The sequence below is a fragment of the Suncus etruscus genome, chromosome 19, assembly GCF_024139225.1.
Source record: "Suncus etruscus isolate mSunEtr1 chromosome 19, mSunEtr1.pri.cur, whole genome shotgun sequence".
Classification (NCBI taxonomy): Eukaryota; Metazoa; Chordata; class Mammalia; order Eulipotyphla; family Soricidae; genus Suncus; species Suncus etruscus.
Genome location: NC_064866.1, coordinates 33,230,717 through 33,300,811, shown reverse-complemented (window position 1 = coordinate 33,300,811; position 70,095 = coordinate 33,230,717). Strand labels below are relative to the sequence as shown.

At 46.3% G+C, this 70,095-nt stretch overlaps 1 protein-coding gene and 1 long non-coding RNA gene across 2 annotated transcripts; both read right to left on the bottom strand.

Moving 5' to 3' along the window:
- Positions 1-32,410: 32,410 nt before the first annotated feature.
- TRIB1 (tribbles pseudokinase 1) lies at positions 32,411-39,620 on the bottom strand. Its single transcript, XM_049765756.1, has 3 exons — positions 39,184-39,620; positions 36,180-36,472; positions 32,411-33,287 (listed from the first exon to the last, which is right to left on the bottom strand). The coding sequence occupies exons 1-3, from the start codon at positions 39,559-39,561 to the stop codon at positions 32,822-32,824; spliced, it is 1,137 nt and encodes a 378-aa protein (XP_049621713.1). The 5' UTR covers positions 39,562-39,620; the 3' UTR covers positions 32,411-32,821.
- Positions 39,621-40,513: 893 nt separating this feature from the next.
- LOC125997425 (uncharacterized) lies at positions 40,514-40,998 on the bottom strand. The gene is made up of 3 exons (XR_007491656.1): positions 40,948-40,998; positions 40,829-40,864; positions 40,514-40,663 (listed from the first exon to the last, which is right to left on the bottom strand). It is a non-coding gene; the product is annotated as an uncharacterized LOC125997425 (long non-coding RNA).
- Positions 40,999-70,095: the final 29,097 nt, after the last annotated feature.

Here is a 70,095-nt window from a genome sequence, read left to right as displayed (position 1 = left end):
AGGGAGGGAGGGAGGGAGGAAGGAGGGAGGGAGGAGGGAGGGAGGGAGGGAGGGAGGGAGGGAGGGGGAGAGGGAGGGAGGAAGGGAGGGAGGGAAGGAGGGAAGGGAGGGGGGGAGGAAGGAGGGAGGGAGAGGGAGGGAGGGAGGAAGGGAGGGAGGGAGGAAGGCAAAGGTAGGTAAATATTGTCTTCCCAATAATAATGTAAAAGCATTCCAGTTGCCCACATCCTCACCAGCAGTGGGCATTTTCAGACTATTTCAAGTGAGTCATTACAATGGGGTATATATGAAAATTTCATTGTGGTTTTTATTTTTTTCTGGTAATGCCTGACAATGCCACTCATATTTTCATGACTTTGTGGTCATTTGGATATATTCCTTGGTGATGTTTTTACTGCGGTGTCCTCTTCTCGGTAGTTTCCATTTCTTTAATGTCAGTTCCCTGCAGTCACATACAGTCTACAAATATCGCCTACAATATGCAACTTAAAGGGAAATAGAGGGCATAATCATAAAACTTTTATTATAGCACATCATTATCATTGTTTTATTTTATAATTATTTTAATCTCTCACAATGTCTAAATTTATCACAGAAAAATGTATGACATAAGAAAAGACATAATCTATAGCATTCTGACAGAAAATTGGGTTTCAGGCAGATGTTAGGTATTTTGGAACATGGATAATGAGGATTATTATATAAAATAATAATTTGACCATTTTTTTCACTGTCTTGTCAAGCAAACATTTTCTCTCCATATGTGGTCTGTTATCTCCTTTAATGGTGTCTTCCAAAGAGTCCAATTTTTCTTTTAGAACAAGTAGAGTTTATCATCCTTTTGTGATTTGCATTTGGGGGGAGGTCTGTCATTTATTTTCTTAATTATTTTAAGAGCCTGTCAGGGGCTGGAGCAATAGCACAGCAGTAGGGCCTTTGCCTTGCATGCAGCTAACCCAGAATGAAACTGGGTTTGATCCCCGGTGTCCCATATGGTCCTCCGAGCCAGGAGTGATTTCTGAGCACATAGCCAGGAATAACTCCTGAGCATCACTGAGTGTGGCCCAAAAACCAAAAAAAGAGAAAGAAAAAAAAAAAAAAGAGTCTGTAATATTCAAGGAATTTGCTTTACAAGAAGGTACTGGGTGGTTTACAGGAGTAAATTTACACACTCGAAAGCGCTTTTTTGTTTGTTTTTGGAAGAATAAACTTTCATGTAGTATTTTGTGACTGTATGAAGTCCTTATGATAGGGTCAGGGAGTAGCCAGATACAATTGAGTCTGTTTGAAAGGGAATTTTTTAGTGGTGGGAGTCCTGGAATAGACAGCAGCCTACTTCAGGAGAGAACAGAGTCTTGCAGATATTTAGGAAAAGATGGCAGGAGATTTGTGGGCCCCTTAAATGTAGTGGCAGCTGCTGCACCCCCACACCTGAGCCTAACCAAGAGAAAATTATTTCTGCTGCTGAACTCAGCTTCTTCGGGAGCCCATTTTTTTCCGCTCCTACATGAGCAGGCTTGAATAGCCAAAGCAATGTCTTCTAGCAAACAGCCTAAGGAGAAAGGTTAACTCCTTCCTTTCATCCTAGACTTGCCAGCATCCGGGTATTTCTAGAACAGTCCAAGTCCCAGCTTACCCAAAAGGGCTAACAGAAGAGTGCCACGTTTTTCATGGCTTTCTCTGCATCCTGCTGACCCTGAATCCCATTGGAATTTGCCCAGGATATTTCAGGGTTGACATTGCATGACATTACAAGGCGACTAACACCCAAGCCTACAACTGCTGACCCTGTCGAATTGGAGACAGTGTCCGTGACTGCTGCTGCTTATGGGTTCATGCTACAGCTATTCCCAAGAGGCCCTGTACTAAAAGAGGACATAAATGCTCACATGGTCCCGACTAACTAGTTTTAGAAAGCAATCTGTCCAAATCTGGATTCTTAAAGAGAGATGCATCATGTAATGAAAAAGAGTATCCTAACTCTAGTGTCAGAGCCCTCCGTTCTAAGCCCAGCACCCTTTATCTACGTGACCGAAAGTGAGTTAATGCAACTCTCTGGTCCTCGGTTTCATCATTTGTAAAACAGGAAGTCATGAAATAGTAAAAAAAATATATATATATATGCAAAATGCCCACCACAATCATGTCCAGCACAGAAGGAACTGTCAGTGAATGAATATGACTCTCCTGTTGATACTTTTTTCCTCTTTTCCCAGAATCATGAGCCAAATCAATGAAATGAACATCTAAAATTCACAGTCATCTCCTTCATTATGTGGTGAGCACAGCTTATAGCTTCATCGCACAGCCTTCCAAGCCTCCATGTGGGCGAGCAGCTTTATGGAAAGGGGCCAGAAAGAGAGTACAGGAGTTAAGGAGCTTGCCTTGAATGTAGCCAACCCTATTTCTATCCTTGGCACCATACATGGCCCCTGAAACACCACTAGGAGTGACCCTCTGAGTGCAGAACTAGCAGTAGCCCCAGGGCACCACTAGGTATGCCCCGCCCATGCTCCCCCCCCCCAAAAGAGAATGTGATAAAGTGGCATCTGAACAGGAGATAGCAATCTGGGTTACATCAACAGGAAGTAACTGTAAGCGGAGTGGGTATCAGAGAGATCAAGTGAACTCAGCATAGTGAAGACACACTTTGTTTTTGTTTTTGTTTTGGGGCCACACCCAGTGATGCTTGGAGGTTACTCCTGGCTATGTGCTCAGAAATCACTCCTGGCAGCTTCGGGAGACCATATGGGATGCCAGGATTCCAAACACCATCCTTCTGCATGCAAGGTAAATGCCCTACCTCCATGCTATGTCTCTGCCCCAAAGACACACTCTTAAAGTCAGCTAGACACTGAATTGACTAGTGGAAAATATAAGCAAGGTGGGTCACAGGAAGTGTCAGGGGAGAGAGGATACCTCAGAGCTTGCCTGGAGCACTGGGCATTTGTGTGGGCATTTATCTCAAGGAGGTGATGGTGAATAGAGCTACATGAAGGTTGAATGGGTGAATGAGGTGGGAGGAAGAAAGAGAACTGTAGAGAAGTGGATGGGTTGGAAGTACTTCAGTGGTTCAGTAGTTCTTTGCAGGTGTAAAGACCTGAGTTTGAGTTGAAGTACCTCTCCATAAACCAAGCACAGACCCTGTGGACATCGGCATAGGGGTTCTCTGATGCCACAGCCAAATGTGTTGCCCCTCTCCCATGATCTCAACAAGGGAAAGGAAAGGGGAGGTGAGAAAGGACTGTGATTAAAATCCTAAACCCAGTGATGCTTTGTTTGGGGGCCACACTCTATTTTGCTCATGGCTTATTACTGGCTCTGTGCTCCAAGGACCCTGCAGTGCCTAGGATTGTCTGTGCTCAGCTGCATGCCAGGCAAATACCTTACCTCTTACACTATCGCTCCAGCATCCTCAGTATCAGAAAGTTGCAGGTAGGAGATGTGTAGCCGAGGAAAGAGTGACAGAACAACATCAGCAACTAGAAATTCATTGTGTCTGGGCATGAAAATCTAGCAATAGAGCTATTCCATGGACTTCTTTTTCTCCATACACAAGAAAAAAAATGTGAAAAAAAAATCCACCTTTGTGCATTTCAACTATTGGTACTGAATTTCTGTTGTCTTATTCACCAGAAGTAGTGCTCACACATATTTCTAGCTGGAGAGTTCTTCCTGGGTGACACCCTTCAGTTTTATGCTCACACACACTTGTGCTTGTGTCTCCAGAATGAGAGACTGCAGAGGAAACAGGATCACATTGGGCTCCTATGGATGTATCCTATGGATGCCCAATAGGCACCGGGTTTTGAATTCTTGGCCTCATGCTTGCAGTGAGGCAGACTGTTAGCTATTGACTCAGTCGTGAATATGATGGAGCCAATTTTATGGCATTAAAGTAGCTAATGGAACAGTAAATGAAGTTTTTATTACAAGTGGCCACAAAGACCAAGAATGTGCAGATAGAATGTGCAGATAGAGAAATGGAGGAAACATTGAATTTAAGATAAAGTCAGGGAAAGGTTAATACATGAGGTACCACATAGAAGTACATGTCACATAGATTGACATGTCATATATAAGATGGGGAGTGACAAATTGGTCTTTGTGCTTCCTAGAAAGCAGAAAGAGAAAGGGAAATATTCACAAGTTTCTCTGTATTCATAAAAGAAAATCGCAGGGTGTGGAAGCAGGGTGGAGAATTAGGGAAGGAGATTGTGGTGTTGGAATGTTATAGAGGCGTGAACCCCTATTGTTAACAGAACTGTAAATTCAGAGTGTTAAAAATTAATTTGTATCTTAAAGAGAGAAAAATCACTGCTCAAAAAGTAAAATGGGACCACTGATATTAGTGACTCCTGTGATGGGAAGAGGAGAAGGAAATGACTAATACTGTTTGGGAAAACTATGGAGAAGAGGGTGGGAAGGGGGAGGGAAAAAAAACAGCTAATACTGACATGAGAAAAGATATATGTAACCAGGATAAGATGGAATTTGGGGTGGGAAGCAATCACAAGCACTCCTGTTTTAGATGTCCTTCTACTGGAAAGAAGGAGAATCAGAGGTCCAGGCCTCAGGAAGCAGGAAGAGGATTGAGTTCCCAGCCTCCGGCTCTACTGGGCCCAAGGAATGTTGCCCACAGCCAAGACAGGCAGGTGATTGATTTAACCACCAGTTTGCCATGAATCCATTGCAAACTACTGTCATAACCCTCTGGCCCTATCTGGAAGATCTTTGCCTGATAAGCACTAACCCATTTGTTGCTGATTTGTGGGAGGTGGGCAAGTTTTTCCTCAAGGTAGATTGGAGCTATTAGAAGGTGAAGGGAACTACTAGAACATGAAGAGCATTTGAGCCTTTTAGCAATCTCTGATTAGGGTCACTATCAGCTGCAGGTCAGCTGCCCACACAGATGACCTCTCCTCCCATCTGCTTTCTGCAGCCAGAGTCATGCCTGATTAACACAGGCTAATGAGAATTCCTGGCCTTGGTCAACTGCCCACGCTCAGGAATTTGCTATTCATGAGAAATGTCAACTTTATGAAAACTGGCTCCATGTGTCAGCTTTTTCCCACATTCGGGGTTTCCAGCTGACAGGAGTTGGTTTTATGGGGTTTGCTGATGGGGAAAAAAAGGCTGTCATTCAGGAATTTTGCTCTAGCAAATCAGTCCTGGGCCTGCAGAACCTTCCGGAATATTCTTTCTCTGCATTTGTAAAACTAGAAAGATGAGCATTGGGATTTAAATTAGACTGAAGTGGAGGACTTCCTGCCTTTGGATAAGACTGCAGAATTAGACACCACACCCAGAAAAAGATTCATTTTCCCCAGTGTATACTCAGAATACCACAGAGCTGTGAAGAGTGCCAAAGACTCACTCTGGCAGGACCCTCAGTTTGTGCCAGACAAAGATGAGAATAACTACAGCGTTTCATGAGCACATGACTTCACGCTCGCTCATAGCACTGAGGCAACAAAGTGAAGTTTACGGAATATGCCGGTAAGCTAGCTCTCTGGCACGGGCTAAGTCATGGGAACGTGTTTCAGCAGAGCGCCATTCCGTGTCTAGACGGGTGGCTTTTTTTTCCCCTTCTAATCTGACTTCTGATCCAACCATAACTAATTGCATAAATGACAGTCTTGTCATCCCAATACTCCAGCAACAATCTATCCAGAAGTTACAGATTTTGAAGCCACCAGGCTAGGAAGGACTATTTCAGAAGGTGAACTTCCTTGAATGCAGATGTCCTGGATTTTTGGTGTCTGTACTGATGATCTTTGATGGAGTAAGCATAGGAAATACTAAAACTCTGCAAACACTCAAAGAGAAGAGGGGCTGGAATCTCCCTGACCCTGCCCCAAGTTCTACCCCCAAGCAATTTCAGATCTCCTCCAGGGACCCATCCAGTCCCTCCCTGGTGACCAACGACCCTAGACATCACATGTTCATAAAGTCCTAAAGACTGTGTTTGTATGACACTACGATATATACAAGGACTCACAAATCAGTAGAAACAGTCCTGAAGGCTAGGCAGAAATTGGGAAACGGAGGCAAAATGTGACACAGAAGTCAAGAAGGAAACAGTCTACTGCTCAGTTTAACCTGAGGAATCTCACTAAAGTTTTAGATGGATGCCTTCATTGATCTGAATCCTCTTAGGGCTTATCTCCTCTGCAGAATGGCACATGCTCCAAGAACATGATACCAGGGCTATGCTGCCAGGGATCCCATATCCACTTCTAACCTACTGAGTGAAAATGTGGGCATGTTATTTAATCCCCCTAGACCTTAGCTTCCTTATCTTTGATTATTCAGCACAAGCAATATGAGGGATGCTCATCAAACATGTTGAGAGAAAGACATCAGATCTAACAGGCTCATTCATTTATAGGATATTAGTTCCCTAATGGACCAACTCTCTTGAAACTTGTCAGATGTTACAATGCAATTTTGCTTCAATAAAAATAATGCTTTAATGGATCAATTACTTCATGAGGATGAAGGGTTTTGTTTGAGTTAATAAAATGTTCTGGAAGTTGGCACCATACTGGGTATGTATTAAATCATACATTCTATTTAGCACTCTTTAAAAGGGAAAATTTGACTAGAGAGATGATACAGAGGTTAAGGCCCTTGCTTTGCACACAACTGGCCACAGTTCAACTTCATGTTTTCTTTAGAAAGCAGACACAGTATGACACTTAGTTAAGAAATGCAGCTTCTTGCCCTTTCCAAGTGAACATAGAGCCTTTGAGGGCAGAATTATCAGGATATAGAAAGCAGATGATCCTCGATTGTGGGGGGCAGGGAGAATTCACACATTTGTGTGAATTTGGGGCATTTATTTTCTGTTTTTCTGATCGCAGGTCCTTAGCATATGCAATTTCACAAAGTCAACCATACACATTTACTTCTGAACTGAGTTTAGATCTTTAAAATAAGTGTAATTTTTTACTTCCTTGGTCTTCCATTCTCCCATTTAAAAAAAATCATAATACCAAACTAATGAGAAAATCATCAAACAAATCCCAGTTTAAAAAATTCTGCTAAATACCTGACCAATATATTCTACAGCAAAGTTCAAGAATCAAAAGAGTGGGAGACATATAATAGGCATGTGCTATTATAGATGGAATCTGAAACAGGAAAAGTACATTGAATATAACCTAAGAAAACAATAAATAAAGGTGATATGTCATTATTGGTCCATTAATTATGAAAAATAAAAGATAAAAGAAAGGAAGGAAGTAATGAAGGATGGATCAAAGAAAGGAAGGAAGGAAGGAAAGAAAACTAATATAAAGTGTTAATGGAGAAAACCAGATCTTTACTATAAGGAATACCAATACTATACTTGCAAACACTTATTTTAAAATCTAATGCTATTATAAAAAATATAGTTTAATTTTAGGAATTTGTTGCAGTACATTATCAAAGTATAACTAAAAATCTTCTCCATTTCTCTTCTCCCAACCAAAAACAAAGCATGGACCTGGTCATTAAAACCAATCTAGAAGACATTACAATTTTCTCTGTGTGTGTCCCTCCTCTCAAAATATTAGACCATTTAAGTTTAAAGACAACAGGGATTTACTCAAACAGTAAAGCAAATGCCTTGCTTGTGCTTGGGTTTAATCCATGCCCAGCAACTATATCCCCCAACCCACAGTGCTGCTTCACAGCACTGTCAACATGGAACCCCACAATGTAATCAACACTTTTAAATTTATTTTCACAACTGAAGTGTGTGACCTGTAGGGTGCCATAGTCAAGTTATATGTGACCTCTGGCCATTGACTACTGCAACAAAGAAGAGAAGGGAGGGTGAGAGGTTAGGGCAGGGGACCTGATTCACTCTAGGATGGTTCTTCTCTTTGTGACTTGAAAATCAAAAACGACCCCAATATTTCTCAACTCAAACTAACAACTGGAAGTCCAGACATGTGGAGAAAACAATGTTATTTTTGCATGCTAAGCATAGATAGTACAACTGGTAGGGTGCTTGCCTTGCAAGTGGCCAACCCAGCTTTGACCCCAGCATCCTATATGGTCCCCTGAGCCCCACAGGAGTAATTTCTAAGTACAAAGTCAGGAGTAACCACTGAGTACTGCAAGGTGTGGCTCCAAATACCAAGAAAAAGAACAGAGGACTCTCCATGAGAAAGGCAGACAGGGTCCTGTCCCTTTAGGGACAGCCTAAGAGGAGACAGATCATGTGAGAATGAATTTGAGAGATGCACAGTTGGAGTTCCGTGGTGAGCAAGGCCAGGGCCAGACACACACTTTAGCTCCACCTCTCTTGGGACCTTAAAAATGGGGTAACACAACCTAGAGAATTTGAGTTTGGGCTTTGATATAGGGATCGCACCCAGCAATGTTATGCTGAGGGCACCAATGGTTGCTGGGGATAGAACCTAGCACAGGCCGCTCAGGGCTGAGCAGGAGCAGCTGGACACAGGAACAGCTGCGGGGTCCTCTAGAAGAGTGGACACCAGAGTTGACCAATTATGACTAGACCACACACCAGGAGAGGAGTTTGGATCTAGCCCGTTTATTGACTCAAAGAGCAGGGTTTTTATACATTTACTTTAGCAAGTTATTCTGAGTTTGCAAGGAAGAGGGAGTGATCAATAGTTTACATTGCAGAAAACATGTGACATCTGTGAGGTATAGATCATCATCAAAACATTCTATAGAGGAACCAGAGTGATAGCACAGCAGTAGGGCATTTGCCCTGCATGTGGCCTGGGTTCAATCCCCAACATCCCCTATGGTTCCCCAAGCCAGGAGCAACTTTTTAGCGAATAGTCAGGAGTAACCCCTGAGCATCACAGGTGTGGCCCAAATATCCAAAAAAATAAATTCATTGACATCCTCTTTAATACAATGATCACAATACTTACTGATCTTTACCAGAGACTTCACTTATTTTGGGCCTAGGATTTAACAATTACCTTAATTTTCCAAAGTCGCCTAAGTCAGCTGAATCAGCTTTGTGGCTTGAATGCCCAGTTCCTCTTTTCCAGGAGGTCTTTTGTGTGGCTGTTTACTGCATGCCTACAGTGGGTTTTGTTAGGATGCAAAGATTATGTTTAAAATCCGGCCATGGCTTAGGGCCGGATGCTCTGATTCTTCAGTAATTTTTAATTTCTTATCTTCTATAAAATTCCTATACTCCTTAGGAACTTTGCTTGGTAACTAGGAAACAGTTATGATTTCTAGAAATCTTGGTGGTCTTTAGAGGGATTTGGAGTGATGTCCTTAGGATGCTATAAAACTATGTCTCAAATGAGAAGGGCAAATTTATGCCATGACCTCTATCACCTGAGTGAGCAATAGCAGGCAGCCTCTATGCCAGGTGATGGTATACAGAGAGAAGAGTCAGAATCCAGACACAGACCATAAGACAAACTGTAAAAACAGTGTGGCAAGGGGGGAAGAATGAGAAGGAGGAGGAGGAGGAGAAGGAAGAGAAGAAGGAAGAGAAGAAGAAGGAGAAGAAGAAGAAGAAGAAGAAGAAGAAGAAGAAGAAGAAGAAGAAGAAGAAGAAGAAGAAGAAGAAGAAAGAAGAAGATAATGAAGAAGGAGAAGGAGGAGGAAGAGATGAAGAAGAAGAAGAAGAAGAAGAAGAAGAAGAAAGGAGAAGAAGAAGAAGAAGAAGAAGAAGAAGAAGAAGAAGAAGAAGAAGAAGAAAGAAGAAGATAATGAAGAAGGAGAAGGAGGAGGAAGAGATGAAGAAGAAGAAGAAGAAGAAGAAGAAGGAGAAGAAGAAGAAGAAGAAGAAGAAGAAGAAGAAGAAGAAGAAGAAGAAGAAGAAGAAGAAGAAGAGAATGAAGAGGAGGAAGATAAATAGAGGGAGAGAGTGAAGAGGGGAGGGAAAGAAGTATTGGGGCTAGAGAGATAAACTCAATGACTGAGCTCATCCTTTGCAGGAGCCAAATAATCCCACAAAGATCTAAGAGTAGTCTCTGAGCACCAACAGTGTGACTGAAGCAAACTAATGTTCTTTGGTGCATTTCTGCACTCTACCCCAGCTCCTAGAAGCCACCTGTTACAATTTGCAGATGGAGATGAGAAGATGCACTTTCCAAGCTCAGGAAAAGATGCCTCCAAGCTTTTTGAGCTAACCTACCCCTACCCACACAGTGCCACCATCCATTCCACAACTCACGTAAGCCTCCTTCTGCTGGCTGGACTTTCCCTTCAGAGTCTGCATTCATTCAACATGGGTTTATCCTCTGGCCCTGTGACCATGGGCTAGTTGTGACATCTACAGCCCCTATGCTTCTGGATCTTGATTAAATGACAATAACATCAGTATTTACCTCCAGTCTATGGTGAGCCATAAGTGAGGGAATGTCTACACAGCAACACAAGTTAGATCACCCTAGAATGTCTGGATTTGCCATTAATTCTACCACTATTTTCTCCCAATAGGATACCCTTCCCTACCATCATGTCTACAGGGTACAAAGACCTCTCCATATCTACAAGGTGCACAGGCTTCTGTCTTTCAAAGCTTTTTCTCCATGGCATCTCTTCTACTTTTTTTCCTTTATCTTTATTTAAACACTGTGATTACAAACATGATTATAGTTGTATGATTACAGTCATGTAAAGAGCACCCCCCTTCACCGGTGCAACATTCCCACCACCAATTTCCCAGATCTCCCTCCTCCCCACCCCCCTACACCTGTACTCGAGACAGGCTTTCTACTTCCCTCATTCATTCACATTGTTATGATAGTTTTCAGTGGAGTCATCTCTGCAACTGCACTCATCACTCTATGTGATGAGCTGCATGTCTTGAGCTGCACCTACCAGCCCTCATCTCTCTTGTCTCTGAGATACTGTTAAAAATGTCCTTTATTTTTCTTAAAGCCCATAGATGGCATCTCTTCTACTTAATACTAACAAGATCCCTTGGAGACTCAAGCAATGTCCACAGTTTCTGGGTATCTGATTACCCTTTCTGTTTACCCTTCACCAGTTATCCTGTGACTTGTCTCCTTCTGTGACCCCACCATCAGCAGCAATAGAAGCACTAACAGAACTTTTCAGGCACAGCATGACCCATGTCTAGTGTGTTTCAGGCCTTGAAGTCTGAACATCTTGAATTTGTGTCCTGACTGGGACACATAATAGCTATGTAACTTAAGGTAACCCCTCTGATCCCTGGCTTCCACATTGAGCTTGAGGATGCCTTCTCCTCCATCACAGAGTTGCCATGGGGATAAAAGTCATCATTTCTTTAGACTCCTGGCATGATATCTGGTTCAGGTATCTTGTTCAAGGGTAACCTTGAAGAAGTATGAAACTGACGTCTCAAGTGGATTGAGATCTAATGTCCAAGGGTAGGGCTTTCAACAGTTGAGATCCTGGGGCCGGGCGGTGGCGCTGGAGGTAAGGTGCCTGCCTTGCCTGCGCTAGCCTAGGACGGACCGCGGTTCGATCCCCCGGTGTCCCATATGGTCCCCCAAGAAGCCAGGAGCAACTTCTGAGCGCATAGCCAGGAGTAACCCCTGAGCGTCACAGGGTGTGGCCCAAAAAACAAAACAAAACAAAAAAAAAAAAAAAAAAAAAAAAAAAAAACAGTTGAGATCCTAAAAATAAAAATGTATGTATCAGGAGAAGGTGCTCAACAAATATTTGAACCAAAACATTCACCACTGTGAAGTCCTCCTGCATCCTTGGGTTGGTGGGAGGGATAGAGGGGAGAAAAATGAAGCAGACATCTAAGTGACACCAGGCAACATCCCCCATCTCTTCTTGTGTGGGAGCTGGAAGGTGCAGGATGCTAAATAAGTTGACTTTCTCCAGGAAAAGCCTCTCTAGGAGCCTCCTCCTTCTTCAATTGGAACAAATTTTGTGGCTCCCAGAGGTTCCCAGCTGCCCACACTTCCATTTCCAGAGACTCGGGCACTAAGGAGGCTCCAGGGACCATCCAGGCCACAGAATCTGGCTGCAGAAGGAAGAGACGAAGCCATCCTGTCCTGGTTCCAGCTCTGTGGGTCTGGCTGGGCAAGGCTATCCCTGCAGGCTGCATTCCGTGGCCCCAAGCCAGGCTGGTGTGTAATAGGCTCCGGCCACCCTCTTCTTACCTAATGCTTTCCTAATCTGCCGTTTACGCAAGACCAATATGAATCTGAGAACAGCAGGAGAAGCACCCCACTAAGTACCTCCCCCACCAGCCTGCTTTCTGAATAGGGGATCCTCACCAGGTACCTGGTATTCAATACCATATAGGGCTGCAAGGCACCTGCTGGACCCTAATCGCACCTCATCACTCCCACCATGATTCCCTGATCTATGCCTTCACCTTTTCTCTGTCACCCACTCATAGTGAGCTAGAAATTCTGTTCTACACAGTATGGTGGGTAAAACCTGACATGGTTCTGTCTTGCTATTGCTAAAGCAAATCTTTAACAAAGTACTGGATAGCAGGATGAGCATTTTAAAAGAGTAATTATATCAAAATCAAGAATGAATTAGAACATCTCAAGATAGGTCTTGACTTAACAACTATAAAACTTTCAGAAGAGGGCCCGGAGAGATAGCACAGCGGTGTTTGCCTTGCAAGCAGCCGATCCAGGACCAAAGGTGGTTGGTTGGAATCCCGGTGTCCCATATGGTCCCCTGTGCCTGCCAGGAGCTATTTCTGAGCAGACAGCCAGGAGTAACCCCTGAGCACCGCCGGGTGTGGCCCAAAAACCAAAAAGAAAAAAAACTTCCAGAAGAAAACAAAGGTAAGGTACAGTCTTCATGACAGAAGGTCAAGCAAAACTTCCATTAGCAAACACGTGAACTCAGGTGGATTGAACTTAATAAAAACTTCAACTTCAGAGAAAGAAAGAAAAAAAGTACAGGGCTTAAGGCACTTGCATGGGGGCAAACCCCAGATCAGTACCCAGCAACACATTCAAAACTTGAGCACTAACAGAAGTGATCTTTGAGCACAGAGCCAAAAGAAAAACCTGAGTATCACATGGTGTCATCCAAATACCCCTCCACAAAAAAATTAATTAAATTTTAGAATTTGGGGGTGTTTGGTTTTGGACCACACCTTAAGGTGCTCAGAGGTTACTTCTGGCTCTGCACTCAGAAAATATTTCTGCTAGCACTCAAAAGGACCAAACATGGTTCTATCACATGCAAGGCAAATGGCCTACCTGCTGTACTATCGCTTCAGCCCCCAAAATTGTTTTTTAACTTCAACTTCAGCTCCGCAAAGGTCGTCTTTAAGAACATAAAATCAAGATACACACAGGTAAGAACATTTTGCAAAGCATAAAGTGTGTAAAGAAATTGAAGCAGAAATAAAAGAATTCCTACCACCCAAGGAGAAAACAATGGCATCAGTTGAAGAAGACTTGAGCAGACACTTCACCAAAGAAAAGATATGAATAGCCCATACACACTTGAAAAGATACTGGACTTTATTAGTCATTGGGGAAATGGAATTTAGAACTGTGATGAGCCACAACTGAACATCTGTTAGCACAGTTCAGCTATTAATTAAATGACTCCTTCATTAATGAGCTGACAGTCATAAGTGTTGGTGAGGTTGTGCAGCAATTAGAACTTTTGGTCATTGCCGATGGGAAAGCAAAGCAGTACAGCCACTCTGGAAAATAAATCAGTAATTTCTTATCAGGTTAACCACATGATCCAACAATCCCACTGCAAGGTATTGATTCAAGAGAAATAAAACATGGGCCCACACAGAGACATGGACATGAATGTTTATGGAAGTTTTGTTCATAACAATTTCACATTGGAAACCAACCAGGTGTCCTTCAACTTGAACAAGGCTAAATAGTACATGAAATTTTCCAACAGCAGAATATTACTTTGTTATTTAAAAAAACAAACAAAATCCCTCCACTTCAGGGGCAGGAATGATAGTATAGTGGGTAGAGCATTTGCCTTGCACACAACAGACCCAGGTTCAATTCCTGCCATTCCATATGGTCTCCTGAGCCTGGGAGTAACCCCTGAGCCCCATCTAAAATGGCCCCAAAACAACAACAACAAAAACCCTGTATTTCATACAACAGCGTGAGGGACTCTCAAAAGTATTCTGCTAAACAAAGTACAGATATAAAAAATTACAAACTGGATTATTATCTATCTTTAGGGCCCAAAATCCAATTAGTTACATGTAGGGGCTGTGGGTTTAAGAGGGGAAGATTGACCACAAAGGGCACAATGGACTTTGTGCAACGATGGAAATTCCATAGCTTCATTTTGGTAGATCCTTTCCAGATAGAAGCCTTTGTCAAACCTTGTCTTTCTTAGGCTAGATTAGTGTTAATGTTAGCACAGAGAAGTGTTCTTTTAATGGGCTCTTTTCTTTTTTTCTTTTTAGGGATAAAATTTTAATTATGGGCAAAGCACACAAATCTAAAGAAACAATAATTGGTTATACGAGATTACTTCTAAGGGCATAAAGAATAGGACAGGACGCAAGCAGTTGCCTCACATGAAATTTAATCCCAGCCCCACATGCAGTTTCCAAAATACCAGAAAGAGTGATTACTGAACGCAGAGTCAAGAGTAAGTCCTGAGCACAGCAGGTATAACTTCATCCCCGTAGCTTCCCAGAAGAAAATAGAAGAGTTGATCAAAGACCAGCAAAACCAAGAGGCTCACTATATAACTGTAACTCTGGAGCAAGACAGTGGTTATAAAAAATATTGGTGTCAATTCTAGTAGAATGTATATTAAAGAAGGCCCCACGCCTCAACTTCAATCTATTAAAAAATAGACATCATATTACATTTAATTAATTAATTAAAGTAGTTTTTCATGTGGGAATTTAATTTTAATGTTTTGTATAAATTAAATTGACAATGAGGGATCTGAGAAGGCACTTGCCATGCATGTGGATGACCCAGATTCGATCTCTGGCATCACAGATGGTTCCCCAATTCTGCCAAGAGATATCCCTGAGTGAAGAACCAGGAGTAAGCCCTGAACATGGACATATGTGACCTAAAAACAAAACAGAGTATTAGGGCAGGAGAGACAGTACAGTGGGTTGAATGTTTACTGTGCAACATCCCAGGTACAACTCTCCAGTACCATCAACCCAGATCCAAATCCACGGTATCACAAATGGTCTTCTGAGCCGCAACAGGAGAGGTACATGAGCTCAGAGAAAAATTCCTGAGCACCTTTGACCCAAAAGCAAAACACAAAGCAAACAAACAAAAACAATTGGTATACATGATCACATTGATGCTCATGAATGCCTCATAAGTCTTGACAAGCATCAAGCAGTTCCTGTCAGAGGTCTTTGCACCTGCTGTTCCCTTCACCTGGAATGTTTCTAGCATTCCTGGTTCTCTAGTCAGTTCCACTTCCTCAATATAGACTTTTTCTCCCCTTCTTTGAATTATCCCGGTCTCCCACATAGTTTGATTTTCCTAACAGAGAGAGGTGTCCTTGGTCATGCTACTGAATCTATACGCTAATATTATCCATAGGAATCACTTTTTCACTCATGGCTTCTTTGATTCAACCAATGTTCCTGAGTGTCTTGGGGTACACTGCGGCAGGCCTAGGCAAATTCGAAGCACCAGTGGGCAGAGAGTCACTGCAAGGCTAAGAAGGTGGTGGACAGAGCACTGGCCTCACTCCCAATACCCCCTCAAAACCTGGAATGGTTGGGAATGAAGGGATTTTATGCACAGAATGTGCCAGGTTGTCACCATTAGCATCCAACCTTCCAACATCCATACGAATCTCCATCTCTTCTAATTTGCTTTAATTTCCTCTAACGTCAAGTGATTCAATGCATATTTTTCAAATGTTAGCATAGACCTTCCCTGAGAAATACATTTAAAATCAAATTGAGAGGATCAGGAGATAGCTCTATGGCTAAAGTGTCTGCATGCAAGTATGAGGTGTCAGTTCAATCCCTGGATAGCCATGATTAAGCTCTGTTGTTGGTGCTCGAAGGTCTGCCAAGCACAGGCAGGAATGTGGAAGCACCTTGACTCAAAACCAGCAGCAACCAACCCACCTGACCCCCCCCCAACTGCATTTGTGAGCACCTTAAACAGACAGGGGTCCCACAACCAACTAGGTATGTGACCCCCTTCATAGCACTAACAAGGAGGAAAGAGGGAGACGAAACATATCCAGATATGTAAACAGAAGCATAAATGGGTTCATCCAGGGGCATTACTTCAGATATAGATCACAAGTTTTCTGATGGACTCATCCTTTTCTTTGCTTTTCTTTAAAAATATATTTAAACACCATGGTTATAGAAATATTCACAGTTGGGTTTCAGCCATAGCACGTACACCACCGCGCACCAATATAACTTTGCCACCACCAGTGTCACCCATTTCCCTCCTCCTCTCCCCCCACCTGTTTTGGGGACAGGCATCTGCCTCTCTCTCTTCACTATCATTGTATGGTAATTGCCAGTGCAGTTAGTGCTCCAATTTCACTCACCCGTTCTTTGTGGTAAGCTTCATATCATGGGCTGGCTTTTTTTTTTAACCCTCATGTCTATTGTATCTAGGTATTATTACCACACTGTCTTTTGTTTTTCTTATATCCACAGATTTACTCACTCTTTTCTTTAACAAGATGTAAACCAACCATAAAAGATTATGGCTAGACTGGCCTACACAACAGAAAGCTGGCCATCTTGGAAGGAGAGGGTGGGCCAACGCCCCACCCTTCTGAAGCCATGCTTGCTGCCTCTGTCATTCAGAATCACTGTTTTCTCCATGGCCCTGCCTCATCACTGGCCATCTACAATTTCCTTTAGGAACACCATCTGAGCACACTTCAGGAATGCTGGAGCAAGTGTAGACACCGTCCCTCTGTATCATCCTTCTTCCAGGAGGCCTGGCAACATGAGCACATGTCTCTAAAAGTCTTAGTATCAGGAATAGTGCTCTTTTGAATTTATATACAACTTCATTTGTTTGATGCTGTCATCTCTAAAGAAACACTCCAATTTAACAGAAAGGACAGCTAACAAGAATTCACAAAAACTAAACCTTCTGCCATTGTATTAATGATTTCATTGGAGATAAATAATTTTCACAAATGTACTTGCTACTATACTTTCCATGTGTCTTTATTTTTTCTTCTCTGCCATTTGATTTTTTTTATTCTTTCCATTTTTTCAATAACTGTTTTCATTTATCTGGAAACAAATGATTCATGATAAGCTATGTCAACTCTGATGCATTTTCTTTAAATTAATTAATTATTTAAAAAAAAAAACACTTTTTATGCTCATTGCCCTGGGTTTAATCCCCAAGGTTGTGTGAAAAACAGAATCAGTCATTTCTCTCGGTAAGGTGGTTTTCCCAGGTTCAGGCGCTTCAGATTGCTGACTCCCCCACCACCATGATACCCCAAATGTGGAGAATTTGACTGAAACATCATGTGTATAAAGGGAGACTATGTTCAAGATCTCCCCCAGGATGGGGGGAGTGGAGTGCATGACCTTTCCCCAGGAAATCAGACTCACAGGTGCAGTTAGGGAAGGGTATCTTGAGTTCTCAGCCAAGGCAAGTCAATATAGATAGTCTACGAGAAAATGTTGAGTTGTGATCACTTCCGAACTATCTTGCACCTGCAAAAGTCTTCATCTAAATAAAGTTGTAGGCAGAAAGTAACATAAACAGAATCTCAATCAGAGGTGGTCAAATCTAAGCAAGGGGCAAAAGAAGGGCCGGAGAGATAGCATGGAGGTAGTGTGTTTGCCTTGCACGCAGAAGGACGGTGGTGCGAATCCCGACATCCGATATGGTCCCCCAAGCCTGCTAGGAGCGATTTCTGAGCGTAGAGCCAGGAGTGACCCCTGAGCACTGCCGGGTGTGACCCAACCCCCCCCCAAAAAAAAACAAGGGGAGGGGGAAGTAGACTGTTTCTAATCTAGGATTCAGCTCAGCAGTAAAGTACCTGGTTTGCATACTGGAGATCTAGGTTCTATCCCCAACATTCCAGAAAATAAACAAGTAAAGATAAATAAACTATTTCTTCCCACACCTTCTCCTTCACACTATAGTTCCTTGGAATACATTTTGAAAGTCACCACCCTTGAGACTCCCTGGCTCCATCAGTACATACATACTTGTAAGCATTTACCATGTGCTTGGCACTGCTCCATCTATGGGAGATTTCACATTTATAAAAACGGCTGCCATGCTTACCAGGTCTAAGGCACTACTCCAGGAACTTTTTATTCACCCCAAAGGAAACTGAGGCTCAGTGTATTGAAATAATTTGCCTTGGATCAGGCCTGGGAAAAAGACTGAGTAGGGTTCCTTTGTTGTTGTTGTTGTTGTTTTTGTTGTTGTTATTTTCTTTTTGGACCCACCTGGCAGTTTTCAGTGCCCCCTCTTCCTGCCTCTGTGCTCAGGGGTGACCTCTGGCAGGATTCAGGTACAGAGATGAAACCACAAAAGTAAAGACTTTAATCTAGAGATCTTGATATTTTTTTTGGGGGGGGTTACTTCTGCTATGCGCTCAGAAATCAATTCTGGCTTGGGGGACCATATGGGACACCGGGGTATTGAACCACAGTCCATCCTAGGCTAGCATGTACAAAGCAGATGCCCTACCACTTGCGCCACCACTCCAGCCCAATCTAAAGATTTTAATGTTGAATGCTGTCCCCATTCTCCAAACCTTCTGAAGCCAAAAGGTCCTTAAGAGCTCACCAGAGATTATGGAAGTCACCTCCCTTCCCAAGGGGACTGAAGCCAATCCCTTTAGAACTCAGACCCTGAGGGGAGTAGACTCCTGGGGAAAACAGATCACATCTGGCTTTTCCAGTTTGCTAGTATGGGGAGGTTGAAGGGATTTGCTCAGGGCAGAGAAGCAATGTTCTCTCCAGGCCTATGTGCTTGTTTCATTCTCATCAACACGGCAGGGTTTGGTCAGCACTGGAAAGTGAATGTGACTAGCAGTTGGGCTGCTGATCCAAAATGGCCAGAGTGAGTCTGATATGTATGTCTGCAGCCAGAACTCAGCACCAAATTAGGAAGCAGCGTCGGAGGTGTGCCAAACAAAGGCTGCTATGAGCAGATAGAGTAAGTGCAGAGTTAGTGGACAAACTCAAGGTGAGGGGAAGAAGCTTAAAGGTCCTTCCTAGCAGGTTGTTCATTCCGGTGGGGAACTAAAGTGGGAGAGAGGAGTTTCTGGCTCGTTCTGGCTCTATTCCCAGGCTCTTGCTATTCCCTGTGAAGTTCCCCGGAGAGGATGGCAATTTGAGGCTGGGAGCTATATCCAGTCCTGCCTTTGACTAAGCTTCGTGACCTTGAGTTCCTCTAGCTGAGTCTTGGTTCTCCATCTGGACAATGATACAACAGCTCAGAGATGCTGGGAGGAATCCAAGAGATCGTTCGTGGGACTCACTTGATGCCAAACAGCTACTCAGTTTGATTAGTTTCTCCCCACACCCCTTTCTTGGCTTGCCCCCCAGCTCTATCCATTTTCAGGAATTAACTCCTCTTCACTGAGACAGAGCAGGTCTCTGTTTGGAATGAGCTGCGACCTCATCTGGATCTAATGGTGTTCAGCAGAAACAGAACCCATAAAATGAGTGGAAATGCAGAGTCTCAGGCCTCAGCCCAGTCCCAATGAGTACAATCTGCTTTTTTCACCCAGATTTTACTTTAGAAGTCAAGATTACAGTATTGTAACACTGTTATGGCTAGGATTTTATGCATACTACATTCCTACACCACACTCTCCTCCAGGGTTCCCCAGGACTCCCCTTTCCTCACCACAGTAAAAACAATCCGCATCTTGACAAGACCCCCAACCCCACTCAAGAGAAACTCTACTTAGCTTCTTTTATTTTACTTACAAATATTAGTGGATTGACATTTCACATCTGGCTCTCATTGTTAGCAGCCAACATGGCAGGGCATTTTGCACGTGTCAGACATGATACATGCAGGGCATGTATCCGAGGCATGATCTTATTTCAACTGCACCATCAGAGTGAGACCTCTCACTAATGCCACTTCCCAGATAAGGCTGAATTGGCTCCTTTCCTTGAGTCCTAGGTGTCCCAGTTCCTCCTTGCACCACAGAAACTAGCCTCGTGTCCATTCTCTCATCCCTGGTCCTCTCCTGATGAGATCCCAATAAAGGTCTTGATTCCCCCAATGAGGAATTCAGGTAGTATTTGTGAAATGATGCTTGTGAGTCCTTTCCTGCCCAACCTTACACCTTCCAAGAACAGTCAACATTCTTAGCAGCACATCTGGAAACCAGAAGACAAGACAAAGAGGACAAAGGGCTACTCACCTATTCCCTGCCTGCAGCCAGGCCCACTCCTCCGTGTCCCCACCCAGCCCCACATACATCCGGTTTCACTGTATCTGGTCCCAGCTCAACAGCCTAATGACAAAACATGTTGTCATTATGGATCCGTTTTATGGATGAGGAAATGACAGGTCAGAGATTTTGCAATTTATTGAAGGTCAGTGCAAATAAAGAGCTTGGCTGGAATCCCAATCCAGTGATTTCTCCCTCTGGCTCTCCCCGCTTGGACGGGATTTGCCTGAACATTGAAGCAGGCAACACTTTAATCTGGGTGCTGGGTATACTTTACTTCATGCTCTACTTGGAGCCACCAACTGTCATGTAGTTTAGTCACCAAGGTGGTGAAGGTCATGTGCCTCTCCTGGGCCAACTGAGTGAGCTACAGTGAGATATCTGATACTAGGTTTCTAGCCCTAAAATTTGTCTCTTTCTTCTCGATTGTGACTTCTTCAAGAGTCCAACATACTGTGATTTCCTCCCAGAGAATTTATGGGATGATAACATGATGGGATTTCCGTTGTGAAAGTAAAATATCACATGGAACAGGGATGCAGCTCGGCAACAATACAGCACACGCCTCACTTGTACGAGGTCCTGGGTTTGATTCCCAGCATAGCCAATATCAAAACAAGCAAGGTTCACACATGCCAACCTGTGTTATTCATTCATGTGTTAAAAATGTTTCTTGTCATGGCAGGAGTGATGGCGCAGCGGTAGAGTGTTGGTGTTGCACACAGCTAACCTAGAAGAGTCCCATAGGGTCCCCCAAGCCAGGAGTGATTTCTGAGCTCATTGTCGGGAGTAACCCCTGAATGTCACTAGGTGTGGCTCAAAAACTAAAAAACAAAATGTTTCTTGTGGTTTGGGGGTGCACCTGCCCCCTTATGAGTCACTTCTAGCAATACTCTGGGGAGCATGTCATGCTAGAGACGCAACCCAAGCCTCCTGCATGCAAAGCTCCAGGTCATTGAGCCTCTCACTGGCCCTAGAGGCATTGTGTTGAGAGGGAGAACCCTACTGAATTCTCTTGAAATTCCAACTGACCTCAGACCAAGGTTATTCTATTCACAGCAAACAAATCTAGAAAAAGGACAGGTTTGAGGTGGTACTGAAGAATGAGAAACAAAACCTAGACTCTGAAGCTTCTGGTCAACTATCTTTTCCACTAAAGAAGGAAATAGAGATACAAGGCAAGTTGGGGCCTAGAGTTTGCTGATTCGCACACACCCCATCTCTCCTTCTGGCTTCATTTCAATAGGAATCTGATGGTTATTGTTTGTTCCTCACCCCACCCTCATTATTATATTCCATTGATGAGTTTTACAATTTTATACATATTACTTAATTGCTCCAAGCTTTAGGTAGTCTATAAATTGGGCCAAATAATCCTTTCCTCAGGAGGTCAGGATATGGCTATGTGACTAAAGCACCTGCTTTGCAAGCATAAAACCTTCAGTCCCATCCCCAGTGCTGCCCACATGAGCTAACACATTCCAACAAGCTCCACCGCATGAAGTTCCAGGTCTGTGAGCAAGTTCCAGCCCCACTGCAGTCATAGATGTGTGATCCTCACAACCAAAGGGGCCACTCCTAGAGAGCACACTTCAACTCCAAAGATGCTAAAAATCCCGAGGAGAAAATTCCAGGGTTAGGGCAAATGCTTGCATGCAATTCAATCCCCAGCATCACACAACTTAGCAATGCCACCTGCTGAACTCAAGCGCCCAACTGTGTGACCACAGTTACTACAGGCAGTTCCTAGTCCCTTAAGTTCTACTGGGAAGTACCTCCCCTGTCCAAGAAAAAGAGAATGTGTGAATGCAAGAGCAAAAGCCCTCTACAATCAGAATGTGCCCGAGGATCACAATACCACCTCCAACCATTGTGAATTCACCAGCAAACACCACCACTAAAAGCAATGAAGCCCCTGGCAAGCATCCCCCATTAATGCAAGAACACACATAGATATGTGTGTCAGCCTGTTGCTGCAAGCCTGACAGAGAAAAGGCAAAGTGAGGAAAATGCACACTCTTCTACCTGGAAACCAGGTAGATGTTTCAGTAGTCAGGGACACAAGCTTTGAATGCACAGGGACCCAAGTTTTTTAATCCCAGCACCACATAATCCTCTGGTGGCCCCCAGAAGCTCAGAATCAAGCAGCACTGGATCACTCAAGGGCTCAAGATCAAAACTTCAAGCTCAGTGGGCTTGTAGGCATCACCGCACTTAGCACAATAGCCAAAATTTGGGAACAACTCAAATGTCCAACTACAGGTCAATGAATCAAGAAGTTGTAGTCTATGTGTACAACGGAATACTATGCAGCTCTAAGAGAGAACACAATCATTCAGTTTGCAGCAACGTGGATGGATCTAGAAGATATGCTGGGTGATGTTAGAATTAAAGGGACAAATACAGAGTAATCTCTCTCATATGTGGGACTTAAGGATACATAGTGAGATAGCAACGAAGATCCAAAGACAACATACCAGGGGAACTGACCCACATAATTGAGCTTGGAGAAATGAGAAGGAGGGGCAGCTGAGTTCCTTGGGAGAGAGAAATGGGTGCATTGGTGATGGGTGTGATGTGTAAATATGTCCATGAGAAACCATTATTAATAAATTGCAAACCAAGAATATATTAAATAATGTAAAAAGTTTATTTTAATTGTTGGGCCACACCCTGCGGTGCTCAGGTTACTTCTGGCTCTGCGTTCAGAAATCACTCCTGGCGAGCTTGAGGAACCATATGGGATGCTTAAGATAGAACCTGGGGTAGCTGTATGCAAGGCAAATGCCCTAACCACTCTACATAGATTCGACCCCTAAATTTTTTTTGGGGGGGGTCACACCCGGCAGTGCTCAGGGGTTACTCCTGGCTGTCTGCTCAGAAATAGCTCCTAGCAGGCACAGGGGACCATATGGGACACCAGGATTCAAACCAACCACTTTTGGTCCTGGACCAGCTGCTTGCAAGGCAAATACTGCTGTGCTATCTCTCCGGGCTCCCTAAATTTTTTTTAATTAAAAAAAAAAAGTAATCCAATGTTGGGGCCAGAGCCATAGTACAGCAAGTAGAGTGTTTGCTTTGCACATAGATGCCCAGGGTTCTATTCTAGGCATCTCATGTGGTCCCTCAAGCCATCCAGAAGTGATTTCTGAACTCAGCCAGTAGTAACCATTGAGCTCCGCTGGGTGTGGCTCAAAAACCAACAAAAAAAGTGACAGTAGTCACTTCTGTCTCAGAAGCTCTCCACAACTGGGTTCCTAGCCTGCTTTGGAGGCCTAAAATAAAAGTAAAATAGCATAGAAAAGCAGTGCTTATCAAGCACTGAAGCAGGGTCAGGCACGCCAGAAGTCATTCCACGTGGCTTCTTGTGCTCATGGTTTTTCTCATCGCTCCTCCACTGCTGTTTCCTGCTAGGCACCGGCTGTTCAGCAACGTGACTAAGACACAGTCACAGTCACAGGGGCCACCTGGGAAATGTCATAATCCTAACATTCACTTTCCTGATGAAGAAGTGAGAAAGACGCTGCTCACGAGAACTCTGAACCCCCATCCTCTCTCCAGCTATGCTGAAAGCAAGCAGCACCCAAAAAGCACAGGAGGCAAGTGGACGCACCCTGTGTCCCTCTCTTGCTCGCTTTTGCACCCTGCATTGTGAACAGTCCCTACTGACTCCTCAATCATAGGAAGAGGGCCTTGGTGCTCCGAGAAAAATCTGTCAAGTTTTGTCTTCATAGCCTCCTATCTCGCTCTCTTCCCTGTTGCTCCCGCTCCCTCCCAGTCAATGAGCCATGGGACTGACATTCACAGCTGAGTGGCACTGAGCTGGCCCAGGCTCAGCTCAGAGGTTATGGCTGACCAAGATCAATGAACAGGAGGAAGCTGGATACCCGCCTTACTCACCCATATAAAGGTCAGCCTAGGAGCCAGACTTTCCAAATGCCACGCTCTATGTCAAGAGAAGTTTCTGACACAGTTCACGGAAGCACTCACTGCTCATTCACCTCCTGCTGCTCTCCAACCTTGCCAAGGTCACCCCAGCATGCCAGGTGGCACCCTAGAAGAGGAGCTCCAAGAGAGTGGGCAGAGGTGGGGGTAGGAGCATGGGTCTAGCATGGCCTTGCTGCTGTGTGACTGTGGGGTTTCCTTGGTTTCAGTCTTGTTTCCACTGTTTGAAAATAGGTGTTGGGACATTGTAGGACTGAATCTTAACCACCAACAACTTTTTAACTCTATCTCACTGTGATTCAATAAAAATATTAAAAGAAAAACATAAAAGTTTCATATGGGGTTATAGAGAGATAATGGAGCCGGTAGGGCACTTCCTTTGCATGCAGATGACCCAGGCTTGATCCTTTCAGCATCCCATATGGGCCTCTGCCAGAAGTCCTACCACCAGGAGTAATTCCTGAGTGCAGAGCCAGTAATAAGCCCTGAGGACTGCTGAGGACTGCTGAGCACTCTCTCTCTCTCTCTCTCTCTCTCTCTCTCTCTCTCTGTCTGTCTCTGTCTCTCTGTCACACACACTCACATTTATTTTTATTTATTTTTACATTATTTTTAATTAAAAGCTTTAAAAAGAAAGGAAGGAAGGAAGGAAGGAAGGAAGGAAGGAAAAGAAAGAAAGAAAGAAAGAAAGAAAGAAAGAAAGAAAGAAAGAAAGAAAGAAAGAAAGAAAGAAAGAAAGAAAGAACGAAAGAAAGAAAGAAAGAAAGAAAGAAAGAAAGAAAGAAAGAAAGAAAGAAAGAAAGAAAGAAAGAAAGAAAGAAAGAAAGAAAGAAAGAAAGAAAGAAAATTAGGCTAGAGCGGTGGTGCAGCAGTAGGGTGTTTGTCAATCCCCAACATCCCATATGGTCCCCCAAGCCAGGAGGGATTTCTCAGCACAGAGCCAGGAATAACCCCTGAGCATCACAGGGTGTGGAGGAAGGAAGAAAGGAAGGAGGGAAGGAAGGAAGGAAGGAAGGAAGGAAGGAAGGAAGGAAGGAAGGAAGGAAGGAAGGAAGGAAGGAAGGAAGGAAGGAAGGAAGGAAGGAAGGAAGGAAGGAAGGAAGGAAGGAAGGAAGGAAGGAAGGAAGGAAGGGAAAAAGCAAAAAGAAAGAAAAAAGAAAATAAGAACAGTATATACAAAAATATTTTTATTTATTTGGGTGGTGTGTGTGTGGCAGGTGCTTTTTGGACAACACTGGCAGTGTTCAGGACTTAGTCCTGACTCTTGCTCAAGGATCATTCCTGGTGGTGCTCAGGGTGTTAGGATTGAACCTGGGTCAGTCGAACACAAGATAAATATCTTAACTTCTGTGCTATCTCTCCAGTATCATCTATTTTACTAAACAAACTTTAAAAATTACATCTTCAGTGCCAGGAATCAAACCAGGTCCAAAATGCAAAGCATGCATCCCAGGCCCTCAACTGAACTTTTTGTTTGAGGAATCATTTTGGATGGACAAAAATATGGCAAAGATGGTACAAAAAGTTTCCTTCCCTCCAAGGTCACCATTTTCAATAAACTGGATATTTTGTTCACAATGTAAAAATCAGCGTAGCGGGGCCGGAGAGATAGCATGGAGGTAAGGCGTTTGCAGAAGGTCATCAGTTCAAATCCCGGCATCCTATATGGTCCTCCGTGCCTGCCAGGAGCAATTTCTGAGCATGGAGCCAGGAATAACCCCTGAGCACTGCCGGGTGTGACCCAAAAACCACACACACACACACACACACACACACACACACACAAAATCAGCATAGCTCAATCTTATTAAAGACCGAACTTTAGTTGGATTTTACTGCTCTTCAAACTAAAGTCTTTTTCCTTTTTTATTTTTTTCTCTTTTGTTTTGGGGCCATACTTAGAGCTTACTACTATGCCATAGTATGCTACTATGCTATGTTCAGGGATCACACCTGGAGGTGCTTAGGGAATTAAACCAGGACATCTGTGAGCAAAGCAAGCAACATAATCCTTGTCCTATCTCTCCAACCCTAAAGACATTTTTTTTCTGTTCCAGGACAGCACATTTAACTTAAACCTAACGCATTTATAAAGTATCCTCCCAATTCTAAAAAAACAGAGAGCTAGTAAGTTTTCTTGACAGATTTAATCTCTGGAGTGAAGATAATAAATGAATGTTGGGCTCTTAGCTTTGGGATAAATCACTTACCCTCTCTGAGCTTCAACCTCCCCATCTATAAAAAGCGGATGGTGGCAGTTCCAGTTTTTAGGGGATACCTCGAGGTGATCGTTTGCTAATCCATATGAATGAGGTACTAAGCATGGTTCTTAAATACAGTGAGCACCCCACTGATAACCCCAGCCATTGAAATTACATACTAAAGCCAGCAGCCTGATACTTTCTGGCCAGAATTCTCCAGGCAAAATAACTGATTCAAAAGACGCTATTTTTTTTTTTCTTTTCCTTTCTTTTCTTTCTTTATGTGCTATGCCATGTTTCTTATTTCAAGACCATGGTGTTTTTTGTTTCTTTGTTTGTTTTTCTTTGTTTTGTTTTGTTTTTTTGGTTTGTTTGTTTTTTTGTGGTGCTTATCGATATAGCTGGAGTCCTCACTGGATATATGACACTTCTTTTGGTACTGGTGGAGTGTTTCACCTTCTTTTTCTCCTTCATTTTCCAAATCGATGAGAGCCTCTAGAAGGATTCTGCCCATTTTCGGGGTATTAGACTCTTACCCCAGTTTATTTATTTTCTCTTTTTCGGGCAAAACCACGCAACTTGAACTAGCTAGCCCTGCCTCCACTTAGAGGGGGAAATAAGGGAGACATCAAGACCAAACAGGTGCAAGACTACTAAGTAGTAGGTCAGATACAGAGGGGACCACATTTTCTAGCCGCCCTGGGGGTGAGGGAAGAGGAAATGGGAGGGAGGACAAAAATGGAGGTGTAGGGAGGACAATTTGGCGATGGGAATCCCCCCGGATGTTATGTAAATATGTACCTAAAATAATATTGTCAACAAATGTGAGCCACTATGATCAAAATAAAAATTATATTAAAAAAAAAAAGACGCCAGAGTGTTGCTGTTAGGGACGGTCAGTTTCCAAGTGGAAAGCACAAATGGAGAAAGAGCTGGAGCTAATCCATCCCAGTTGGGAATCGTTCTCCCTGCACACACCTCAGAGGCTGTGTCTGCTTCAGCTTCTGTGTCTCCGGCTCCACATTGTTTTCAATGTGAACAGATCCCTCCCCTCATAGGATTGGGGAGAAATGGGAAACAAAATGGGAAATAATCTGTCAAATGTGACTGCATTTTCCCTATGTCTTCTGGGACATACTAGGTCACTAATTGTCACTGGGACCATTTAAGAGTCCAGGGAGTCAGAAGATCTATAGAGCTTGCCTTTCAGGCAGTCAATCCTTATTCAACCCTGAGCACCCCATCTGGTCCACTGAGCGTAGCTCAGAAGAGTCATTAATCACAGAGCTAGAAACAAGGTCTGACCATGGCTGGTTATGTACCAAATCCCCTGCTATGCCTCACACACACGGAAATTGAAATCTGATATGGGCAATTCCTGGGTTCATAAGAATTTTAAAGCTGGTAAAAATCCTGCTTGTGTGTGTGTGTGTGTGTGTGTGTGTGTGTGTGTGTGTGTGTGTGTGTGTGTGTGTGTGTGTGTGTGTGGCAGGGTTCAGAGGCCTGGGATGCTGAGGATTAACGATGTAAGGCAACTTATTTTCCAGCAGCCATAATCACCCTGACAAAGATGATTACAAGGTGTTGTTAGAGGATCACAGAAAAATCAGGCTATCGTTCCTATTTAAAGATGAATATCTGAGAGTCCGAGTGGCAGACTATCTGGCAGTCTGAGTGCTCAAGGTCATAGAGCAGAAGGACTTCAGAACTAGGATGTGACACAGTCCCAAGATTTCCACTTCTGTGGCCTTGGTGTTTTGATTCAGAGGTCCACTAGGCTCTGAGTTATTTAAAGATATTCATCTCCTGGGGCTGGGCAATAGCACAGAAGGTAGGGCATTTGCCTTGCAGGTGATGACACAGATTCAATCCCCTGTATCCCATATAGTTTCCTGAACCTGCCAGGATTGAGACTCCTGAGCACCACCAGGTGTGACTCCAAAACCAAAAAAGCATATATCCACCCATCAGTCTCCCACTTTCCACTCACCCATTTATTCATTTACCCACCTGTTCACTCATTTATCCACCCGCCCATCTACTCATCCATTCACTCATCCAAGCAGTCATAAATGGCTTATCTAGTCATTCATTCAATCATTCAATACATTCTACCACGCATACACCACCTACCCACTACTCATTTATCCACCCACCCATCTATCCATATTAGCAAAAGATTCTTGCCACAGTTGTGATAGATAGGCACTGAGAAGCACACACCTGTCAACCTCTGAAACCATGTGGTTTTCCAATCAGTGAAAAAACTAAATCTCAGGCACCAATTTTGTAAAGATCTGCAGTGCCTGGCACATGGCAGAAAGACAACAAATACTAATAAAGGATCTTTAGCAATATTTCCACCTTTATGACTGAACTTCTAGGTTGTTTTGAAGATGTGTGAGACTAAACACTCTGAAATTATATTTGACTTGAATCATCTTCTCCAATATTATTTCCACCAAAAAAATGTTATGGCCAATTATGTACTCAACAAGGTAAGGTAAAAGAATTCCAAAGCCCCAGGTTGATGTCCTGACTGAGCAGCTTCTCTTGAGTAGTCATATGAGTTTCAGTTTTCTCATCTATAAAATGGAGCAATAATAATCGAATTTTCTATCTAAACTGAAATGAACATAAAAGAAAAAGAGGGAGAGAGGTTTGGGGAATGGTAAGAGAGTGGGATATTGTGGAAAGTAAATAAATATATTTAACAAATAAATAAATGTAGTAGTAAATAAAGTAATTAAATATAAGAAAATATTGATATATTACTTGAATTATTTGTCTAAATTGGAAGGAGAGAAGGAACAAGAAAATCAATTGGCTTTGTCACTGGTGCTCAACAAGCTCAAATGGTCTATAATGTAACTGGTTATGATTGCCCCAGATTTGTTCCAACCTTTGAAGAGATTAAATTTATGGATTTGTGGCATCACATGTCATCACAGCCAATCCTGACCCACATTTCTCTTCCCTTGGTGCATGTACAAAGAGGTGTTGTAACTTAATTGCTTGCAATGTGTTTTGAAATCCTTAGATTAAAAAGCTCAGTGAAGTCCAAAGTATTAAGCCTTCTGTAATGCCCAGGAAGGTAGTTGGGAGTCTGGCTTCCCAGAGCCAGAAGACATCACAATAGATGTTCAGAGCCCCCAAGAACACAGGGTCTTCAGGGTTTTTCTACTGATGAAATATCCCTAGATCCTCCCCTTGCTCCCTGTTTCCTGTGTTGTCTCAGATGTTTTTCGAATTTCTTTGCTTCAAGTTCCTGGGTCACTCAGCCAGAACTGTGCTGACTTCAGAAGTGTCATAGGTTTGCTTTCCTCGGTGATCTCAGACTGAGTCTAGGAAAGAGTTTGTGTCATCTGTCATTTCTATACACCTCTTCATTTCCTTTCAGAGCTGATGCTTTGGTCCTCATTCTAAAAACTACCAAACTTCAGTTTCTAATTGGAAAGGGGATCAAGTCAGGAAGAGGGGAAAGTGCTCCTGGAATTATCTTGGCCTACCTTAGTTTCTTTGTTTTTCTTTTTGCTCTCGCCAGTTAAATCAGGGGGTTCATTTTGCCCAATCCATAGACAAATGAAATTTTTTTCTGTATGTTGCACTTCACAAGGTTTTAACTTTAAAAAATGTTACTTTGCTCAGTTTAGTAGATTCTGAGTAAAGCTCTAGTCTAAATCAAAATCCTTTTCTCTACCTTGGATTTAAAATAATATTCTCTTAGTGTTCCCTTTTGTTTCCATTTTTACACTTCCAGGGAAGAAAAAGGAAATGCCTCCATTAGTTATTTTAATTAAGTCTAATGGGAGCTGGGTTTTCTCCACAGGAAGCCTGGTATGCCCTGGGGGATCTATAAGTGCCTAGAACAGTATAACAAAACTCATGTGTACATTTTTCCCAGGCAGAGTCATAGTTTTTATCAAATCCTCTAGGGACCTGGAAAATAAAAAGACCCAAAGCTAGAGGGATTCTTACAATTCAAGGCCTATTTACTTTTTTTTTTTTTTTTTTTTGGTTTTTGGGCCACACCCTGTGACGCTCAGGGGTTACTCCTGGCTATGCGCTCAGAAGTTGCTCCTGGCTTCTTGGGGGACCATATGGGACACCGGGGGATCGAACCGCGGTCCGTCCTAGGCTAGCGCAGGCAAGGCAGGCACCTTACCTCCAGCGCCACTGCCCGGCCCCGGCCTATTTACTTTTGCTCCTCGTCCAATGTGTCTTCTTTCTGAATCCAACTCACTGATATCACCAAAGGGGCTTCTTCACTCACCAAAATGGATCTACCCACTTCAAGAACCAAAGTGAATGAGTTCAGACTTGTCAAAGGTCACACATCACAGACAACATCTGTTTACTTCTCCCGGGTGAGACGCCAGGTCCTGGAGGCCAGAGACCTTTGCATCCCCTGCCTGAAATTGCAAAAGGCAAAGGCGTAGACCGGACATAGGCCTATTTACGAAACCATATTTATTAAAATTTCTCTACAAGTCAGAAACGGCTTGCTTACTGTTCACATATATACACATGTACAGAACGATCTAGTGTTTTGAGCTTTCCTGGCCAAAGCCCCAGCCGGCCCAGAGTCCTCAGCTAGCTCTTGGATCACGGACATGATGGTTCGAGCAGCTGCAAGAGCATTAGTGCGACAGAGATCTCTCTGTGCTCCCTCTTCTGAGTCCCAGGATTCAGTCCAGGTAATATTGCCAATAATCTTCACATTTCACGTGGTCTAAGACACGTAGGTTATTCAGACAGACACAGACAACAAAATGAGCCTCAGCATCCAAACAAATAAAAACAACGAACATTATGTATAAAAAGATAAAATATAAGTACAAAGTACACAGTACGTGAGGTATACACGGCATTCTCGCAACGCATGTTAGCAGTTTGCATAGGCATAGCCCTTAAAGATGACTGCCCATTTGTGTGTTTTTGTGCCATTTCTTAAAATACAGTATATTTGGATTACCCGTTTCACCACCTGATTCAGTACTGTCAAAGACATTGATATTTCTTCTGTACTGAAAATTTTTTTAATGCAAGTGTCTGTAAAGTGCCACCATTTAAGTGTAGCAAATGCTCATCTCAGGATGCATTCAAGGAGAAGTTGGTTTCCCTCCCGCCTTGAGAGTGGCAGAAAGATGGATTTCTGCCTGGCAAGGTGGCACAAAAAGGAGAGAAGGTGGATGACATTTTAAGTCCCTTCCGACTTTCAGGATGTGGGTCTTGTTATTTCAGATGCTGATGATTAGGGATGTATTCATAAACCAAACCACAACTGAAATATCACGCAACCCATCGTGCATAACGGCAGGTGCACACGGAATACCAGACACAGACCATTGCTGTCGAGGGCGTCAAAGTATAATTCTGGAAGGGTTCTGAGAATTAGCTAAGACTATCTGGAATTCACTCTTCTCCAAAGCACATTTGCCCTGGGGAAATTGAGGCAAGGAACTCTCCCTGTTTTTCGTCTCCTTGACAAACTCATTCGCCCTGAGATGATCTTGGGGAGAACAAAAAGTCAAGGATCAAAGTGAACATATCTGAGGGGAAATGAAAAAGTGAACTGGGTTTCCAAGTGCTCGAATTATTTTTTTAAAAATCTGCTGTCTCTGTCTGAGCTCAGAGTTCTCACATAAGCAGGAGTTCAAACCTTTGTGAAAACTTTTCCACACAGGCTTAGATGGTAACTGCCTTTTTGTTTTTTAAAAGGGGTCAAGGCGGACGCAGATTTCAAGGTTAGGATCAGAAAGAAGGCCTTAGTGCATGATGTCCCGGCAGGAAGTGGAGGAAATTTTAGGTTCATAGCTCAGGCAGGATCCTATGCTCCTGAAAGTCTGCTCCCCAAATGAAGCAGTCAGTGGCAAATGTGGGTGTGAAGGAAGAGAGTTAAATCAAACTCCCCCGCAAGGAACGATCCAATCCGATGAGTTCAAAGATGGCAGCTTTATTGGCCCAAATTACTTCACCTTGTAAAACTGAGATTACTGCTTCCAAATGCCACTTTCTCTCTCTTTAGAAGATCTGAGTTCATTTCACTTGACAAGGTGTAGAACTTCCAGACTCTTTGCCTCCTAGGAAAGATGCCAACAGACCTTCCCCGCCAAAACACGACAGAAAGGAGTTGGTGAGGGTTCCAAAAGAGACCACCCCACCGCACAGTGCAGGGCACGCCAATCTATCAAGTCACACATCTCCACATGCAAGAGGGGCACCGCACTCTGCTCAGCAGCTCTGACCATGCCAGTGTGGCTCCAGTTGGCTCCATGCCAAACAGTCTGTCCATCTTTAGAAATGGAAATGCCATGTGTGAGAATTATGAGGTTTCTGAGGTTTGGGTATTAGCAGAAGAAGGAACTAATGTCATGGTCTTCCTGGTACTCTGGAACGATCTGGTCAGCAGTTCCCATTTCTGAATCTCCGGAGCCTGGTTCTAAGACAGACTCAAACCAGGGATGGAGTAAAATCTCCGGAGCTGTGAGTCTCTCCAAAGGTTCCCGTCTCAGCAGGCTGCGAATGAGGCACCTGGCTTTGGGGGAAATGTGGTCAGGAATGCAGAACTGTCCGCGTCGGATTTTGGAGAAGAGGGCACTGGGGTCTGAGTCATGGAAGGGGTAGCGTCCCACCAAAAGGGTGTAGAGCATCACCCCGAGGCTCCAAACATCTGCTGCCTTTCCCGAGTAGGTGCCAGTGGTGTTGAGAATCTCAGGGCTCACGTAGGCAGGGCAACCATGTTTGTCCGACAAAGCATCATCCTCCCCCTTGATGATGTGCGTGTCTTCCAGACTTTCCAGCCGGAGCTGGGTTCTGCAGGGAGTAAGGAAACAAGTCATGACTTCCAGGTGAAGTGCTCTGAGGAGCGAGGCCCTCCCAAGCTCTGCCACCTGAAGAGCCCCAAGGTCCTGGAATGCTATTTACCCCCTTTGTTCAGTCAGCAGGGCCCTGTCGCCTCCCAGGACACGGGATTTCAAAACCAATACAAACTGCAATAAACATTTGCAAAGCATCGAGAGAACGTCTGGGGTGGAGGGTATGATGCAAAGCCCCACATACCCTTCGTGATAGCAGAGCTGGTAAGAGATATCCTAATAGGGATTACACAATTCGCAAAGCTCATGTTGCAGGAGTGGGAGCTGGTCTGGGGGGGTGGGGGGGATAGCTGACAATTTTTCTACAAAAGTCAGGGGAAAGCAGGCTAGCCTACTTCTTCAGAGAAGGCCTGAACAGCCTATAAACCCATCCATTCCCTCCTTGTCCAATTATGGGGTCAGGCCAGCACTGCATTACTGAAGTGAGACCCAAAGTCACCATCTTATGCAGGGACTGTGGGCTCTGCTATTCCCAAAGAGACACACAAAGTAAACAGTCTCCCAACATAGGTCCAGATAGTGATGAGATGAATAAAAATGCTGACTAGGCAGGCCTGCCTCCCAGTTAGAGGGGGAAATTAGGGAGGCACCTAGACCAATCAGATGCAAGACTACTATGTAGTAGGATAGGTACATAGGGGACCACATATTCTAGCAGCCCAGGGGGTGAGGGAAGAGGATACGGGAGATAGGACAAAAACGGAGGTGTAGGGAGGACAATTTGGTGATGGGAATCCCCCCTGATGTTATGTAAATATTTAACTAAAATATTATTGTCAACAATATGTAAACCACTATGATCAAAATAAAAATTATATTAAAAAATGCTGACTGCATTTATGGGATGCAAAAGTTCAGATGGATCTGAAGGATGCAGGGGTCCTACAAAAGCAACATGACTTCCTGCCTGCAAACACACACACACAGGCATTCATGCTCGCAGCCCCTTGCATGAGCCCATCCACTTGTGCATGTTTTATACTCCAGAGGTACAGCAAAAACCCGATAACGCTTTAGTCCCAGCTTTTCTTCGGAAGCTGCAAGAGCATTCAGTTTCTAACCAGGACACTCAAGTGTCCTGGATTTCCCAATGCCCAGAGCTATGTGGGGGGGACCTCCTATCTCTGATGGCAGCAGCATTTCTCTGCTTCTCTGAAACAGCTGGGTTTCAGAAAGTCAATGGTGAAATTAAATGCAAACATTTGGTCTTGGCTAATGGGTCAATTCCTTTTCCTCTCAGAGATCTGCTGGTGGTGGCTGTTTTGGACTTTTTTTTTTTTTTTCTTCCTGCCTTCTTGTTCCCTGGAGTGTAGGATCCATGTGCTAACTTCAGTATGTCCTCAGCATGACCTCCCTGTCGTTATGTAAAATACCCATTGGTTCTGTAAACGGAAAATATGACTCAACCCACACAGTCTGCCTCTGATTGGCTGCTAGAGTACTAAAAGCCTGCACCTGTGCCGTCAGCCTGCCATTGCTTAACCCTCGGGTTGCCAAACCCCCTGCACATGACATTTGCCTGTGCAATGCGGATTTCAAAAGCTCCTCAGGAGGTGTGTAAGGCATGTTTCAGAAAATACATCACCCTAGCAAAGGAGTGTGTTCCAGGAATTGGAAACGTCTTCATTGCAAACACCCTGCTTTTCTTTGCTAATCAGTGTTGCAAGGTCAGATACAAGTGAGCTCTAGGTAACTCAACCCTGTGCTTTTTCATGTGATCTGACAGTTCATGAGAAAAAACGAGCAATTGGGGGTCTAAAGTGAGGGTAGGGGTTGGTAGTGGAAGGGCCAAGTGCAGCATAAATAACCACCGCAAAAACACTCTATCTTTCTCTAAGCATATTATTTATCGCCTTTGAGCTTTCCTCAAAGGGCATGGCCCACCTTATAAAAAGAGATTACAGTGTGAGCCAGAGATAGCTTCATGGGCTAAGCACATGCGGAGCATCCTGTGCTCGTGGGAGGGCCAGACGGCATGATCCACTGAGCACAGTCAGGAGAAATCCTTCTCCAGCACAGAGCCAGCAGTCGCCTCCACACACCACCAAGTGTAACCCCAAAACCAAAACAATGAAATCTAAAAACTAAAAAAAGGGGGGAAGACATATCTCCTGCCTTCTCGACTGTGAATCTTAATGTCTCTTTATTCTCTTATCAGGCTCATCTTGTCCTTTATGAGCTGAGCCCTGGTCTATAGTTAGCAAGCAATTCTAGCCAACTTCCATTTATTTACTCAATGGGGCTATTTTCTAAAGATGGATCCAAACGAAACATCTCAAAAGTCTCCAAAGAACATGAAGGGAGAGTCTGGGGATGAACCAGAGAAGGGACAGGGAGGCCGTGGGGGGGTTGGTGGGGAGGGCAGGATTCTGTACCTACAACAGCTTTGAGATCCCTTCTAGGGGTGAAACAAAGTTGGGAGCAGGTGCACACACAAGCAAGCAAGGACTTAAAAATGTCCACTGGAAGTTATGGCGCAACAGGGCAGAGTAACCTAGAGCTGAGCTATTGGTCAGCAAAGGAAAATACACCTTTGCTGATCCCGAGGTGCAAGTGGGGAGGGTAGAGTGCATGCAAGTAATCACGGATAGGCTGGCATCCTGTGGCATCCCACAGATGCACCAAAGGTACCGCATCTGGACCACAGCTGCAGAACCAAGCCACTTTAGCTACGAGCACCCAGAGAGAACGTCTCAATCCTGCATCCTACATAGGACCACAGAGCACTGGCCACTGCTCCCAACCAACATGCTGCCCCGAACCACAAAAGCTGCACAAGCAGCTGGGAAGCGGGCGGCCACAGGAGGGACTGGGAAGGCCACTCGCTCACCTCTCCTCCGTGGAGAAGACGAATTTCCTGAGCTTCAGGTCCCCCAGCACAATGGCCGACTGGTGGCAGTGGGCGACGGCAGACACAATCTGCTTGAACAGACGGGCGGCCTCCTCCTCCCGCAGCCTCTTCCGGCTCCGCACATAAGAGTGCATGTCTCCGAAATCCCTCTCAAAGAACACGTAGGCCTTGGTTTCCCCGAGGATCACTTCCACGATGCCGGTGATATTCTGGTGCGATGGCAGCTGGATGTAAGGCCTGATTTTGTCCTGGTAGTGTTTAATGGGAAACACCTGCAGAGACAGGGGGACCCAGTGAGGAGGTGAGAAAAAGCTGAAGTCACCTCCTCTGTCTTGGGGTTTTGTCCTCTAGTAATTTCCCTCTGCTCTCCCCCCCCCCAACCCCAGGTGCGGCCCAGCTGACCCTAACACTGCCACACCCCAAAATCAGCAAAACAAAACAAATGCAAAAGGTGGCCTGAGCAACAGTGGGTCTTCTCTGGACAAGTTCCATCTTCCTGGAAGTCATGAGCTCAGAGAGCAAGCCTCGCCCCCATGTGTGTCCCCCTTCTTTTCCACTTGGTCTGGTTGATAATCCAGACTGTGGAAAGCGGCTGCTGATGGAAGGCGTGTACCCCCCACCCACCCACCCACCACTCCTGCCTTTTCATGTTCCAGAACTAAGCAATCCTGGAAATGCATGACTTCCAGCAGGGCTCAAGTCCTTAGCAGTCACCAGCACAGAATGTGGTGGTTCTGGGGTCAGAGAGCACGCAGATCTGTCATCCGTCAGAAGGAACAGATTAATAAAGACAGAGTCACTGGCAACTCAGCCTGCAGTGGCCTGCCTCCTGTCTGACTCAGGTGGAAGGCGCCTGCAAGATAGAGCCTCTAGGCCTTCTCAGGGACACGGTGGTCCTGGCCACAGGGTGTTTCCATGTTTGTATCCCCCCCCCTCCACTTCCTACCCCACCCGGGGGGAAAATGGATGGTATCGCCTGTGAGAAGCTGAATGGTCTCTTTAAGGGCCCTTTGTTTAGTCGGGTTACTCATATCCTAGACTCAACTGGAAACGGTGACACATGGCTTGTCACCATCTGGATTCAAGCTATTATCTGCTCGGAGGAACTGGAAGGGGTTGCACAATGACCAGACCCACCCCACCTCTTGCTGCTGCTCTGGCACCCACTAGAGAAAACACTCCTAGCCCCCTCCCCTCGCTGCCCAGCTCACCCCCAACATTGCAGATTCTAACTCTGGCCTCCAAGAAAGAAGAGTCCCTCTCAAGCCCTTTAAAAACTCTCTCGGGGCTTCCACAGCACACAGAAAATGTCACCCAGGTTAGGACAGTAGATGGCAGCAACAGGCATGGAGCTCAGGAGGATGGAGGTGCTCAGGTAAGGTGCAGACAGGCTGGGACTTTAAACCTGGGGTGACCCCATCTGTGAGGTGAACAGGGGCACCACCCCCCCCCAGGCTTCTTGAGATGTCTGAGACACAGTGGGTCTCAAGTTAGCTCAAGGGAACGTGAGCGTCTCTGAGTGCAGGGGGGAGAGCCCGGCTCCCAGTTTTTCCCTCCTGGATCTAAATCTGGCTATTCCAATAGAATCATGGAGTGGAAATGTGGGGTCCTGGCTTGGAAGGGCTGGGCCATATACACTCCGGCTTCATATGATGCCCCCCACACCCCACCTAGCCAGGCCGGACGACCACCCTCAGTCTGATCTGTAGGGAGGACAAAGTTTTGTCCTGGCAATTGGATCCAACTGGAATCCCCAGGGATTCTATAAATTGGTGGCACAAGCGGTAGGGCATCTGCCTTGCACACGCTAGCCTAAGATGGACTGGAGTTCAATCCCCCTGCGTTCCATATGGTCCCCCAAGCCAGGAGCCATTTCTGAGCGCATAGCTAGGAGTTATCCCTGAGCCTCAACCGGGTTGGCCAGAAAAGCAAAACAAACAAACAAACAAAGAAACAACTGGAATCGACAAGATCCGGACTCCACCACCACCACCCACCTACCCACACCCACACCCCAAGGCCTTTCTTTACCACCCCATCAAAACCCACCACAGTGCCCAGGAATTATCCAGTGGACCTTCAACAACAAAAAAAGCCTCCAGCTGCTCCCAGTTTTGCAAAGAGGTTCCGATTACAGGGCGCCCTTCTGGAGCACGGTTAGGGGGGTGCAAAGAACACGAAAGAAGGGGGGAAACTGGCACGGCCAAGGGAGGGCATCCATTTCAATGCCACAACTTATTTGGACTTCCAACGCGCTCCAACTGGGCGCCAAGGAAACAGAGCCATGGAGAGAAGAGAAAAAGCAGGAAGCTTGGGGGCTCTATCTGGGCAACCCCCTTTTTTACTCCAATGGTGGGCAATCAAAGAAGTCACCCAAAGGGTTGGTTCAAAGGGGCCCCCCAAAAGTCGCCTAACCCGGCTCAGGCCCATTCTGCACCATGTCAAGTGTAGGGCCCCCAAGAACACTTATCAGAAGCCATTCAGTCTTGCTCCCTCCGGTTCCCCCTGGTCCCCAGCAGCACCCCAATCCCCAGGTCCACCTTGCAGCGAGCTTGGGGGCTCTGTCGGGCACCCCCCTTTTCACTCCAATAGGGTGCAATCACAGAAGTCACGCAAAAGGGGTCCAAAGTGCCCCCCCAAAGTCGCCTAAACCCGGCTCAACTCAAGTGTAGGGCCCCCAAGAACACTTATCAGAAGCCATTCAGTCCTGCTCCCTCTGGTCCCCAGTAGCACCCCAATCCCCGGGTCCACCTTGCAGCGAGCTTGGGGGCTCTGTCGGGCACCCCCTTTTCACTCCAATAGGGTGCAATCACAGAAATCACGCAAAAGGGGTTCAAAGTGGCCCCCAAAGTCGCCTACCTAACCCGGCTCAACTCAAGTGTGGGGCCCCCAAAAACACTTATCAGAAGCCACCGATTCTTGCTTCCTCTGGTTCCCCAGGGTCCCCCCCTTCCAAGCAGCACCCTCAAATCCCAGTGCTGACCTTGCAGCGCAGCTCCCGCGCGGTGTGGACGCACAAGGCCCTGGCCACGGGGTCTCGCTCGGCCAGCGGCAGCAGCAAGTAGTCGGCGATGCGGCTGGGCCCCGGAGGGCTCCCGGACGAGGTGGCCCCGGCTCCCGGGGCGGCGGCGGCGGGCAAGGGCTGCGGGCTGCTGCAGGGCGAGCCGGGCGGGCTCAGGTAGTCCTGGGGACTCGAACAGTCGGACAGGCGCGGACACTTGGCGCCCAGCGACGCGGCCTCGTCCGGGTCCAGCAGCAGCCGCTTCCCCCCCGGAGCAGCGCGGCCGGCCTGGAGCAGCAGAAGCGGGGTCCGAGGCTGCGGGGCGTCGCTCATGGCAGAACCCAGGGGACCGACCCGCATCCCAAAGCGGGGCGGGGCGGCCCCGGGTGTGTAGGGGTCCCCGGGATCGGTGGAGGGAAAAGGGGGTGCTGCTTTTTGGCACCGCACCCGGCTGAGTTGTTGGGAGTTTTTCTTGCCGATTCAAAGCCCGATCCAGCTGCGCCAGATGTTGGGCTGCGCGGCGCTGCTGTGTCGCGAAGTCGATCGGTGGATCCAGCCGAACCAGAACTCGGAACCGCGCTTCCCGCGCGCCCCGAAGGAGCGAGTGGCCCGGCCGGGACTAAGGGCGGGAGTGAATGCGGGGTGAACGCGCCCCTCCTCGCCGATCCCTCGGCCCCGGGCTCCTCCTCCTTTCTTCCCTTCTTCTCCTGGCCTCCACCTCCTCTTTCCTCCGCCTCCTTCCCTGCGGTGACTCACTCCATGGACACACACACACACACACACACACACACACACACACACACACACACACACACACACAGACACACACACGCACGCGCGCACACACACACACACTCGCTCACTCAACAGGCCGGGCTGTGTCGACACAGTTTGGGGAGCCGGATTGGGCAACAAGGGGGGGTGGCGTGCTGGAGATCTGCAGCCCGGAGATATGGGGGGGGCAGGATCTGGGGGTGCAAGGGAGGTGGGTGGAAATGACTGGCCCCTTTAAAAATAAAAATAAAAAAAGGAGGGGAGAGCTGCAGATGGGAAAGGACCTGAGAAGGGATGTTGTGGGGTATTCTGGGGTGACTATGGGGGACCCAAGAAAGAATGGGAGGGCTGTAAATGAGGGTGCAAAGGGATGTTCTGGGGTGCAGGTGAAAGTGATTTTTGGGGTGTTCCAATAAGAATGGGAGGTCTGCAAAGGGGAGACCTGCAAAGGGATGTTCTGGGGTGCAGGTGAAAGTGATTTTTGGGGTGCTCCAAGAAGAATGGGAGGTCTGCAAAGGGAGGACCTGCAAAGGGATGTTCTGGGGTGCAAGTTGGAGTGACTTTGGGGGGGCTCCAATAAGAATGGGAGATCTGCAAAAGGGAGACCTGCAAAGGGATGTTCTGGGGTGCAAGTTGGAGTGACTTTGGGGGGGCTCCAATAAGAATGGGAGATCTGCAAAGGGGGGACCTGCAAAGGGATGTTCTGGGGTGCAAGCTGGAGTGACTTTGGGGGTGCTCCAATAAGAATGGGAGATCTGCAGATGGGAAAGGACCTGCCAAGGGATGTTGTGGGGTGTTCTGGAGTGACTTTGGGGGGGCTCCAATAAGAATGGGAGATCTGCAAAAGGGAGACCTGCAAAGGGATGTTCTGGGGTGCAAGTTGGAGTGACTTTGGGGGGGCTCCAAGAAGAATGGGAGATCTGCAAAGGAGGGACCTGCAAAGGGATGTTCTGGGGTGCAAGTTGGAGTGACTTTGGGGGGGGCTCAAATAAGAATGGGAGGCGAAGCCAGGGCGTATGCGGGGAGATCTGCAAAGGGAGGGCTGCAAAAGGATATTCTGGGGTGCAGGAGGCACCCCCAGGGGCTAGCCGGCCTCTGCAGGGCGCGCGCTCTCCGGCAGACCCGCTGGGAAGCCGGAGAGGAGGCGGAGAAGTTCCCGTGACGTCATCCCGGGTCCGGGAGTGGGCGTGGTCTCGAGGCGGGGCGAGCGCTGATTGGCCCGCGCGTCCCATTCATCCCGAGCACAATGGAGCTGCGGGCCGCCGCGCGCGCGCACGCGCAATCGAGCTCCGGGCTCCCGCCGCTGGCCCTACGGTGGCGCCTTTCGCTTCCCCGGGGATTCCCATCCATCCCCATCCTTCGCCATCCTTCGCCCCAGCCCCTTGTCTGCTGGAAACCGGGACCCTTATGGGGTCCGGAAGAAGTGGGCCGGGCCTGGAGGAGGGAAGGTTCTGATTCCAGGTTCCGGGGAAGACCCGTGTGCGTGGTAGTGCTTGAGGCCTTTTTTTTTAATGATCATTGCTTTCCTTCCTTCTCCTGCCCCCTCTCCTCCCAGCTCCATCCCCAGCGTCTGTTCTCTTCCACAAATAGAACCTTCTGCTTGCGTGCAATCCAAAAGCAAAATACTGAAGCCTTCTGCTCTCTGCCTCCACCTCCGCAGCCCTGCCCGGATTGCACAGAAATAGCTTTTCCCTAGCTAGGAGCATCCCAAGAGCCCGGGCTGGGGAGGAAACAAAAGGATGTGGGAAGCAGGAGGAAAAGGCCCCACGTGGCTGCCACCGGATCCCAGGCCTCCTCCTCCTCCTCCTCCTCCACCTTCACATGCCCTGCGTGGTCTGGGGCCCCCAATGACAGCCCTGATCAGGTCGCAGATGGCCAGGGGGAGTGCAAATCATCCTGGCCACAGGCCCCCATGATGCTCATCAGGTACATGCATTCATGCCACAAGATGTGGGGGACTTGCATTTGGACTGCACAAACTACTTCAAAGGGGGGTAGGGTAGGGGGTGTTGTTTTCTTTCATGATTGAACAAAGTTCAATCCGAGTCCCTGGACACCAGCAGAGAGACACCCACTGCGCTTCTGCTGAAAACTTGATGTTCCCCAAACCAAGGATGACCAGAAGCATAAATTCTCGACTCTATTAAATCTTCCTTCGTTCATCTAATTCAATATCTGCTGAAGGCGAGAGCTGGGAAATCAGAAGATGGGAATTGGTATTGATAATAGCTAATATCCAGTGAGGTTTGTGCCAGGCACCATGCTTGGCACTTAACACCCACTTTTCTACTACTGCTTTACAACATGCCGTATGGGGTTGTTTTTATGCTCTCTTACACAGGAGAGGAATCCCTCTCTAAGTAACCCTTCCATACATTCTCCATGGCCTTGAAGCTAAAATAGAACTTTACACACACCAAAAAAAAATCCAATCCTATCAAAAATTCGGGAGAAGAGAGGAACAGAAACATCCTCAAAGAAGAAATACAAATGGCCAAAAGGCAAAAAAAAAAAAAAAATCACTAATCATCAGGGAAATACAAATCAAAACAACAAGGAGATATCATCTCACACCACAGAGACTGACAAGCATCAAAAGGAACAAGAACAACCAGTACTGGCATGGATACAGGGAGCAAAGGAATCGCATTCACTCCCTGCTGGTGGAAAATAATCTGGAGATTCCTAAAACATCTAGGAATCGGGTTTCCATTTGACCCAGCAGCTCCACCTCTTGGAGTATACTCCCAATGGTCCAAAAAAACAAAATGGAGAAAAGGCATTTGCACCCCACATTTGCACTAGCCACATTGGCCAAAATCTGGAAGTTAATCAGAGGGATAAAGACTCACCCAGAATATCTCTCATATGCAGGATACGAAGAAACAAGATGTAGAATAACGAATATCCAAAGACAATGGGAACAAAGAACATGAGGACTGTATTCAATAGGAAACATGCCACTTGCAGGGGACCATAGAACAGGAAGGTGGAGAAAAGTGTTCGTAAGGAGGAGGAGGTGTCACTGAAAGGTGGTAAAGTGTTATCTATGAAACCCTATCAGCAACAATACTGTAAACCGCAGTGCAAAGTTGTATAAAAAATTTTTTTTGTTGTTAAAGTGTCTCATAGAAGCAGACTGGTAGGTGGGAGGCAGATGAGGATGGGGAGGATATCCATGGAAGGAAGACACTGGTAAAGGGATGGGCGTTGAAACACTGTATGCCTGAAATTCAGTCATAAATCATTGTAAATTCACAGTGACTAAATAAAAAACACCACTCAGGTTTACTCATCTTCCTAGTCAGATTGGTTTGTTTTTGGATTATTCCTGATTCTGTGCTAAGGAAAATTTTGGGAAATCTTACGTGGTGCTGAGGTTCCAACTGAGGTTCTTCTGAGCCTTCCTTCCTTCCTTCCTTCCTTCCTTCCTTCCTTCCTTCCTTCCTTCCTCCCTTCCTCCTTTCCTTTCTCCCTCCCTCCCTCCCTTCCTTCCTCCCTTCCTTTCTCCCTTCCTCCCTCCCTTCCTTCCTCCCTTCCTTTCTCCCTCCCTCCCTTCCTTCCTTCCTTCCTTCCTTCCTTCCTCCCTTCCTTTCTCTTTCCCTCCCTCCCTCCCTTCCTTCCTTCCTCCCTCCCTTCCTTCCTTCCTTTCTCCCTCCCTCTCTCCCTCCTTCCCTCCTTTCCTTCCTCCCTCCCTCCCTCCCTTCCTTCCTTCCTCCCTTCCTTTCTCTTTCCCTCCCTCCCTCCCTCCCTCCCTTCCTTCCTTCCTCCCTTCCTTTCTCTTTCCCTCCCTCCCACCCTTCCTTCCTTCCTTCCTCCCTCCCTTCCTTCCTTCCTTTCTCCCTCCCTCTCTCCCTCCTTCCCTCCCTTCCTTCCTCCCTCCCTCCCTTCCTCCCTTTCTTTCTCCCTTCCTCCCTTCCTTCGTTCCTTCGTTCCTTCCTTCCTTCCTTCCCTCCCTCCCTCCCTTTATTTGTAATACTGCCAATTTTGCCCACACAAACCTCATACATACGAAGCTACATCCTAGGCTTCACTGTCACATTAAAATGTCCTCCCATGATTGAATCCTGCTTCTACCTGAATCTTCTGGCACTCTACACTCAACTGTATTCCCAGAGGGTATAGTCATATCTTCATGTGCCTTCAGCCTCTAGCGCCCAGTGTCTGCTCTAGAGAAGGCACTTAGCAAGTGTGAGTTGGATGAATGTCCTTGGAACTAAGAGCCTGAGAGAAAGGAGGCATCTGGGTAGAGAAAAAGATCTAAAAAGTAGGAGGGATATGGGATGCATCCTGGGAACAAGGATGGAGGGAGGACAGCGTTGGTGGTGAGAATGCCCCTGATTCAATGTCACTATGTACCTAAAATATTACAGTGAAAGCCTTGTAAAAATAAATTAATTAATTAATTTCAAAAAAAGTAGGACCTATATTTCAGAGCTAAGCATCTGAACAGCTGGGGACCGGAGAGATAGCATAGAGGTAAGGCATTTGCCTTGCATGCAGAAGTGGTTCGGTGGTTCGAATCCTGGCATCTCATATGGTCCCCTGAGCCTGCCAGGAGTGATTTCTTTTTTTTGTTTTTTGTTTTTGGTTTTTGGGTCACACCCAGCGGTGCTCAGGGGTTACTTCTGACTCTGCGCTCAGAAATTGTTCCTGGCAGGCTCCGGGGACCATATGGGATGCCGGGATTCGAACCAACGTCCTTCTGCATGCAAGGCGATCGCCTTACCTCCCTGCTATCTCTCCGGCCCCACAGGAGACATTTTAATGTGACAGTAGAGCCAGGAGTATCTCTTGATCATTGCTGGGTGTGACCCCCCCTAAAAAAAAAAAAAAACAACTGAACAGCTGAACATTTTGTTGCCTTAAGAGGTAACAAAATTAGGATTGTCAGGGGAAAAGGGGCCTTAAATTGGGGACCTCCAGGCTGGATGCTCGGAAGGGTGAATATCTATGTACCTTTGGTAGAGCCTGATACTACATAGGCTGAGAGGACAAATAATCTTAAACTGTCTGGGTTTAAGCGCTGAGATTTCTGTGCTGGTGGAAATCTGGAGTCATCTCCAATGGACTTCAGATACTGACTTGAAGAAAGTCATAATCTGTAAGGGTTTAGCAGCATCCCCTGTGAAATGGGCCCAATTAAGACTTCCTTTCATCTACACAGCTTTTGTGGCAAAGCACAGATGCAAATAGTTGAGTTATAAGCAAACTATGACTTATCTGCCTACATACATGTGATTTCCTGGTATAGAACTGTCTTTACTTAGGGCTGTGTTCATTTTGGTTGCAAATATTCAATACAAGGCAGAACTGAAAAGGCTTTTGAAAATAGGCACTGACCAATACAAATTTTTAAGTAAATAAGGTGTGAATTTTTAAGAAGTAATTCTGGGACTGGAGAGATAGCACAGAAGTAGGGTGTTTGCCTTGCACACACAAGGTAGTTTGAAGGTAGTTTGAATCCAATCACTACAGATGGTCCCCAAGCCAGCCAGAAGTGAGAGTGCTGAGTCAAGAGTAACCTCTGAGCACTGCTGGGTGTGACCCTCCCCAAAAAAACCCACAAAAATAAAAAAATAAAGAAGTAGGGGGCTAGAGCGGTGTCACAGGGCGTAAAGCGTCTGCCTTACAGTGCTAGCCTAGGATGGACCATGGTTTGATCCCCTGGTGTCCCATATGGTCCCCCAAGCCAAGAGCAATTTCTGAGCGCATAGCCAGGAGTAACCCCTGAACATCACCAAGCATGACAAACAAAAACAAAAGCAAATAAAAAAAAAATGAAGTAATTTTTTTTGAGGGGGGGGGTTTGGACCACACCCGGCAGTGCTCAGGGGTTACTCCTGGCTGTCTGCTCAGAAATAGCTCCTGGCAGGCACGGGGGACCATATGGGACACCGGGATTCGAACCAACCACCTTTGGTCCTGAATCGGCTGCTTGCAAGGCAAACACCTCTGTGCTATCTCTCCGGGCCCAAAGAAGTAATTCTTGTTTTAAAAAAGTTCTCTACAAAAGTGTCTAACTTTTAATGCCATTGTACTTTGGTGATGTGGCTTGGTAAAATAGAAGCAAGAAGAGTCATATGTATGTGTGTGATTGTGTGTGTATGTTGTTGTTGCTGTTATAGCTTTAGCATAATCTTGGGCTGACATTGGATGTTTAATACGTGTTGAACTGAAGAAAAGAATGATTTATCTCCAACTTTTGAGGAATGCATATATTATCTCATGTAGATGAGCCTATATGATTTTTCTGGATAAGGTTGGGCTACCCTGAACTTGGTCTTGCTTCATTTTCATTCACTGTGTTGACTCAGAGATGCCTGAGTCAACTTTCCACTAGGAAAGTTCTAGTATTCTACCCTTCTAAGACAGGGAATAGGTTGGTAAGAGGAGGTTTGGGAAGTTGGTTTCAGTGATAGGAAACATGTCTAGTTTATGCAAGGTCCTGAGTCTGTATCTTCCCTATATCTTCCCTAGCACCACTGGCTGTGGCCTATCTGACCATCGTTAGGAATGATAAATATCCAGGCACCACTGGGTGTGGCCCCCATAAAAACAAGAATAAATCTAATGATCAAAACAAGGAGCTGATGATGCTGAAGGATGATGCTGAGGGTAAAAGAATAAATTTGCACAGGAGGGTTGTGTTCAATTCCTAAAACTACATAGTTTGGTCTCTTAAACACCAATGGGATCAACCCATGAGCACATGCTGGGATTGGCCCCTATGCATTGCTGAGTAAGCCCCACACACACCCTCCACAAATCAATAATCATTTTAATAAAAGAAATAAAAAGCAGGGAGGGCACTTGCCTTGCACATGGCTGACACACATTTGTTTCCTGGCATCCCGTATGGTCCCCCAAGCACTGCCAGGATTATTTTCTAAGTGCAGGGCCAGAGTAACCCCTCAGTACTGCCAGGTGTGCCCCCCTCAAAAACAATAAAAACCATGGATGTTTTCTCTGGGCAGCTATGGAGGAAGTCTCACAGCCATGCCTACATGCATCCTACTCCCCAATCTAAATTTTAAACAAATGAACAGAGGAAACTATGGAGACCAACCTAAAAAAAAAAAAAGATATTAATGTTGAATACAAGACTCTTTAATCCAGGAAATAAATGCATTTTTTTTTTTTTGGTTTTTGGGTCACACCCGGTAGCGCTCAGGGGTTCCTCCTGGCTCTACGCTCAGAAATTGCTCCTGGCAGGCTGGGGGACCATATGGGATGCCTGGATTCGAACCACCAACCTCTGCATGCAAGGCAAACACTTTACCTCCATGCTATCTCTCCCGGCCCCCAAGAAATGCAACTTGACCAAGCACCTTATCTGTACCAGACATGTAACCAAATGTGGAGGGTCACGAAAAAGTTATTTTTAAAATAGAGGCCAGAGAGCTAGCATGGAGGTAAGACATTTGCCTCGTGCTTCGAATCCCCACATCGCATATGGTCCCTTGACCCTGCCGGGAGCAATTTCTGAGCTTAGAGCCAGGAGTAACCCCTGAGCACTGCTTGGTGTGACCCCCACCCAAAAAAAAAGTATAAAAAATGTATGTTTGTTATCAGTAAATGTTTGGGTTATGTACCTATTTTATATACTGGATCAGGGGGTTCTGTAAACATTTCTTCAGCAAACAATATTTTAAGCAGAAAGGAGTTATGAGTGAAAGAACAAGTCAGAATTAACACAGTAATTTGGGCTGACTAAGCCACATTCAATCATTTGCCACCAGTGGTACAGGTTGGTGGCAACCTGTTCAGAAGCCCAGGTCTTTACCACTTTCTTGCCAAATTGCTTGTTTGCTGTTCTGAATTCTCAAGATCATTTTCATTGCCAACTTACAGGCTCACCAATATGCTCAGAGAGGTTGCTGAGCTTGCCTAGGAAAACACAGCTGGAAGGTGGTAAAGTAAATACTGGAACTTTGACTGTGTTAACCCTGAACCTTGCTCTTTCTTCCTTATGCCCAATACCTTATGCCTTATACCCAATCTCCCAGAGAAGAGGACATAAACATCTGCTTTTGTTGACTCAAAGAGCACATCTGCCATTGTTGACTCAAAGAGATTGCTAGCCACAACCTGATAGCCTTCCCTCACATATATGAAAGCTGAAAGGCAGTGCCTATGGCTCATTCCCTTTCTCCTCTGGATCTAGCTCTACTGCAAGCTCAGAGGGCCTCTGGGCTATGCCCCAGACCACCCAGTCCGACACCCAAGCTCTGCTCTCCTCCACTCCAGAGCTGCCCTTGGTCTGCCCTTGGCCTGCCATTCACCAACCCCTGGCCTAGAGGTACATACAGCAGTGTTAAGAGCAGTGTCTCCTGTGGTCTGGAAGTGGATTTGAGGCTTTGGAGGCAAGGACTTCCTGGGCCCCGAGTATCTGGAATTCGATGTATAGGGAACATGCAGCTTTGTTTAGAAAGAGCTCCCTCTTTCTGAGGTTAAGGCACCTCGCTTGCATGAGTCCAATCTCCAGCACCCCCTTGAGCAATGCCAAAGGTGACCTCTGAGCACAGAGCCAGAAATAAGCCCTGACTGGGTGTGACTCAAAAATCAAAATAACATAAAACTACTTAACAACAACAAAAAAGTGAACTATCTCTCCGCTCATGGGCAGAGCAACTGTAGCCAGAGCAGAATCAAGCAAGACAGAGGGGGTGGTCAGGCATCTATTGCTACCTCCTGCCAGGGACAGTCTCTTGGGCAGCAGCTGAGATTTCTCAGCTGTAGAATGGTTGTTCTGCAGGTTCATGGCCAACTAATTTCCTTCTCTGACTGATAATCTGCTCATTATATTAGCCTGACCCTTCACCTCTAACCTGACCAGATGGTAACACTTGCCAAGATCAGCTATAGGCAGGGAAGGTGTTAAAGGGCATAGGGCAGCACAGAATGGGTCATGCAAGTGGAAACAACTTTCTTTACTTTGACATTTGCTGCCCATTTATTTATGTTCAAAACAAGAAAGAAAAGAAAAAAAGGCCAAGTGGAAGGCTTATTTCTGCTGTTAGCTGACCATGTGAATTTGGGAAGGCTACTTCTCCTTTAGCTCTTACCTTCCTGCCCTTTCCTGGGGAGGGAGGAAAGAATAAACATGTTTCACTGCTAATTTCCTTTCCTTGGTGGTAGTAGAGAGAGGGACAGCAGAGCTAAAGAGATATTTCTGGCTCAGTGGAACCGTATGTGATGCCAGGGGGTTGGCTGCCACTTTTACATGTAAAGGCAAGAGCCTTACCTCTGCTAGGGGTCTCAAACTCAATTTACCTGGGGGCTGCAGGAGGCAAAGTCAGGGTGATCCTTGAGTGCAAAGTCAGTAGTAAGCCTTGAACATTGGGAGGGTGTGACCCAAACAACTAAAACAAAACAAAACAAAAAAAGATTCCTCTAGGGCAAGGCCACAAAATGTTGTACAAAGGGCCGCAAACGGCCCACAGGCCTCGAGTTTGAAACCCCTGCTAGACCAATGGTTTACAATCTGGGTTCCTAGCAGCCATAGGGGCTTACAAAGAAAAGCAGGAATCTGATGGGAGGTTCTGAGCATACTTTTCATATGTTCATTTCCCGCCATCCCATATGATCCCCCAAACCTGCTAGGAGTAATCCCTGATCTCAGAGCAAGGAATAACCCCTGAGCACTGCCAGGTATGGCCCCAAAACAAAAGCAAACAATAAAAAATATATGGGGAGGGACTGAAGAGATAATACAACATGTGAGGCACTTGACTTGCATGAAACTGACCACTCAATCCCTAGCAAAATATATGATCCCCTGAGCCCTGTCAGGACTGATTCCTGAGCACAGAGCCAGGAGTATGTATGCCCTTAGCACAATGGGTGTGACGCAAAGACCGAAAAACAAGGGACCTGGGATTTAGTGTACTGTGAAAGTGCATGCTTAGTGTGTCCAAGGCACTGGGTTAAATCTCAGGACACACACCCACACATCACACATCACACTTCACACATCACACACACTCTTCTACAACTTTGTTGCTGCTTTTGACTGTTTTCACTGGAAGGCAGAGTCTCTTGAATGTAGGTTACTCAGATACAAGAAAGTCCTCTCACACTTCCAAGGCTGTGGAAGTGTCGGTTGGGTCATAAGAGCCTAGCAGCTTCTCTGTTATTCACCTGGACATGCAAATAGGAGCCCTGCTGGAGCAGCTGAGATCACGACCTGCCTTTGTAGCCTGGTGCTGGAGAGGGCACAGATGACACAGCACCAGATGACGGAGCCAGCTGAGTAAGAGCGGTGAGTAAGGAAACCTTCAGGGGATCAGCGCCAGCCATCCTGTCTCTAGCCCAGGAGCCTCACAGCAGACACAGAGACCAGATCCACCGCACCTTTTCTGAATTGATTGTGTCCAGTTTCTAACACAGCAGCAATCAACCAAATGCACTCTAGAACTGTCCTAGGAACAGTAGAAGCCTGATGGACAGGGCTTTGCCAGCCTCTGGATCCTTTTGAATGCTTAGCTAAAAAAGGATGCCTGATCAGAATAGTTTCACTCATCTATGGTTTCTTGTTTTTGTTTTTGTTTTTTTAATTTATGGTTTTTGGACCACAGTCAATGATGCTCAGGGGTTACTCCTGGCTATGAGTACAGAAGTCACTCCTGGCTTGGGGGACCATATGGGACGCCGGGGGATGGAACAGTGGTCCGTCCTAGGCTAGCGCTGGCAAGGCAAACACCTTACCTCTAGCGCCACCATGCCAGCCCCTCATCTATGGGTTTTAAGAAAAATTAGGGCCCGGAGAAGATAGCACAGCGGCGTTTGCCTTGCAAGCAGCCGATCCAGGACCAAAGGTGGTTGGTTCGAATCCCTGTGTCCCATATGGTCCCCCGTGCCTGCCAGGAGCTATTTCTGAGCAGACAGCCAGGAGTGACCCCTGAGCACCGCCAGGTGTGGCCCAAAAACCAAAAAAAAAAAAGAAAAAGAAAAAGAAAAGAAAAGAGAGAAAGAAAGAAAGAAAGAAAGAAAGAAAGAAAGAAAGAAAGAAAGAAAGAAAGAAAGAAAGAAAGAAAGAAAGAAAGAAAGAAAGAAAGAAAGAAAGAAAGAAAGAAAGAGAGAGAGAGAGAGAAAGAAAGAAAGAAAGAAGAGAAAAGAAAGAAAGAAAGAAAGAAAGAAGAAGAAAAGAAAGAAGAAGAAAGAAAGAAAGAAAGAAAGAAAGAAAGAAAGAAAGAAAGAAAGAAAGAAAGAAAGAAAGAAAGAAAGAAAGAAAGAAAGAAAGAAAGAAAAATTAAAGACATTGAAATAATTCCCAGAGATGAAGGCCGGAAGGACCGGCTCAAGATATGAAGCTCACCACAAAGAGTGGTGAGCGCAATTAAAGAAATAACTATGCTGAGAACTATCATAACAATGTCAGTGAGTGAGGGGTGTAGAAAGCCTGTCTCAAATACAGGAGGGGGGTGAAGAGGGAAGAGATGGGGCATTGATGATGGGAAGGCTGCATGGTGAAGGGGCTTGTTCTTGTTATGACTGAAATCCAACTACAATAATGTTAGTAATCATGGTGTTTAAATAAATTATTAAAATAATAATTATGGTTTATATGCTAGATGGTATTTTTAAATTATTTTTACATACATGAATTGACTGATTTTTACAAGAACATGGGAAAGAGGGAAGAGCTTGAATTGACAGGTGTATATGTGTGTGTCCGCGCACGTGTGTGCTCAACCTTGAATTAAAGCATTTTCTACACTTAAAATTAAAAGGGTGCCTGGTGCCCTGGTCAGTACCACAGGGTTTCATGGCTGTGTCTGAGAGTTTCTGCTCCTTGGGACCTATGTGAGCTGAGAAGAATGAAGACACTTTCCTCACATTTGTGTTAATTGTCCCATAATCTTCTGCAGCCTCACTCAGGATCTAGGGTGATCCCTGTTCTCAGATCATATCTGTGAATCATCTCAGCACATGAGACATTCATAGTGTTCGCACATACATATTTATGTGTGTAGACCCAGGCATAGGTATGGCCATATATGAATATGTATAAAATATGTGTGTATACAAGTGTCCTACAGGCTTCTTGTCCTTTTTTCTTATAAAAGGAATTCTTGGGGTGGAGAGATAGTACAGGGGTTAAGGCACATGTCTTTTATACAGCTCTCTCCAATTCAATCCACGGTACTGCATACAGTATCCAAGATCTACTGGAAAGAATCCTTCAGCACAGAACCAGTGGTGAGCATGGTAGAGTATGGCCCTGAAACAAAACTAATTGACAAATCCCTTCCCTATTGTGGAAAAATGAATTGAGTCCTGTGGGCTATTTTGGAGAATATACCCTGTCTCTCTCCAACATACCATTTCCCTTAGCTGAATGGTGTGAATTGAAGGTGGCAGCCTTCAAGCACATCTCCCTCCTTTCTCCAAGGAAGCCCAGCCCTGTGCACATACCTGTTGTGTGGTCTCTAGAATTTTCATTTAAAAACAATCACAGGTCATGGCTTGTGCAGGCTACAGCTCTTCTGTGGCATTCCTGATGGCGGCTATAAACTGGGTTTAGCCTTGTAGGATGACACTGGTCACACTGTTTTCATCTGGGCATGGTGGCAGGTCTTACATATTCTTTCAAGGGAATTGTATGCAGGTAGAAAGGCCGACAAGCTGAGCAGTACAGACAACGCAGTGTACTGGCAATGGCTCAGACCTTCTTACTCTCGATGCAGACAGAAGGTGGGAGACCTTTCTCCCCTGCCTCGAGGAACTTGAGGCAACAGTTGCAAGCACAGCACAGCTAGCTGACAAGGGTTTGCACTTGAGAAGTCAGTTTACACAGAAAGGTTGATCACACATCCTTCCCATAAAAGATTGATGAGTGAACCACATGATTTGTGGGTGCAGGCCACTTCTTCCCAAGGAGAAAGTTGGCTCAGAGATCATATGCCAGAGCAGAAGGAGGCCCCCCTCTCCTGAGCATCTATGTCCCTCCTGTTTTTTGGATTTGTTATCTCATTTTGCCTCCCGATAGCCCTACACATCAATACTTACATTTTCACGTTCCAATTGAAAAAAGAAAATCAGAAAAGCTATGCATTGTGCCCAAGGTCACACAGATTATGAAGGGATTTCCAACCCAAGACTGCCCCTCCTCTTTACCTCTTTCCCCAGATACTTGCACACCTGCTCTGTTCTCCCACCCCCTACTCTATCTCTCTGTCTTTTCTCTCTCTCTCTCCCTGCACACACACACACACACACACACACACACACACACACACACAGCTTCTCTTTAGGACCTCAGTTATGGGCAGAGTACAAATACATGTGTTTTGGCCATGGGTGGAGATGACCGATAAGGTACAGTTTTATGGTGGGCCTCTAAAAGGGCTTATGAAGCTCCTGTGAAACATGATTGAAGTGACGCACAGCAGAAAGGACAGGAAAGAGCAAACATGTCCTCTGCTAGCTTCCAAAAGGCAGGAGAGAAAAGTTGAGGCATAGGCCAGTAGTGTGAGGAGAATGAACTGGAACTGGGCATGGGGAGAAACCATGCTCAGCAGATGCCCTGACCTTTGATCCCTGACCTCCAAAACTGTGGGAAATTAAGCTCTATTGTTTTGGTGGGAATTTTGCTTTGGCATCTCTAGCTCCCTGATACAATTGACAACCAAGACTGATCAATCCAGTCCTCTCCTGGAGCACACAGCTGCCTGTGAGGTTGGGACTGGACTTTCCTGACGAGGAAGCAGGTAGGATGGGCTATGGCACCAGGGCAGTCCCCACAACACTGTCTGATGCATCTCTCAACTATCTTCTCTACCCATCATGATGGCCCCTTGCTATAGCTTCCTAAGCAGGACCACGATTCTATGGTTGTATCCCACGCTACCAACCCTCCAATCTCCTTCCTAGAGCCTTCTCTCTTCACCTGGCTAGGTGTTGGAAGAGAGTGCTGACTCCTCTTTAGAACCATGAGCTCTGCCTTCCATGGTTACTCCCCTAAGACCAGACCCACCCTAACCCTGATAGTCACCCGACTACTAAGTTCCCAGGTGGTATGAGGGCAGCAGGGTTGAGAGTGTTTAGCTCTTGGTTCTGTGTTGTCATGTCTGTCATTTTCAGCTGGTAAGACCCCCACTGGAGCACAAGATGCCCAGAATTGGAAGGGCACATCCAGGCCCACCAAGAGAGAAAATGGCTCATGGGGTATATGAGAGTGTTAAAAGTTCTGAGCCATTGGGGCTGGAGAGATAGCATGAAGGTAAGGTGTTTGCCTTGCATGCAGAAGGATGGAGGTTCAAATCCTGGCATCTCATATGGTCCCCGAGGCCTGCCAGGAGCAATTTCTGAGCATGGAGCCAGGAGTAAGCAGTGAGTGCTGCTGGGTGTGACCCAAAAAAAAAAAAAAAAGTTCTGAATCACCCCCAGAGGGCATGGGAAAATTCTCAGCGCACCACATCCTGACAGGGTCCCCTCCCTGCCCTGCTCTCAGGCACTGGGGGGAAAACCAGCGAGGCCTGGCAAAGGGAGCACCCTTGCTGCCCATCCCCAGGATGCCCCTCCCAAGCACCCTGGTACAATCGCATCCTCTGTGCCGAGAGCTCCACTTCCCCGAGTCCCTTCCAAGCTTGGGTCACTGCAATAAAGGCCACCATTGATTTGCTCTCCCTGAGCTTCAGGCCAGGCCAGGCCCTCCAGACCCCCTTTCTCTCTGAATTCATTGCCTTCCTCGCAAGGATGCAGTGGGTGAGGGCAGAGCTCTTTTACTAACTAGAGTTTCCTAGAGGTCAGTGCCACAGCTTCAAGGTCACAGTGTTGGGGTGGGGGGTGACTAAACTGTGGGTTTCCCATGATCTCTTGTAAGGGAAGAGGGACCTACAGACCAGAGAGCGAGAATTACCAAGTAATAATAAGAATTATCCTGGTGAATACTGACCCAGAAGGATTTTATTTCAAAAGGGAGGCTGGGGGTAGGAGAGAGAGAGTACAGGGGTTAAGGCACACAGTTGGCTCCAGATAGTCCCAGCACCCCGTATGGTGCCCTGACAACAATAAGAGTGATCCCTAAATGCAGAGTGAGGATTAACCTTGAGCATTGCCTACTATGGTCCAATTGACTTCCTTCACTTCCTTCCCCAAGTGAGGTGTCTACACAGGCCTCCATGGGAGATGGGATGTATGATGGCTCCTGTTGGTTTTCTCTGCTACAGTTGATTCTTAGCAAGGCAAGCCTGTGAGTTTCTTGGGGTGCAATGTGGGGGGGGGGGAGCGCTGCTGTCTGATCTGCTTGCCACAGGCCCTGGCTGAGTGGCAGGAGAGGAAATCTCGATTCTTCCTGCTGAGTATCCAGTCTCCCATTGGCTGAGCTGGCTCTGGGTGGAGAAGAGGAGAGAATGGGACTATTCAGAGTTTTCCTGATGCAATAACTGATTGCAAAACCCTCGCATCCTTGAGCATTTTATGGAAGGTTGTAATTTGGAGCAGTACAGGAAACCCCAGAGTCATCCAGCCGCCAGACCATGGCCCTGCAGGTCAACTGCTATTCCAGATGAATAAGCCAACCCTGGGCTGATGCTTCCACAAAGCAACTCGAACAGCAGCCCTAGAGCCCCAGTGGTCCCAACTCTCCCCGTCCCTAATCCCTTTCATCAGCAATCAGAGATGAGAGGAGCAGGTGCGGTTTCAGTTTACACAGGAGAACACTGGCTCGCTTCGGCCACAGAAAGGAAGTGCCGGGTGGAATTCCTTCACTTCAGGCCACAGCCCTTTCTTCCCATTTCTCCACTTGGAGACCTAATGGATCTGTGGGGTGAGGGCTTGGAGGGGGTGGAGAGGGTCACTGGCCATGGGTATGCTTTTCGGAGGGCTTCAGGGGTCTCAAACTCAATTTACCTGGGGGCCACAGGAGGCAAAGTCGGGGTGATCCTGGAGTGCAAAGTCAGTAGTAAGCCTTGAACATTGGGGGTTGTGACCCAAACAACTAAAACAAAACAAAACACAAAAAGATTCCTCTAGGACAGGGCCACAAAATGTTGTATGGAGGGCCGTTTTCGAGTTTGAGACCCCTGGTACTAGAGGCAAGTGTCTTATAGTGAACACGAACAAGGAATGATAGATAGCTAGGTGGGCCAAGTTCAAATCCAGCCTCTGCTACCTTGGGCAGGTCACCTACCTTTTCTGAGCCTCACTTCCCCCCTCCGCCTGAGAGATAAGGTCGAGGCTACAGTTTGTCTGCCTGTTGCACTTACTTCGACAAATCATTGAAATTCTCCCCTTGCTTTCTGTCAAAGGATCATTTAAAATCCCACCTATGGGCTCGCTTGTTCAAACCAGTGTTTTCTTCTGAACACAGATCCTTCTCTTCCTCTTTCCTCACGTCTTTCTAAGTACTTTTCACTCGATAAAAAAAAACTCATTAAGTAAACTTTATTAAGAAAAAAGAGCCGGGCGGTGGCGCTAGAGGTAAGGTGCCTGCCTTGCCTGCGCTAGCCTAGGACGGACTGCGGTTCGATCCCCCGGTGTCCCATATGGTCCCCCAAGCCAGGAGCGATTTCTGAGCGCATTGCCAGGAGTAACCCCTGAGCGTCACCGGGTGTGGCCCAAAAACCAAAAAAAAAAAAAGAAAAAAGAAAAAAGAAACAACAGGGGCCAGAGTAACAGCACAGTGGTAGGACTGTTGCATACGGCCAACCCGGGACAGACCTGGGTTCCATCCCCAGCAACCCATATGGTCCCCCAAGCTGTCAGGAACGATTTTTGAGCACAGAGCCAGGAGTAACCCCTGAATTCTGTAGAGTGTGGCCCAAAAAGAGAAAGAAAGAAAGAAACAACAATGTCATAGGCTTACTATAGCACAGGCCTGGGGGGTGGGGTGGGGGAGTGAATACTGAATAAAGGTGACCATTATTAATATATGCAAAGCAGGGAAGAAAGAGTTTTTGGAGTTGAAAGGAGGTAGTACATTTCTGGTGTGTGTGTGTGTGTGTGTGTGTGTGTGTGTGTGTGTGTGTGTGTCTGTGTCTGTGTGTCTGTGTGTCTGTGTCTGTGTGTGAAAGGAAATGCAGAGGTTTCAAATTTAATTTAATTTTGAAAGAATTTCCAATTAAATTCTGTCTGGAAAGAAACAGGAAGCAAAAGGAGCCCCAAGACTGACCCCAAGCTTGCTTTAGGAGGTTTCCCCTGGACACTCCTTGCACACATGACCTTCACCTGTATGCTCTTCCAGGGGGCCCCTATGAGTCAAACCTCACCCCCTTGCAGCCACTCCTCAGTTCTAGCAACAGTTCCCTTGGGAGAACGACCTCAAGCTGGAAGTCTTCCGGGTCAGAATAACGAAAAGGTTGCAATGTAAATATAAACTAGCCTCTGAGTTTCGAAACTGCCATGAGTCACTTTTCTTCACAGAAGCCATTGGCAAAAGGACACGACACTGAGTCCTGAAGCTGAACCCAAGTGTCTTGCCCGTGGGCACTCTCCACGGGGACCCTTGTAAGCCCCCTCCACCACAAGAATATTCTCTGGAGGTCTGTGGTAATGGCATGTCAAGATTCAGAACAAGAAACAGAATATGGCAAGATGAAGGCCTCAAGTTCCCCTCATCACACGTCACTCTGTCTTCTTGCTTTTTGGCCATTCTAGATCTTTGACCAACTGCCTCAGGGGGCCTGTGAACTTGCTATGTATTTGAAATGACTTTGTTTGCAAGATTACTGGAATTATAGTTTGTGAGGTTACTGGAATTGGATTTGGGGGAGGGGAACCCTCACAAAAAGAGAAATTTAAAATTGCATATAAACTGTTGAGAACAAGAACTGTGATTTTGGGGTCAGCACTAGGAGGTCAAGACACTCAGACCAGGCTTCTTTTGCTTTTTCTCTCAAAGTTGCAACACAGCTGGTACAGCTCCGGCTATCATGCTTACTCTCCAGGCAAACAAAGAAGAGTATAAATGGTGGTGTTAGTGACTGCCTTAGATCAGTTATTGATCGTTGCATGAAACACAACCGCAAAACTTAGGAGCTCACAAAAACCATTATTTTTGTTTGGTGTTTGAGCCAGAACAATGCTGGCAGTTCTATTGCTTGACGCAGGGGTCTCAAACTCAATTTACCTGGGGGCCGCAGGAGGCAAAGTCGGGGTGATCCTTGAGCGCAAAGTCAGTAGTAAGCCTTGAGCATTGGGGGGTGTGACCCAAACAACTAAAACAAAACAAGAAAAGATTCCTCTAGGGCAGGGCCACAAAATGTTGTACGGAGGGCCGCGAGTTTGAGACCCCTGCTGTAGAGCCTCTATTGCTCTTTTGCCCAGTCAGATGGCAACAACCAGCAGGTATTTTGGTGAGACTCATATGTATAAGTGCCTCAGTCATATGCTGGGTGTTTGGTGCTTCCGTTGGAGTGACAGAAGCAGCTGTCAGAGTGAGGTATTTTACCTCTGTTGATCCAAGGTCATCAGTCCTTGCTGGAAGACGATCACTCACTAAAGAATGCAGGTGGCTAGAGGAGTCAAGAAAAAGAGTCTCGGGGCCGGGCGGTGGCGCTAAAGGTAAGGTGCCTGCCTTGCCTGCGCTAGCCTTGGACGGACCGCGGTTCGATCCCCCGGTGTCCCATATGGTCCCCCAAGCCAGGAGCAACTTCTGAGCACATAGCCAGGAGTAACCCCTGAGCGTTACCGGGTGTGGCCCAAAAACCAAAAAAAAAAAAAAAAAAAAAAAAAGAAAAAGAGTCTCGGACCGGAGAGATAGCATGGAGGGTAAGGCGTTTGCCTTTCATGCAGAAGGTCATCAGTTCGAATCCTGGCATCCCATATGGTCCCCCGAGCCTGCCAGGAGCGATTTCTGAGCATGAAGCCAGGAGTAACCCCTGAGCGCTGCCGGGTGGTGACCCAAAAACAAAAAAAACAAAAAAACAAAAAAAAAGAAAAAGAGTCTCCCCCCCCAAACTCAGAAAGACTGTGATTCCCCAATGCTTCCCAATATTTTAATCCAACCTCCATAACTATAAGAAATAGCTAGTCCCCCAGGCCCACTAAGCACAGAACCAGGGGTTAAATCTTAAGCATTGCTGAGGCATAGCCCCAAAATTAAGCAAAAAATTAGGTGCTCCAACAAGAATTGGGGATATTGTGAGAACAGGTATGTAGTGGGGTACCTCACTTTATTGAGGGGTTAAAGCAAGGATCTTTCCCCCTTTGTTCATTTGCCCCACCTATGCCACATCCAAAAGGCGGGTCCCATTCCTGCCATGGTCAGTGCCCAGGAGGCCTACATCACTCCCAGAGCCACAACTATTCCCAGCATCCACTGGATTGGGGGTAGCAGAGGAGGCACTGAGGTCACACTTAGAGGTCCCAGGGCCCTCCAGGAAACTTCTTTCTCAGCAGAGTCATCTGGCAGGACCTTCCTGTCCAAAGTGCCCGACTGGCAAGTCCTATGAGGGCATTTCCACGGTCTGTGCCCTGAACAGAGGCAAGAAGGGACCAGCTCCAGGCTCCAGGTCCCACAGTGGTGCAAAGTAGCAGGACTGACCCTGTGCTGTCAGTCTCCACAAACCCTGTCAAGCCTGGTGCTGAGCCCCAGGGGTCATTGCCTTTGTTCCCTTGCTCCTTGGAGAGCCAGGAAGTGGGGTCTGATACCACTTCCTGGGAGGGGAGGGGAGGCTTAGAATGACTCAGTGGGGCCCATGGCTTGTGCTCCTGGGAAAACTGGGGTGATTGTGGCCCTTTGTTGTACTCCCTGCACATGAATCAGTGTGAGTAAGGGCAGATATGCCAGCTGTCAGACAGCAGATCCTGCAGAAAGGACACAGGGAGGAGTGGTGGTGGGGGCCCCTGGGAACACAGGTTTCTCTTCTACAAACAGGAGGGCCTGGGCTCCACCTGGCTCCATCTGGCATCTACCTGGGCTCTACCTGAGCTCCACCTGGGCTCAACCAGGACATATAGAAGGAGCCTGAGGGTTTCTGTTTGGCACTCAGGACGGGCAACACATGCCACTCAGGGCCAGGACAGAGCAGACATGTGATTCAAGCAGGCAATATCAAAGCCCCAGGTTGTGGGAGCAGTATGCATCATTCCCGAGGGCCAAGAAGAAAGGAGGGTTTGGGACATGGAGACATGGAGAAGAGAGCGGTACAGGGTTAAGAATTTGGGACTTAGAAACCCCAGAGAATGTGATGAGGGTGTACCTGAAGGGACTGTGCTTGTAAAAGAAATGAATGAGACTTAAAAATGCTCTCAGTGCTGACAGATGTTTCCACAAAATAAGGTGGCCCTGAGTTTGGTATAGATGCCAGCCAAGGATTTCTTGGTTGGCATAGAAAATATAAGCCAAATATTTGAGTAAAGAAATGATGATAGCACAACAGGTAGGGTGTTTGCCTTGCATGTGGCTGACCCAGGTTCAATCCAGGGCATCCTGTATGGTCCCCCAAGCCTACCAGGAGTGTTTTCTGAGCCCAGAGTAACCCTGGACAGTGCTAAGTGTGGCCCCAAAACAAAGCAAAAACAAAACAAAAAACAAAAAAATTTTAAAGGGGGAGAGAATAAAGGTAACACATTCAAAAGTGATGCAGACTTGTCCAGAGAGAGGAGAGAGTCCCATGAAATTAAAGAAAGGATTTAAAGAAATTATACAACCCAAGTTGGAATGTTGGTGATTCCAGCAGAATACACCATTTTCTCCCTCTCTCTCCCTCCCTCCCTCCCTCCCTCCCTCCCTCCCTCCCTCCCTCCCTCCCTCCCTTCCTTCCTTCCTTCCTTCCTTCCTTCCTTCCTTCCTTCCTTCCTTCCTTCCTTCCTTCCTTCCTTCCTTTTGAGGTCATACTTAATGCTCGAAACTTATCTTTGACTCTTTGCTCAGGGAACCATATTTAGTGCTGGGGAACTGATTTCAGGTTGACTACATGCAAGGCAATCACCCTCATCATAGTACTATTTATAACTCCTAACGATTTTTTTTTTCTCGATCACATATCTCCTTTCTACCTTTCTCATCAGAAATAAACACTTCCTTTTACAACATCGTGGCAATAGGTGGTGCGATTTGGTGGATTGCTTTTATTCTAGTGTCATTTTTTCTTAAAAAAAAAAAAAAAGGTGGGCCGGAGGGATAGCATGGGGGTAGGGTATCTGCCTTGCATGCAGAAGGACAGTGGTTCGAATCCCAGCATCCCATATGGTTCCTCGAGTCTGCCAGAAGTGATTTCTGAGCGCAGAGCCAGGAGTAACTCTGAGCGCTGCCGGGTGTGACCCAACAAAACAAAACAAAACCAGAAAAAGGGCAATATTGGTTTTTCCCCCCACCCCCTCTCTGTCCATATTTTAAAGGTAAACCACAAACATCCAGAAATACCAGCATAGATCTGTGCTCTCCCATATGGTAGTGACTAGTCATCAGAGGCTGGGGCCAGAGCACAGTAGGTAGGGCGTTTGCCTTCACATGACCAACCCCGTTTTGATCGCCAGCATTTCATATGGTTCTCTAAATCTGCCAGGAGTGATTTCTGAGTGCAGAGCCAGAAGTAACTCCTGAGCAGCACTGGGTCTAGCCCCCAAACAAAACAAAACAAAAAAGAAGCAATGGCCCACTTGAAATGCAGGAATGCAACGGGAGATGACGAATCCAAGTGTAAAATGCACACTGGATTTTGAAGGCTTCATATGAATAAAAGAATGAACACATTTCAGTCATTTTCCTATTGGTTAGGTATTGAACTACTGATATTTTGGACTTTCTGGGTTGTATCAGATAGATATGTGCATATATATATATATACATAAACATATATGTATCTATATAAACATATATAGAGAGGGGGGGCTTTTGGGCCACTCCTGGTTGCGCTCAGACTTGGGAAACCACATGGGATACTGGAATTGAACCTGAGTCTACCACATGCAGGGCAAATGTCCTACCTGCTGTACTATCACTCTGGCCCTCCAATATATTATTAATATTAATTTTTCTGTTTTATAACATAGATTTTCCACTATTTTGTGGACATATTTCCATTTGGCTATCAGCTGTTCCTCCAGGCTCTCTATACCCAGAAATTAGTCCTGGTCGGGCTTAGGGAACTACAGGAGATGCTAGTGATTGAACCCAGGTACCCTATCTGCTATAGTATCTCTTCTTAAATGTTTTTCATAAAAGAATATTCTTTATAATTTTTTTCTTTTTAGAAGAAATATGGCTATTAGACAATTTAAAATTATCTGCTTGGCTCAGAGAATAGCTTAACAGTTAAATGCTCATCATGTGTGTGGCCCTGAAGTCAAACTACAGAGCAAAAATAAAGTAATAAAATAAGACACTTTCTCATGCCTACAGCTCACTTGACATTTCCAGTGGATATCAGCGGTCTGGTTGATCACTCATGTCCTGGTCTGGCTGGTTTAGATGAAAGGGCCACTGGCCCCTCCTCAGTAACACAGGAGGCTTTTCTGCATAACAAACCACACAACAGGTAGTGAGTTAATATAGGAGGGGCTGGGCATGTGGCTCTATGACAGAGCACATACTTTGCATGTGAGAAGTCCTGGGTTTAATCTCACCACCACATAATCCCCAATGTCCAATTGGGTCACCCCCCAAAAAAATAAATCAATGATTTATTTAAAGTTAAATCACCTTGAGACACAACGTTAAAAAGTTGTGGATAGTTGAGTTTCAATCAGAAAACTCAAAAAACACCCTTCCCTTCACCAATGATCATTTCTCACCGCCAATGTTCCCAGTTCTGCTCCTGTTGCCCACTCCCAGCCTGCCTCTATAGCAGACAACCTACTTACCTCTCTTTACCTCCATCTTCTCTTTTAGGCACCATGGTTGCCTAAAACACTGTTACGGAAAGGGTATCAGGCGTATTACTTTACTTTCTTTTCGTTTGTTTTTGTTTTGTTTTAGGGGCCACTCCTGGCAATGCTCGGGGGTTATGCCTGGCTCTGCACTCAGAAATTACTCCTGGTGGTGCTCAGGGACCATAGATGATGCTGGGGATAGAACCCAGGTCAGCCACATGCAAAGCAAATGTCCTACCCCGCTGTGATCACTCCAGCCCCACCCCATATTCCTTTACTTTCTTTCAGTGCCCAGTTCTTCTCTAGATTGATAATTTCCAACTATTATTGTCATAGCAGATTCTTCTCTGTTTTAACTATACTCCCCCTTCCCGGCCCATTCTTTGTATTGTCTTTGGGACAACGGTTTTCTTTGACTGAGAATTTAGTGGGTCAGCAATGTAGGCCGGGCTCAGCAGGGCCACTGTTCCTCTGGCCGCCATTGTCAGGGTCTGTGGTCACTTAGGCCACTTGGATTCAAAAAGGTAGGTGGGTATTGACAGGGCAACAAGAAAACTGGGCTCCTGTCCTCTTACCTTGGGTAGCACAAGATGATTCATGCAGTGGTTTCAGGTTGTAAAGGGAAGAGAATCAAGTCCACACTAGGACTCACCCCAGTGACACATCTGCCATATCTTTTGTCCACAGTGAGGACAGCCTGAACTCAGGGACTGGGTAAACAGACTGCCTCACCAGGGAGAAGAGCTGCAAAGGATGTAACCAGTTTGCAAACTTATTGCACCCGAAAGGGAGGCACTGGCTCTGCGTCGCTGGGCCTGGCTTTAGTCAGATTCACGTCTTTGCAAATGTTGTGTGAGACAGAGGACCCTTGGCCTGAGTAGTCAATGCAAATGTAAAAGAGCATCCATCATAGAATTCTATCAGTGGGGTAATAAAGATCTTATCGACTGAACCTGTAATTACATATTATTACTGCTATGTTCTTTTTCTCCCCTTCTGGTTTTAAAAAGAAAGGACAAACATACCACTTTGGTGGATGCCGAACACCATGTTCTATGGCCGAGGACCTACAGGGCACCCCAGACCCCAGCTCAGTCTTAAGGGAGGTGTTCAGGTTGTCAGAAGGCATGTCAGAGCGGGCATCACTCCAGCAGTTCCATATCCCCCCAGTGAATGGCGCCCTGAATTCCACATAAGGACTGAGGACTTTGTTCTTCCTTCAGGTAGGCGATGAGCTGGCTCCACTCCCTGCAAGGGCACACAGAGCCCTGAGGGTGGGGATAATGGAGTGATTTATTCCTGGGTGTCTTGCTTGGGCCAAGAGGCAGATGGATCTCCCCAACTTTTTGGAGAGGTCTAGACAGAAACAGGGAGATGCAAAGGAACTCGCCCCCTCTGTGTCACTCCCAGACACCCAGCTCTCCTGCCTGGACACATAGTTATTTGCAGACACCAGGTGAACCCCAAAAGAGCTTCGGACAAAGCCTATGATGGCCAACACTAGGGAACTAAGACTTCCTGGCTATGGGCTAGTGTCAGGAGACAGGCCTTACCCAAGTGGTTTCTGAGGGTAAATTCCGTGGATACACATGATAGGCCAGTATCCTGGGGACTGGGGATGGAGGGCTGGAGTTTCCTCCACATTCTCCCATTCAGAAGGAAGCGGTTGTACTGTTCTTCAAAATCAGAGTTTGCTTTGGGGGATCAGGTGAGAGAGAAGTTTGGGCCAGACCAGGTGATGCTCATGGTTCCACCCTGGCTTTGTGCCCAGGGATCACTCCTGGCAGTGCTCAGGAGGCCAGAGTTGGGGTTGAGGATCAAAGTGAGATCAGCAGGGTACAAGGCAAATTCTTTACCCTGTAGTGTCCCTCAGACATGAGAACTTGCTTGCTGCTTCTTCCCAATAAATCCAGACCATTTTCCTGAACAAAGGTTTTTAATCCCGACTCCACAGAGCCTGTGAAGACAGCACTGGTCAGAGGCAGCTGCATGGCCATGTCTGGCCACCAGCAGGACTGCTCAGCGCTACTTTGCAGAAATGGGAAGTAGGGTCCGGAGCAATAGTACACCGGGTAGGGCATTTACCTTGCTTGTGGCCGACCTGGGTTTGATCCTTGGCATGCCCTATGACTCCTCGAGTGTTTCCAGAGCCAGAAGTAACCCCTGGACACCACCAAGTGTGGCCCCGAAACAAAAGAAATAGGAATCTAAGGTCCACTGCTCCTGCTAAGGCATTCGAGGAGGCAGGCTGGGCTTCGTTCTTAGCCACCTGGCCTACACACTCTCTTGCGGGTCCATGGTTCATTTGCTAGGAACTCCACACAACATCATGAGGACCCCACAGCAGGCAGTCTTAAAACCCATTGCCCACCACAACCCTGCCCCAGTGCATGTCAATCACAGTGCTCATTTGTAGAATAACAGCCCTGGATGGTGATGAATGGTGATGGGATGGAGGGTGAGAGGCCTTTCTCTGCTGATCCGGGCCATGCTCCTCCAACTCCCTCCAGCTGGCAGGTCTGAGGGTTCAAGGTAGCAGTGAGGAAATGATCCACAGACAGTCAGGTTTCAGGAGATATCAGCTTTATTCAGGCCCTTGCCACCACATGTGGCTCCTAAGCTTTAAAACCTTTCAAGCCATCTCCATTATTGGCCCTGCATTCAACCTATCTCTCCCAGATCTTGCTTCTCCCTCCCTCCTCTCTTGCTGAGTCCTTGAATCAACCCCTTCCTGCCCCTGAAGGTCTTACCATCAGGTAAGATTATGCTGATGATGGGGTGGGGTGACATCTCCCCCTCCCTGAATAATTAATGAAGGGTAGTAAGCTTTTGGTGGGGTGACACTCATCGCCACGAGGGCAAGACAGAACAGATATTCTGGGTACCAGAGGCAAGCGACAGTGACAACATAAAACATGGAATGCCTTTGAGCAATGTGGGGTCCAGCCCTGCCTCAGAAAGTCAGATCTTTGCAAGGTGAGGAGGAGGGCAGTCTGGAGCTCACATACCACTCACACCTGCCACAGCGCCCAAAACTCTTTCCACTCATCACTGGAGCTGAGGTTTCCTGTTTTGGCAACCAGTCTCCTACCTGTCCCCAGCACCGTGGGGCACCTCACCATGGTGATATTACTTGCTTCATGGCCTTGGGGCCTTAGCTGAAGGCAGATTACCACTGGCCACTGGCCACTGGTGGAGAGGAACTCCACTTCATTTAAATACTTTGCTGATTCATGAGTAGGGCAGCATGAGCTACAGCAGTCAAATGCTACCTCCTATTTGAATCAGGATGGACCCTCGTGACAGTATATGGTGGGTCTGATGATGCCTGAATCTAGCAGTGGTCCTCAAACTTTTTAAACAGGGGGCCAGTTCACTGTCCCTCAGACCATTGGAGGGCCAAACAAAAACAAAATATATCAACAAATTCCTATGCACCCTGCATATATCTTTTGTTTTTTATTTATTTATTTATTTATTTGGTTTTTGGGTCACACCCGGCAGCACTCAGGGGTTACTTCTGGCTCTATGCTCAGAAATCGCTCCTGGCAGGCTCAGGGACCATATGGGATGCCGAGATTGGAACCACTGTCCTGCATGCAAGGCAAACGCCTTACCTCCATACTATCTCTCCGGCCCCATATCTTATTTTGAAGGAAGAAACAAAATGAAATCAAATACAATATGTGGCTCACAGGTAGTAGTTTGAGGACTAACCCTCCAATAGAAACAGCCCAGCTGTAAGGTTAATAAGAATTAACCTTATCAAACTTTCAAGCCACCGAATTTTAAAATTTGTTTCAGATCTATAAATCCTGGACACCACAATATCTTATAGAAGTTGTGAGTGAGCCCAAGAGTATCACAGAAAATCTGATGGGAAAGTTACATAAAAATCTACCAAGCTGGGGCTGGAATGGAGGCACAGTGGTAGGGCATTTGCCTTGCATGTGGCTGATGAATGACGGACCACAGTTCGATCCCCCCCTCCCCACGTCCCATATGGTCCCCCCAGCCAGGAGTTATTTCTGAGCACATAGCAGGAGTAACTCCTGAGCGTCACTGGCTGTGGCCCCAAAACAAACAAACAAACAAACAAACAAAATCTACCAAGCTCAGGAAGCCTAAAGAGTAAAGTGAAAGGCTCAACTGGCACCAACACAGCCTAGTAAATTTTTAGACACTGACTTTGGTATCTCGATGGAGAGAGAACAATCATTTCAAACTGACCTGTGTCAATCTAAGTTTTGACTATTTCACCTGCCTTTATGTTGCAACAACTAATATGAAGTAAATGTGTTTGTACCTGCAAGAGGTGAGAGTCCCACCAACCTACCAGACTGGCTGACCTGTGGCCAGGCCTCCTGAAGTCCATGGCAGGGAAGGGATGTGTTTGTGGTTGAGCTCAGCAAGGCGTGGAGAACAGAGGACTCTAGAGCACAGAACAGCACCACTGCCTTACAAATACATCTGAGATGGGTACAGATGGGGATGAGATCAGGGAGGGCTTCTTGGAGAAATGATTGCTGAACCACATGCTGTATAGCAACAATCAATTGAGAAAGGGCATTTGAGGCAAAGGGTGGAGGCAGTAGAAATTCCAGAATGTTGGCTATTTGGGGGGTGGAGTGGGGAAGGGACTGTAAGGGTAACAGGAGGGAACAGGAACATATTTGGAGAGTCTGAGTGTCAGGAAATGGTGTAGACTTTGTTCTAAAGGTCCTGGGAGGAGGCTGAGAGAATAGGTGAGTTTAAGACTCTAGAACCACCTCCCCACCCCATCCCCATATATACTCTAGACAAGCTTTCTACATCTCTCATTGGTGATGGGAATGTTGCACTGGTGAAGGGAGGGTATTCTTTACATGACTGAAACCTAACCACAATCGTTTGTAATCAAGGTGTTTAAATAGAAATATTAAAAAAAAAAGACTCTAGAGCCAAATCAGGGTATGGGGGGGGGGAAGAAGGGAGTAGGTGCTAGAGTCAAGCTTCCTAGGGAGTGCTGAGAGGCCAGTCAGTGAGGGTGGGGAAGGCCCATGGAGGGGCAACCATAGAAGAGGCAGGGGCAGGAAAGGAGACAGGACCCACTTGAGAAGACCAGAAACTGCCAAAACAATAGGCATGGTGAGTGGGTTGGGGTGATAACATGGAGGGTCAGAGAAGCCATGATGCTGGAATAAAAAAGCCTCAGGCAGTTGCTCTCAGAACTAGTGCTCAGAGGAATGCCAGGCTGACTTGGAGGAGGCTCTGCAAAGCGGACAGGAGCCTGGCACCTCACAGGAGCATCTTGCTTAGTAGTGACTATAGCGGGGTAAAGGAGGGCTTAAGATGACCCCAAGAATGTATATGTTGTATATAAAGATAGTATGGCAATTTTACCCAGAGACAATACCATAGAGACGAGGGTCAGGAGGACCATTCTATGGTAGGAAGCTTTCTGCAAAGAAGAGGAGAATGCAATTAGGGCAGAAAGGGACCACAATGACAATGCTAGTTGGAACTGACCACTCTGGAAAATAACTAGGTGAACTGAACTATGTGTCGGATGGAGATAATGCGATATGCACAGTACTCTTCCATTCACAATAATGCAAACCACGATGTCTAAAAGGAAAAATAAAGGGAAAGGAAGAGAGGGGAAAAGAGAGAGAGAGGGAGGGAAGGAGAGAGAAAGAGAGAGGTGTCTGCCATAGAGGCAGGCAAGGGAGAGGGTGAGAAGGAAACTGGAGACATTAGTGGCAGGAAATGTGCACTGGTAAATGAATGGGTATTGGACATTGTATGAATGAAACTCAATTATGAGTAATTTTGTTACTGTGTCTGTCATGGTGATTAGATTAAAAAAATCTTTTTAAAAATAAACAAGCCTGGGCCCGGAGAGATAGTACAGCGGCGTTTGCCTTGCAAGCAGCCGATCCAGGACCAAAGGTGGTTGGTTCGAATCCCGGTGTCCCATATGGTCCCCCGTGCCTGCCAGGAGCTATTTCTGAGCAGACAGCCAGGAGTAACCCCTGAGCAACGCCGGGTGTGGCCCAAAAACCAAAACCAAAACCAAAAAAAAATAAACAAGCCTGTAGTTGGTCTTATAGCATGTATCCTGCTACGAGAAGTAGATGAGGAGACACATAAAATAAGGACAGAGATGGATTATTTGCAGCTGGATGTCAAGAGCATGTTGGGGCCCCCGGAAGCTGACAGACCACTTTCCATAGCCCTGCTGGCACCTTGCTACTGCCTTCTGGTGTCCGGAACAGAGCATGCGGGCATCTCCTGCTTCAACTAATAGACTGAGTGCTGACATGGCAGGAAAGGGGGGGCTTCTGGTGGAGGAACCATACTTCCTAGTGCTTAGGATCACTCTGGGAACCACATGTGGTGCAGAGGATTGAATCTGGGTTAGCCACATGCAGTGCAAGCACCTTGCCTGAACTATCTCTCCAGCCCCAAAAGACTGGGCAGGGGTTGCTTTTGTTTTGCTTTGTGTGGTGCTGGGGATCAAACCCAGGTTGCATGACACATATAAGCAGGGTGCATACATCATGCATTTTGCCGAGCCACATACCCAGGTCCGTTGAGGGCTTCACCCAGGGACTCACTGAATATGCTATACCCCAGTTCCTGCTGCTGCCTACTCAGGATGGAATGCAGATATCCTTGGTGTTCAAAAACCCAATCCTGCACCTTCCTAGCCACAGGCTCTGAGAAAGGAGAACCTGCACCAGCTGCCTACAGCACACACACACACACACACACACCCCACTGCGTTGCCACATGAAGATCAGTCAAACAATTATGAGCTCTGACTCCTCCTGAGTAATTCAGTGGAAGCTGACGGCTGGGGCCTCTGGAGGGCCCAGTGGAGTCATGTCGTGGTCAGGTCAGCGAGGAAAGATGGCATCAGCTTCCTCCCGAAAGGGCCGATCTCCATGGGAATGTGCAAGAAAACCAAACAGGCTCACAGATGACACACCCGAACAGCACCCTGGGTGAACTCAGGGCCATTAGCTCCACACACCCCAGCTCCATGCTAGAGAGCACTTCCCTTCACGAGCCACAAGACTCTGTCAAGAGTAGGTAGTTGTGGGCTCTGGCCATACGCTCCTCCACTCTTCTGTCTGGGGTCTGGCTGGCAGGTCCAAGGGGCAAACCATGTTGCCCTTGTTGAGCCTTGACTAGGCTACAAAGCTAAAGGCTCCGGAGTTCAGGAGCTGGGCACAGAGCCCGTGTCTCTAAGGCTGAGGGAGCTCAGTGGTAGAACATAGCCTTACATAAAAGAGCTCTAAGGAATAAGGCAGAAGGGGGGTGGGCATATTTCATTCACAGAGCATGTTTCCTTCAATTGGCAATTGTGTG

Excerpts from the sequence above, each read along its gene's own strand:
- TRIB1 (XM_049765756.1), bottom strand. The coding sequence starts at position 39,561 with ATGCGGGTCGGTCCCCTGGGTTCTGCCATGAGCGACGCCCCGCAGCCT. Across the intron at positions 36,473-39,183 it reads CGCGGGAGCTGCGCTGCAAG|GTGTTTCCCATTAAACACTA; the intron begins GTCAGCACTGGG and ends CTGTCTCTGCAG. Across the intron at positions 33,288-36,179 it reads GTCTTCTCCACGGAGGAGAG|AACCCAGCTCCGGCTGGAAA; the intron begins GTGAGCGAGTGG and ends TACTCCCTGCAG.